Raw genomic sequence first — 68,657 nt, 5'->3', positions numbered from 1 at the left:
CTTCCAGCAAACTTTATTTCGTGTGAAGTGTATTTAATTAATTAAATCTCTGCGAAAGATTGAGAAGATGAAGGGATAATTCAAACTATGAAGACATGGTTACATGGAAAAGACAAGAGTTGATACAATAATAAAGACATACATGTATTTGTATCCTGCTGGCATAAGGTTATAGAAGTTGATTGAGATTGAAAAATAATAATGAAAATAATAAAAAAAATAAAGACACATGTATTTGTATCGTGCTGGCATAAAGTTATAAAAGTTGATTGAGATTGAAAAATAATAATAAAAATAATTAAAAAAAGGAAATATTCAATCATCATTTAAAAGCATATTTGAAATCTGTAGAATAAACAGTTTTTGCAAAAAATGTGGAGCATTTGAGCTCTAGTAAGTCTAAAAATAAATGTAAACATCAATTAATAATAACTGATGTTATATATATATTATATATATAAACCAATTTGTTGCAATATTCACTATAAAAGGTTGTAAGGGTAAGATGGCTAAAAGTGAATAATTTAAAAGATAGTTAACATAATTTTACATAAACTGAAATATTTCATAAAATAAAATATTTGTAATATTTCGAAGTTTATGTAAGATTATGTAAAAATTATACCTTTACAACTTTTTATAGTAAATATTGCGAGGAATCGATTTATATGAGAAAAATTAAGGTAATTCTATTTTGAAAATATAAGTGACCTTTAAATAACCTTGAAAATCGCCGTTTAGGAAAAAGTCTGTGTCAACTTTTTCTTTTTCGAAATCCTGCAACTTTTATCTAAATTTAATAGAAAATGTATAAAAAATGCTCGACATTAGTACACACACACACACACACACACACACATATGGGTAAATTTATATAAATAGGGTGCTTTAGGAGGAATGATCAGGATTCTAGGATATGATTGTACACATCATTTTAAGCAAAGAAGTTTAGATAAACATGTTTAATAATTGTTCTATTCCGGTCATAAAAATATACAAAAATGAATGATATAATCTCTAAAAACTCACCTTTAAAAAAAGGCAAAAAAAGGCGACCAGTTAAGGGCACGCCATTAACAAAAATTATCCATTGCAAACCCATGTAGAATCCTATCCTATTGCAAACCCATGTAGAATCCTATGAAAAATTAATCATTGCAAACCCATGTAAAATCCTAGGCAAAATTAACCATTGCAAACCCATGTAGAATCGTACCCATTGCAAACCTATGTAGAATACTATGAAAAATTAACCATTGCAAACTCATGTAGAATCCTATGAAAAATTAACCATTGCAAACCCATGTAGAATTGTATTAAAAATTATCCATTGCAAACTTATGTAGAATCCTACATTGCAAACCCATGTACAATAGAATTGTATGAAAAATTATCGATTATAAACCCATGTACAATCGTAACAAAAGTAATGAAATAAAAAAAAAAATTGCGCCAAGTGAAAGTAGAAACTTGTACCAGTGGAAAATTAAAGTTGCAGACATATATAGAGTCGTATAATAAATCAGTAAAAATTTAAATTTGCAAATGTAGAATCGTACCATAAAAAAACTTATCTTTTAAAAAAAAAGATAAACAAGATGCCAAGTCCATGCGCCATGTGAAAAAGAAATAAAAAAATTTTAGTTAAAAAAACTGGGCGCGCTGCTAAGTTTCAAAATTACAATGCACCTTAAAGTAACATTAATTAATTTAAACACAAAACATATTTTAACTGTAATGAGTTTAAAAGTAACAATTTAATTTTAATATTGTTAGAATATTATTTAGCAGCGCTCCCAGTTTTTTTAACTAAAATTTTTTTATTTCTTTTTCACATGGCGCATGGACTTGGCATCTTGTTTATCTTTTTTTTTAAAAGATAAGTTTTTTTATGGTACGATTCTACATTTGCAAATTTAAATTTTTACTGATTTATTATACGACTCTATATATGTCTGCAACTTTAATTTTCCACTGGTACAAGTTTCTACTTTCACTTGGCGCAATTTTTTTTTTTATTTCATTACTTTTGTTACGATTGTACATGGGTTTATAATCGATAATTTTTCATACAATTCTATTGTACATGGGTTTGCAATGTAGGATTCTACATAAGTTTGCAATGGATAATTTTTAATACAATTCTACATGGGTTTGCAATGGTTAATTTTTCATAGGATTCTACATGAGTTTGCAATGGTTAATTTTTCATAGGATTCTACATAGGTTTGCAATGGGTACGATTCTACATGGGTTTGCAATGGTTAATTTTGCCTAGGATTTTACATGGGTTTGCAATGATTAATTTTTCATAGGATTCTACATGGGTTTGCAATAGGATAGGATTCTACATGGGTTTGCAATGGATAATTTTTGTTAATGGCGTGCCCTTAACTGGTCGCCTTTTTTTACCTTTTTTTAAAGGTGTAATCACTTACGTGAAGAACAGGCCCCAAAATGTATGATTTTTACTACTGCCAATATTATTGATATATAACATTGTTATTGGATACATAACTAAGTGCTTAAAATCTTTGTCAACAAATTATAATTATAAACATTTTGCACAAATTTAATTATATTTTTGGGGGAAGGGCCACAATTGGCTACAGATTGATTGCCGATAGCATCGATTGCCAACAGTCCATTTGCCAACAAATCGTTTGCGTACAAAACTTTTTGCTTACAAATCTGTTGCCTACAAGCTCTTTTGCGCAGAAATCAAAAAATTAAGAAACGAATATATGTATTTGCACACATAATATTATTATCTACAAACCAATTGCCTACAAGCTCTATTGCGCACAAAATGAAATTAAAAGACTACATACGTTTGCACACACAAACTATTGCAACAGCTACATTGCACACATGATATTATTATGTCAACGATTGTTCCTTTTTTGAATATAACACTTTTTTAATTTTTACGAAAAACTTGCAATTTTTAACTTATTTCTATTAGTTTTTTGGATTTATATATGTCGTAGGCAAATGGTTATTTTAGAGAAATAGCTTTTGAGTAGATAAATGCAATCTGCCTGGTCAAAATGGCTTTCGCCTGTTTATGTGTGTCAAAATGCTATTTTCCTAGGCAAACAGCATTTGCCTGAACGTTTTTTAGGAAAATAGAAATTTTGGATATTGTTTCGAATGGGATACTTCGAGTTTATGGCAGCCCTTTTGAGTACTAAAAATAGATAAAACAATATAATACATATAAGATTTGGATTAAACCTCGCTTCACCTGGAATGTAACAAACCTATGTAGAGCCTAGCCTTTGCGTGAAAAAGTGTATGCTATATACCATTTACAAAATAGCGGTTCAGTCAAGTAGCATTGGGCCAGGAAAATAACATTTTCGGGGAGCCGATCTGTAAGCAATAATATTATATGTGTGCAATGCAGCTTGTGCGCAATAGTATCGCATGTGTGCAAATGTACGTTTGTGCCTAAATTTTATTATTTGTGCACAAAAGAGCTTGTAGACAATAGATTTGCAGGCAAAAAGTTTTGTGAGCAAACGATTTGTTAGTAAACGGTCTGTTGTCAATCGATACTATTGGCAATTAATTTGTAGGCAATAGGGATCCTACCTATTTTTGCATGCATATGTATATATATTTGAGTGTATGTACGTACATAGATAAATGCTCGCGTCAATATATGGTAAGTGAATTTGTACGTATGTTCGTTTCAAAGAAAGAGAAAATTTTAGGAATCTGTTGGAAAATAATAGAGAGATTTTTTTTACTACATTTATAATATGAATAAAGAAATATATATTTAACGATTTTTAGGATCGTATAATGCAGGGATTAAATGGGGTACTTGAAACAATTAAATATGAAGAAATTGATGATAGAGACAAACTTAGAATACGTTTACGACAAGAAGCTGCAAGATGGGCATGTTTTCTCGATGACATCACTTGTATGAAAGAAGCCAACAATACATTAACAAAACATATCAAAGATACGGAAACACACAGGTAAATATTCTTACATATTTTTAGCTTTTTTTAATCAAATCTTCTTATAGGTATTGTCTATAATGTTCAAATAATTTGATCAAGAGACCCATACACTAATTTTTAATAAGAAAATTTAATTTTTTATATTTTAGACTTTTGCCATGATGGAAGGAGTGGACATATTGTAATAATTTGATTGAAACCAAAGAAGAAACCACTTGGCAATTAGTGTATGATATAAAATTGAATAAATCTGACACTAAATTTTTAAATTACTTGGCTTGCTCTGAAGATACTAATCTCATTAAAAAATATTTAAGATTTAATCAAAACATTTCCACAGAATAGGAATATCCAAATTCTTTCAACAGTTTCTTACATATTATTACAAAGCATGCGGATAATTATATTATACTGGAGTACATATTGGATCATTTTAACGAAATAAAACCAAAGTAATGTGGCATATTTTTATAAATGTTGTGTACAAAAGTTTATTACATGTATTATATATACATACATCTGTTTATTTTTGTTTTTAGAAATGTTAATATAATTGCAGCATTAATTATTATTATTAATAACGTATATTCCATAAATCCATCTCAGGTAAAAATTTTTTTTATTTTTAAATATGTATACAAAATTTGATAATATTGCGATATTCAATTCAATTCTTTATTCGTCCCCTGAGGGATTGAAGGCGCTTTTGAAGGAGCGTTCCCCAACCTTACAAATACTCTTACAATTTTTACTTATATCTACTCTTATCTCTACTCTTACATCTAATTTACAATTAACTTAATTCTACCTTAACCTACTTATCTACTACTTTAGAGAGAGAAAGAGCCGTCCCTACCTATCGCTTCGCTTCGGCTTCCGATTCCCCATATATTCTCCACCACCTCATTCATACCTCACTCATTCTCCTCCTCATACTTCCTTCCTCCTTTTCCCCTCCCTCCCCCTTTTCTTCCGTTCTCCCCTCTTCCCTCTTTTTCTCTATTTCTCTCATCCATCCTTCCCCTTCTCCTCCTTCCTGCAATATTCCCTTCATTCTTTCCCACCAGTTTCCCTTCTCCCCTTCTCCCCCACATTCTCCTATCACATGCTCCCATGTTTCTTCTTCTATCCCGCATAACCTACATCTTCTTGTCTCCTCTTCTTCCCAGTATCTCGCCCCTCTCATCTCATTGTTCATTCTGAACCTAACTATCCTTCTCCATCTACTTTCCCCCCATCCCTTTCTCAGGTATTCCGGTAAACCCTCCTCCTTCCATTCCCCATACCATCTATTATATCTCGACTCTCTTATCCTCTCCCATCTTTCCTCCTTTTGCCTTTCCCTGTCTTTCTGCTCCCACCCCTCATATACTTCCTCTCCCCTTCCCCTTTTTTCCTCCATCTCTTTCCCTTCTATTCCTCTTTCTTCCCAGAATTTCTCCCTCTCTTCCTCCCACATCTTTCTTTCCTTTCCTCCTCTTATCCTCTCTTTCATATCCTCAAAACATTTCCTCGCTAAACTTCCTCCCCTTCCTTCCTCCAACTTCCTCTCATACCCTACCGCCCTCCTTCCTGCCCTTATCCTAAATTTGTCTTTTCCTATCTCCTCTCTTACCATATACCCCGGCGTGCACCAGTCTACTCCTAACGTCCACCTAATTCATCGCTCCTGCATTGCCTCCACCTCTCTCCTCTCCTTCCATCCCCATATTTCCGCCCCATATTCCAACACCGTCCCCACCAACCTTTCCATTAGCCATACTCTTTTCATCCAGTCTCCTGCAAACTTTCTCTTTCCCATTCCCCACACCTGTCTTATCACCGCTCCTGCTTTCCTAACTCTGTTCTTTACCTGCGCCTCCTGCCCCCCGTTCCTCTGTAGCTTATACCCTAAATATGTAAATTCTTTCACTTCCTCTAACCTTTTTCCTTTCCATCTCCACTCCACTCTCTTCATTCTTCCTCCTCCCTTTTTAAACCTCATTACCTTTGTCTTATCCACATTCACCTCTAACCTTTTCTTGTCCATATAACTTTCCATTTTCCCCAACATATGTATCATCCCTTCCTCATCCTCCGCCAACAGTACCATGTCATCTGCGTACGCCAAACAATGCACCTTTTCCCCTCCCAGTTTCACCCCCCCCCCCCAACCTCCTTTTCTTAGCACTTCCTCTATATCCGCTATCAGTAAACTGAATAAGTGCGGACTCATTGGGCAACCTTGCCTCACCCCCCTTGCCGTCCAAAAATTTTCTCCCTCCTCCTTCCCCACTCTTACCTTACTCCTCGTTTCCCTGTACACCTCTTCTATCCTACTCCTTAAACCCTCCCTCACTCCCCTCCTTTTCATTGCCTCCATTAACACCTCCCTATCTACCGAATCAAACGCCGCCTTCAGGTCCATAAATGCCGCGACTACCTTTCCTCCCTTCTTATTTACCCTCTTATTCACCAGATAATTCAACACATAGATACTATTCATCACCCCCATTCCCTTCCTAAAACCTGTCTGACTCTCCGGTATCATATTCTTCCCTTCCATTTCTTCCTTTAACCTTTCAGTTAAAATCCCCACGTATACCTTGTATAGCGTTGGCATCAATGTCACTCCTCTATAGTTTTCCACTTTATTCCCCGTTCCCTTTTTCAACAGTGGCACTATTATCCCTTCTTTCCACCTCTCCGGCCATCCTTCTCCTCTCCATACTCTGTTGCACATTTCCCATACCCACTCTTCTACCCTCTCCCCTCCATATTTCCATACCTCACTCGGTATCCTATCCTCCCCCGCTGCTTTTCCTTTCTTCAGTTTTCCCAGCATCCTCTTCACTTCCTCCCTGCTTATCTCCTGCTCCTCATCCCTCTCCCTTTTTTCTTTTCCTCCTCTTACCACTTTTACCTCTATCCCTCCCAATAAGTCCATGAAGTATTCCTTCCATTCCTCCGCCTTTATCTCCTCATTCACCCCTTCTCTCTTTTTCCTTTCCCTGTTAATAATCTTCCATACCTCTCTATATTGCGATATTAATAATTATTTATAAGAGTTTTAACAAGGCTCTGTAATATAAATATAAATTTAACGTATAAGACGGGCAACAAGAGCCAAATCGCGGATGACAATGCGTTATCCTAACGAAACTAAATAATTTTTCGTTAGAATTAAATACCGGTGCACAAGGCACCAAATTTTTACTTGGACACGGCCAAGATTTTAAATATGAAATAATCTCATATTTTGAGATTTAATTTCAATACCCCTTTAACCCCCCTACGGAAAATAAATAAATGAATGCAAGAGAAAAATATAGATCCGAAAATCGCTGAATCGGGAATCGAACCCGTAGGGGGGTTAAAGGGGTATTGAAATTAAATCTCAAAATATGAGATTATTTCATATTTAAAATCTTGGCCGTGTCCAAGTAAAAATTTGGTGCCTTGTGCACCGGTATTTAATTCTAACGAAAAATTATTTAGTTTCGTTAGGATAACGCATTGTCATCCGCGATTTGGCTCTTGTTGCCCGTCTTATACGTTAAATTAATAATTATTATTTAATGTTTAAAATAATTTTGATAATGTTAGAAAACAATACATTTTAGAAAATAATATTATATGCCGTTAGAGGTATTATAGAAACTAACTAAGTTGAAGTGAATAACACAGAAGATTTACTGAAAAGACATCAAATAAAGGAGGTAAATTTAATAAATATTATTAGGAAAAGCGAAAGAAAAAGAAATATTGTTCTATCTTATCAATTTCTGAATATTATTTTTATATTTGTCTTATTTGTTATATAAAAAGTATATTGATTTCATAGTGCAAATCTTTGTTTATTTTATATATATATTCGATTTTCATCATGCGGAATAAAATTACAATTTATTTAATTATAATATAATTAATAGAACAATTTGTTTTAGATAAATAACATTGTGATAAATAAGGATGACTTATATGACCGAATTACAAGTCAGTTAAACATTCGGATCGATCAAATTGAAAGACAGAGAGAGATTGTGAAACAGTTTTCTAATAATCTGTGGATGTAAAAAAATTGCAGCTTTGCATATGTAAACATACTTCATATGAATAATTTTTAATATTGTATGAATTATTTCTTTTATTGCTTTAATTATTGTTTATTTAGATGTATTACTATTTGATGCCTCTGTGTTAACAAAACTTTATGACTGCTTGCATCAAGTTTTTCAGTTTTTGCAATTTTACTCGAAGCAGTTGAAATATACATATATTAGATATTATATACCTTTGTAGTCACAAGAAAGTAGCCATATAATATTATAATAAATTTTATTGTTGCATATAATATAATAATATATATGTGTAAATATAAATATATATATATATATATATATATATATGTATTCTTGTTAAATGATAAATGCACCTAAATGTACTATCTATTTATTTTGAATTATATATTAACTTGTTTTCAATTTTTTTTATGTTAATTAATAAAATTATATGTTTACGCATACACCCACACATACACACATAAATACATATATATATACATGTATATATAACAGATTATTATTTAAATATAATATAAATTTACAGTTAACATATTTATGTTTGTATGTATTATAAAAACTTTTTTAAAATTTATATGTGTGTGTGTATGGGTATATATGAAATAATAATATTATATATTACATATCACGTATGTTATATATACAGATCATATTATATATTAAATATATAATTAATACATTATAATAATTTGTAAATGCATATATATATATATATATATATATATATATATATATATATATATATTTATAATAAGTTTCTATAATTATAAGAATTTGTAATATGTTAACGTTATATGTAAATTAATTATGATTATATGTGCTATATGTTCAATAATTAAATATTTAACACATTTAATGTTACAATTTAAAATTAGAAATTGATTAGCATTTTTTAGTTTCTAATATATCGCATAACAAAATCTCTCTCTCTTTCTCTCCCTCTCTCTCTCTCTCTCTCTCCCCCTCTCTTGTGTACATCCATATTCTAATTCTACAAAGTTATTTAAATAAAATATTAATCTTAATATTAATATTTATAAAATTATATTCCATAACTTTAAAATTGTACAACATATAATTCGGCGTTCCTTATTAAAACATTTGTCATCAAATTGATGTTTTTAAAAAGTTCGCGTAAAACATATACTTTTTCCAATCAACGCAATGAATTTTAATATTAAAAAATTATCTTACTATTTCATTTGCCTCTCTATTATTGTTTCTTACTATTTTCTAATGATAAATGTCGAATCTATTTTAGCAAATTAAAATTTGTGCAACAGTGTTGCAACATGAACAAAAAATTCGTAAAATATATAAAAATTCGTTATAATAGTGAAATCAGAAAACAATTAGTATATCCTAAAAACTTTTTATAGCTAATCAATTGGAATATGAAAAAAGAGCTACTATGTAACACATGCACATATTTACATTTAATTTTCTGTATACCTTACAGTATTGTGTTTTTAATTATTTCTAATTACAATTTGTGGTGCATTAATAATGTTTGATATATTTACCAGTATATTTTATAATTTCCCAATTCACCAATTTTTAATTTTTTTATACATCCTATTGTATTATACATCCTATGGTTAAATATGTATTAAATAATAAGTATATATCTTAAAGTGCACAAAGTAATACAATTTAAAAATAAGTACATCAAATAACATTTGTGTACTCAAAGCCGTACTATTTGGTTAATAGTTTTGTACCTCGACTGGACCGGAAATACATTTATTTAAAAATTTGATCAAGGGGTAACTTTGTCATTTTTAAAGATATTCCGAAATTTGCAAATGGGTACTGTTTCCTAATCGTTTATACCCGTTTGTACACCTTTCTTCAAATCGTTTGTACCTCGCAGGAACCGGAGGTCATTTCAAAATTTAAACAATGTCTGTACTTTCGGCCCTTTTACAAACGAAAATTAAAGAGGTACAAACAGGTACAAACGAACATTAGAAAACAGTACTCGTTTAAAGATTGCGAATATCGTGAAAAGTGACAAAGTTACCCCTTATACGAATTTTGAAATTCTTGTACTTATATACGGTTGTTTGAGGTACAAACGATTTGAAAGGAGGTACAAACGAGTACAAACGATTAGAAAACAGTACCTGTTTGCAGATTTTGAATCCTTTCCTTAAAAAGTGCATGTTAAGTCGATTACTCAAATATATCGAAGCGTTGAAGCCTCTTTTCTTGCGATGCTGATTGGATGCTGGCGCGTTGCGATATATCCGTGCTTAGGATAGATGCGTAGTGTTCGAGCGCCTCGTAATGTAAAAAATAATGTGTTCTATTATGTACATATTAATTTGAATTCCCGAACTTCTATTATGTACATAATTTTAATTCGATGAATTAAATAAAATTATCTATATAATATAAATTCGAGAATTAAAGTTATGTACATAATTGAAATTCAGCAAATTAAAATTATGTACTCTCGCGGAGAAAAAGTTGATTTAGCGCGCGCGAAGCGTGCGCTTGTGTTATCCAATATCTTTAAAAATGACAAAGTTACCTCTTACACGAATTTTTAAATGCCTGTACTTTCTTTGAAGTACAAACGATTTGAAAGGAGATAAAAACTAGTACATACAATTCTCTTTAGAATATGTCTTTAATGAAAATAAAATATCTTAAAGTTGAGCTGTGACCATTTGTTTAACCCTTGGTATTTTTATAACCCTTTGAGGTATAAACGAAACATCAAACGGTACAAACAAGTACAAACAAGGTACAAGCGGATTATATTTTTAAAAAAATATTTTTTATGTCAATCGCCAGGTTCACATCGGTTAAAATATGTCGAATGTATAACTTAGGACAAATCTCCGATTAAATAGGTGGTTCCTAAAGAGACCAGTCCCGTCCTCTAAAGGTTAAATATATAATTAATACATTATAAAAATTTGTAAATGCATATATATATATATATATATATATATATATATTATATATACATATATAATAAGTTTCTATACTATAAGAATTAGTAATATGTTAACGTTATATGTAAACTAATTATGATTATATGTGCTATATGTTCAATAATTAAATATTTGACATATTTAATATTATAATTTAAAATTAGGAATTGATTAGCATTTTTTAGTTTCCAATAAATAGCATAACAAAATCTCTCTTTCTTTCTCTCTTTCTCTCTTTCTCTCCCCCCTCTCTTGTGTTAATCCATATTCTAATTTCAAAAAGTTATTTAAATAAAATATTAATCTTAATATTTATAAAATTATATTCTATAACTTTAATATTGTACAACATATAATTCGGCGTTCCTTGCTAATAATTTCAATAAACCTACAAATACTGCAAAATGTGTCAATCTGAATTGTAATTTTCAATTATATTTAAAAGACATATAAGCAATGAAAGAGAAAAAGTATTTTAAAACATTTGTTAAAATAATGTCTTTAAAAAGTTCGCGTATATCATTTCTTCCAATCAACGCGATGAATTTTAATATTAAAAAATTATCTTACTACTTTATTTACCTCTCTATTATTTATTGTTTCTTACTATTTTCTAATAATAAATATCGAATCTAGTTTAGCAAAATAAAATTTGTACAGTGTTGCAACATGAACAAAAAATTCAAAAAATTTATAAAAATCCGTTATATACTGAAGTCGGAAAACAATTAGTATATCCTAAAAACTTTTTATAGTTAATCAATTGTGATATGAAAAAAAAAGAGAGTTACTATGTAATACACGCACATATGTACATTTAATTTTTCTGTATACTTTACAGTATTGTGTTCTTAAATGTTTCTAATTACAATTAGTGGTGCATTAATAACATTTGATATATTTACCAGTATACTTTATAACTTCTCGACTCACCAATTTTTTCTTTTTTATAATATTATACATCTTATAGTTAAATATGTATAAAATAAGTATATATCTTAAAGTTTATAAAGTAATACAATTTAAAAGTAATTACATTAAATTTGATTTGTGCATTCAAGCCGTACCATTTAGTTAATTATTATAAATAGTTTTCCTTCGTTTTAGAACATAATCGATATGAAATAAATTATATATATGTATATATGTAAGGATATATTAATAACGCATAATACTATATTAATTATATAATTATTAGATACATTATAATTTCATAATTTCTTTAATTAATTTTTGATATCTTTATTAATTATATATTAATATTTAAATTATTGTGTGTGAGTGTATTAAAATGAGAATGATAAATATCATACATAACATTTAAAAATATGTGTCAAATATATACATATATGTATATGTATATTTTTAAAAAATTACAACATATTTTTAATAAATAAACAATTATTTTACGTATTACAAATATATATATATATATATATATATATGTAACACGTAAAATAATTGTTTATTTATTAAAAAGCATTTTAGTTGATAAACTTTTATGGGTCAAAAATTATTTCAATATTACAATTCCTGAATTATATATAAATATGTAAAATTCAGAAATCCTAATATTGAAATAATTTTCGACCTATAAATGTTTATTGAATAAAATGCTCTTTTGAAGCTTTAAAATATTATAATTTATAGATAACAGATAATAAATTTTAAACTAAATACATCAATTATATTGTCTCTTAAGTTTACTAATCACTTGGTTATTTAAATTATGTCTGTGGGTCTAAATTTATCGTACGCATATTCAATAGATATCCGTGGTTGATTTGATACTTTAATTGATAATTAAGTAATTCTGACACTAAATAAAATACTGTACAAGAAAAGGAAGTGTTGCAAGTATTAATTTTCATTAAAAATAACTAATATGAATAAGATGAACAGAATTATTAAGAATTATTGAGATAATTATAAAAATTATAAAATTAAGAAGATAATTAAGATAAAATTACCGAAAGCGATGAGTATATTACACCATATTATTTGTAAAAATGTTTTTTAAATTAAGTAATATAAATTTGTAAATTTGCATATTTATTTGATTAATTTGGCAAAATTTGAATGTGTTTAATTAAGACAACTGTTACACACAAATGCTGCCCCACACACACGCGCGCGCGCGCACACGCACACACACACACACACACACAAATACTTACACACTTATATATTAACGACCTCACAAGTTTTGTTGACCTACCACATTATATTTATTATGATGACACGTACAGAAAAGAATCAGTCAGTCTTTCATGGTCTTTCGAACCACATCGTCGTAGATAAATCTAAAGATTCTAATAAAGTGTGTGCAAACATTTTGTATTCTTCCAACATTGCATATTGCAAAAGCATTAATTTGTTGCAGTTAATTTAAAAAAAATTATATCTATATACACGTGCAATTAACATACTGGATCGAAGTGCTGGGTAAGTCAAAATAAGTTAAAAATATAAAAACATATATTTGTCTACAAATACAAAAAAATTTAATGATATAGTATAACGGAATTTTAAAGAATTTTCAACATATAAGCATAAAGAGAATAGTTTTATTCAAAATTATCTTTAAATTTTTATACAGAGATAATTTCAAATAATGTCGATATTATATTTTACGAATTGTAATGTTGAAATAATCTTGGACTCACAAAAGTTTAATATCCAATAAATTATTCCCGAAACTTAAAAACACTACAATTTATATACCAGATTATAAATATTATAACTTTTAATTGTTCTTTCATTACAAGACTATTAAAATTCTGTTTAAAAATATGTCGTACTTATTTTTTATAAAAAAAATATCTGTGTGTATTTTAATATAAAAAATGATATATAAATTATACTGACATTGAGTAGAATAACTGTATCAAAGAAGAAGAATTAAATATTAATTGTTTTGATCTTTCGTACCCTCGCTATTATCTTTCGGTTAGCATACGCGTCGATTATTCGAGAAAGTCGCGGTAACTGTTACTTGTTTTCTTTTTGCTCGCAATATTGTCTCGATACGGACAAAACAAAACGCTCGATAAACAGAGATATAACGAAATTTCGGCAAATAACCCGCCTCGAGAACACGCATGACGAGACAAACACGTCGGTCAAATATATAAATATTATAATAAAATTTATTCGAGTTCTACATAACAGATGATAAATATTATAACAGACACTTTTAATTGTCCTTTCATTACAAGAATATTAAATTTTGTTTTTTAAAATTTATTGTACTTATCGTTTTTATAAAAAATTATCTGTGCGTATTTTAATATTTAAAATGATTTTTTAATTCTACTGACATTGAGTAGAATAACTGTAACAAGAAATAAAAATTAAATATTAATTTTTGTTGTTAAAGATAATGTATGTAATTTAGAAAAATGAAAAATAGAACAATTATTATTGCTTTCAATTTATATTTGATATATCCCTTTATGATGGCGATATATTATAAAAAGTCTGAACAAATTAATTTTTTAGTGAAAAAATAAATATAAGTATAACACTTAAAAATAAGTAGTATTATATTAATCATATAAGTTATAAACAGACAAAATATTAAATATTTTACGTAAAAATTTTTACGTAAAATATTTGAAATAAAACGTACAAAACGCATGTTAATATTAAATTCAAAACATATAACAAATAATTTATATAGATTTAATAAGATACCATTTAAGCTGAAAGTTTTCAGATATGTAAATTAAATGTATTGCATATTTGTCTACAAATACAAAAAAATTTAATCATAACGTTTAACGGAATTTTAAAGAATTTGCAACAGATAAGGATAAAGAGAATAGTTTTATTCAAAATTATCTTTAAATTATAATTCAGCAATAATTTTAAATAATGTCGATATTATAATATTTTACGAATTGTAATGTTGAAATAATCTTGGACACACAAAAGTTTAAAATCTAACAAATTATTTCTGAAACTTAAAAATACTACAATTCACATAACAAATAATAAATATTATGACAAACAGTTTTAATTGTCCTTTCATTACAAGATTATTAAAATTTTGTTTTCTAAAATTAGTCGTACGTATTTTTTATAAAAAATATCTGTGTGTATTTTAATATTTAAAATAATTTTAAATTGTGCTGACATTATAGAGTAGAATAACTGTGACAAGAAGGAAAAATTACGTATTAATTACACTTAAAAATAAGTAGTATTATATTAATCATATAAGTTAGAAATAGACAGAATACTAAATATTTACGTAAATTTTTTTACGTAACATATTTGATATAAAATGTACAAAACGCATATTAATATGAAATTGGAAACGCATATTAATAACAAATTGTTTATATAGATTTAAAAGATATCATTAAAGCTGAAAGTTTTCAGATATATGTAAATTAAATAAAACGATTAAAATTTAATTTTTATTTATACAATCAAAAACAATAATGTTACATGTATATTAAAGATGCGAATATAAAATAAATATAAAAGAAATATTATCTCAATTACAAAAATTTGATAAAATAAACATTGATAGAGGTTACAACTTTAATACTTAATCTAAAAAAAAATTATAATAAGTAGTTGAATCGTGTTAATTAAAAATTTGAATAATTATTTATTAATTAAAAATTATAGAGTAAAATGATCAAACATACTAATTGTTAATAAAATATAGAAATTCATAATATTCTAGATTTGAAGTAGTCGTTAACACAGCTATTTTTTTTATGTGTTTTATCTAAAATATCTGAAAAAGCGACATTATATATGCAGAATATCTCAGAAATAGTAGTAAATCTGTTAATAGTAGATATCTGAGATCATTTGGAGTCAATTTTTCTTTTATGAAAATGCCGAAAGGAACTATCATTATTTGCGTGTTCCCACATTTGTCATCATGTATCTTTATAATTAATCCTTAAATTGAAATTCTAATTAGAGTAATAAACGCTATTTGCATAACATAAAGGGATATATCAATTATAATTAATTAATGAAAGGCTCGTATAAATTAACACAATTAAAAAAAAATCAAATATAGTAGGCCAACTAAACGAGCAAATAAATAAGGTGTAAAAATTTTTATTAATAGTTAGATAATTAAAGTAACATTTCGTTACAGAAACGATATAAATTGTAAACGTTTCGACTGCACTACAGTCTTTATCAATACATAAAAGTTAAATATTAAAATACAAAGTTGAATGTTAAAAATACAAAGTTAGTTAAATATTAAAATATAAAATTAAAACAATTCTTCGCTGTTGACCAATAGATATGCAAGGCGGTTGGTCTGAGATGCCAAGTTATGCGACATTTAAACATGCTGCGGATGTAATACGCGAATTAAATCAATGTCAGAGAAAATTAAAAAATCTTTCAACTTACATTATCGTTTTAACAAGTCCTTTTTCCCGATATTTCAAGTGTGTGTTGCGAAGTCTGAATAACAAATGTCAAAATAGAGAGCGTGATGTATTTATTTATTACCAATGTTTTTTTCTAAATTATGATTCAGCAAATTTACTAAGTATGTCAAAATAACTACTGTCTAACAATTCGGTGTCTTTATTTAAATTAATTCCATTTTTCTGTTCTTTAATGTGGATCATTTCAGATATTAGTCTTTTATGGTAATTCTTTTCATGATCCATAATTTTAATATTGTCCCAGTCAAATGTATGTTGTTCGTTTAGAATGTGTTCCGTGACAACCGAATGTCTAGCAGAGTCTAATTTTATATTATTTTTATGTTCTTTAAGTCTCGTTCCTAACTGTCTTTTTGTCTGTCCGACATATGTGGCGTCACAATCGTTGCAATTCAATTTATAAATAACGTTAGAATTCGTGGGGTAATTATTTCTGTCCTTATGAACTTTTATGAAGTCATTCAATTTTTTAATGCAACGATATCCTACCACTACGTTAGGTCTTCTTATTGCTGAAGCAACTTTCTCAGATATTGATTCTATATATGGTATGACAAAATATTTAATGTTAGTATTAATATTATTAGTATCTGTTATATTGTTATTATTAGGCTTGTTAAATTTCTTAGTTGAGAGATTTTTCAATCTGCGTTTTATTTCTGTGAAAATTAGATCAAGAGGATAACCGTTGGATAGCAAAATGTTAATAGCTTTCTCTATATTTTTTTTGTGAAATTGCGGATGTGATAGTAATAAAGCTCTATCTACCAAGTTATAAATTGTTCCTATTTTATGACAAGTTGGATGATTTGAAAAAAATGAAAGTAATCTATCTGAGAATGTCTTTTTGTGATACCAATCTAAATAAATTTTATTATCTATTACTTTGATCATTATGTCTAAAAAGTTTATACACCGATTATCCTCTTTTTCCAATGTAAATTGTAGTCTATCATTATAATTGTTGAATTCGTTCAAAACATATGTAATATTGTCAGCGGAAGTACATAAAATAATGTCGTCTACATAACGGAAATAAAAAGTCATTTCGCAATTTAAATTACTAATTACCAATGTTTCCAAGTCCTGCATGACTATATCGGCAATGATCGGAGAAAGTGGGGAACCCATAGGAGTCCCATAAATTTGTTTGTAAGTTATGTTATTGAAAGTGAAAAATTAGAAAATAAAAAATAAATTAGAAAATAAAAAAATTAGAAAATAATAAAATTTTTTACAAAAAAAAAACTCCCGACTGCTGCCAACAAAGTTTTAATGTTTAAATTAGAAAATAAATAAAAAAAAAAATAATAAAAAAATTAGAAAATAAAAAATAAAAAATAAAAAACAATTAGAAATAAATAAAAAATAAAAAACAAAATTAAAGTAAAAAACAAAACAAAAATTAAAAATAATAAAAGAACAAAAAAATTATAAGTATAAAAAATAAGCTTGTAAAAGTTGGAAATAATCACACATAAATAAAGTCTGTTGTTTATTATATAATTTTTCTTATTTAAATTTATTGTTATCATACATATTTAGCGCTATATAATTTACAAAAATTTCAGATTTTTGAATTCAAAAAATTTTTTTAATTATAATTATTATTATTAATTCTACAATTTACAAGAGCAGTCGGGAGACGCCGCGCTAAATTTGAGACATATACGCACGCGCACGTTTTATGTAATAAATAGACACAAACACAAATATCGATACATATGTGAATAATCTTTTGTAGTAGATAATTGGCTATGTAAGTTAATATATTTGTCTGCATTGCCATAATTATTGGTGCGCTAATATCTTTGTATAACTATAAATATATTTGTATACATATTTTTAATTAATTATATAATTATTATATAATATACAAATAAGAGAAAAAATAACTATATACATTTATACAATTATATATGTGGATATTTATAGCAATGTGGCTACGTAGCAAATTTAATAGCAAATAAGTGGCTACGCAGACAAATATAAATTCATATAGCCATGTTATGACTACAACAGATTAATTATATTATTAATTATATTATATATTTTTATTAATTATTAATAACAAGACTTACTCGTTTTCTATTATTAATAATGTTTTCTTCTTCAGATATCTCCAAGCGAGTATCTTCTTCCTACATATAAATAAAGAAACAATAAATAAATAATAATTAACAATATCCTAAATAAAGAAAAAAACAATAAATATAAAAGAAGAAACTTACTCCTTTATTTATATCTTCTTGAGATATATCCATAATAATACACTTCACTTAATATTGTTGTTGACAATAACACGCAACAGGTGACAGCTAACCTATCCTATCAGTCCCGTCATTATTACTTCGAGATGTATATACCAATGTCACCAACATTCCCTATCCGGATACTACAACGAATCTCATTGGTGAATCATTTTTCCTCTTAGGTTCACACAGCAGCCAATGAGAGACCGTATTGACGAAATAATACTCATTTTTCACTTTTTATTAATAGAATAAATAACGATAATAATACGCTTTAAACCTTCCTTGATTAATAAGAAACGTGTCTGATTAATAAGAAATGATTAATAAGTCAGTGTGAATGTATGGGTGTCAGTGAGAGGGCGAAAAAACTTGTCGATAGTATAGTGGGTGCGTTAGATGTAATGCCGCCGAGGAAAAAATTTAGAATTCCGAAAGTTTGGGAAGGGAAGAAATGGTTTTCAGACGAAATAAAAGAGGCTGCGGATAGAAGGGATAAGGCATATAGAAGAGCATTGTATGACGATACCGAACAAAATTGGTCGCAGTATAAAATTGAAAGAAATACAGTAGTAAAATTAATTAGGGAGAAGAAAAAAGAATATTATGAAAATATGATAGATCTTAATAAAGAAAATCCTACGTCTATGTGGAAAACCTTGAAAGAAATAATTAGAGGCGAGCCAGTAGGCATAAAAGAGGTAGGAAATATAGATTTTGAAATTTTAGGCGATATCGAAGAGTGCAATATAGCTGATAAATTTAATTTATATTATATACAAAGTATTAATAGTATAATAAACTCTATAAAGGTCGTTAGATCCGGTGATATAATCGATCATTGGATGAATATAAATAAGAAAATTATTTATATTATCGAAAATAAAGGATTTATGGAAAATTTCGTGACTATTAAACTAGAGCAGTTAGAAAAAATTGTTATGGGATTGCCGAAAAAGAAAGGTACGGAAGAGGGAATAACTAGCGATATATTGAGGACAACTTATATAATAAACAATTCTTTAAGAGAAGGTCTCTGTCCGGAAGGTTGGAAAACCTCTACGATAATACCGATTCCAAAGATAGATAAAGCGAAAAAAGCGAGCGATTATAGGCCTATAAATATGTTACCAATATTTGAAAAAGTGTTAGAATTAGTAGTAAAAGAACAACTTGAAATGTATTTGGAAACTAACGATATTATAACAGAACATCAGTCGGGGTTTAGAAAATATTACTCGTGTGAAACAGCGATTCAAACTGTCATTGACGAATGGAAATTAATAGTAAGCGAAGGAAAAATGGTAGGTGTAATTTTCATGGATCTTAAGAGAGCGTTTGAAACAATAGACAGAGAAAGATTATTAGGAAAAATGTATTATTATGGAATTAGAGGAATGGCCTTAGAATGGTTCAAATCATATTTAAATAATAGGAAACAGCAAGTGCGTTTCAATCATACATGGTCTAAATTATTGACAACAGAATACGGAGTGCCACAAGGCTCGGTACTAGGACTTTTACTATTTATAATATATATAAATGATATAATCGAAGGCTGTCCAGAAGGGTGCAATATAAAAATGTTTGCAGACGACACGCTTATATATGTAAGTGGAGAAAGTAGCACAGATATAGAGATAAAATTGAACACGGCTTTTAATATAATCGAACGTTGGATGAATATAAATAAGTTAAAAATGAATGCAAGTAAAACGAAGTATATGATAGTTAGAAGTATTCGAAAAGAATTGAGAGGTAATACTATTTTGAAATGTCTGGACGGAATTGAAATAGAGCGTGTAGAGACTATGAAATATCTGGGTATAATTATCGATGACAGACTTCGATTTCAAGATCACTGTGATTATATGTTAAAGAAAATAGGTAAAAAAACGAGTTTCTTAAATAGAGTAGGTAATTACATATCAGTGTATACTAGATGCATTATATATAAGACAATCATAGCTCCTCATTTTGAGTATTGCGCGACGATATTAATAGGCATGGGGGAGACGCAGATAACCCAACTGCAGAAGGTACAAAACAGAGCTATGAGGATAATACTTCAATGTGATAGATACACCAAAGTGGAAGACATGCTAGAGGCGTTGCAATTTATGTCAGTAAGACAAAGATTACAATATAATATATGTATATTTATTTTCAAGATATTGAATAACCTGTTACCAATTCAGTTAAGAGATAAGTTACAAATAGTAGGGAACAAATGCGATAGGGAAACAAGACAAGCGGGTAATATCGAAATTCAATTTCGAAAAACAAGGAGTGCACAGAAAAGTTTGTTTTATGAAGGAAGTATATTGTATAACGTCCTGCCAGTAGAAATTAAAACTTGCGATAGGCTCGAATTATTTAAAAGAAGATTAAAAGCGCATATCTTACATATGTAAATGTTAAAACTGTATAAGAAAATAGCTGAGAAAGCTAAATAAAAGCTCATCAATCAATCAATCTCCCTCTCTCTCTCTCTCTCCTCTCTCTCCCTCTCTCTCTCTCTCTCTCTCTCTCTCCCCTCTCTCTCTCTCTCCTCTCTCCCTCTCTCTCTCTCTCTCTCTCTCTCTCTCTCTCTCTCTCTCTCTCTCTCTCTCTCTCTCTCTCTCTCTCTCTCTCTCTCTCTCTCTCTCTCTGACTCCCACTTTCTCGCCTGCTCTTCAGTTTTTCTGATCCCTATCGTTTTTTTATTTTGAATGTACGCATAGGTATACATATATGTATGTAGAAATACTTCAAACAATTAACTTTATATACTATAAATCTTTATATTATAAATAATATTTTATAAATTTTAAATGTATATAATTTTTTTTAAGTGAGAGTAATTATTTAAAGAAAATAATAAAATATGTTGTAAAATAGGATGTTGAAAAAAGTCGATTTCCTGAATATCGATGGAATCTAAAATTCGAGTTTCATGGATATCTATAAACTATTTATTCGGAAGTAACTACATGACATCTAGTCTTCTCAATACTAATGCACCATATTGGATCCGCAATCTTGAATTTTGCGATCCCGACATTAAAAAATTATTGATCTCAAAAGCTATTTGATAAGTGTTTAACCAGAAGTTCAATTTTTCCTTCACGAAAATGCCGAGAAAGACTATCATTATTTGCATGTTCCCAAATTTGTCATCATGTATCTTTGTAATTAATCCTTAAATTAAAATTCTAATTATAGTAATAAACGCTGTTTGAAATTCATTGATGAATGTGATTTTGTTAATATTTTATTTCCTAAGGGCTTGGTTAGCAAAAAACCAGTTATTTTCAATCGCTTATAACTCGAAATTTATTGGTACTTCGACATCTTCGCTAAGAAAAAGTTGGTTTGATTGAAAATTTTTCCATGTCGTCGAATACACTTATTTTCAAAGCGATCGAATGACGCTATTTTCAATAATTTTGACGGATTTCTAACCCTTTCCAAAGATCTCTAGGAAAAAAGACTATTATTTTTACATTTTATATGGTACATAGATACCCATGAAACTCGAATTTTAGGTTTCATCGATAGCAGAATAATCGACTTTTTTTAACATTCTCCTTTAATATTTCTATATTGCTGTCAATTACAATATGTGTGACACTGAAATATATATATATATATATTTATTACAATTATATTTAAAAAATTGTGCAAATAGAAATTTGCACATTACTTCCTCACCACATAATATTCCATTGATTAGAATGGTTGTTCAATTAATAATTCTTATACTTTTTGTATTTATTACTGGTTTATATACAAGAATCATTTAAAAAGACATCCAAGTTATATTTTATTTTTTTATTTATTTTTTTTCAGCAGAGTGTTTTCTAGATTTAAAGTAAATATTCCTTTTCTCCGACATGATGATATTTTTAAAACTATTACTAATTGTAAGTAGCGTATTCATTTTTATCGCTGCGACGACTTCCATTCGTAATGAATCTTTATGTTTTCGACTATCCAAATATGTAATACCAATGCATTACAATATCAAGCTTGAACCATGCTTTGAAAGAAATATTTTCTATGGGGAATACAATATTAGCCTCAACATTCTTAACAAAACGCGACACATATATTTATATTCAGAATATTTGGGTATTGAAAATATAGTTTTAATTAAAAATTTTGATAAATATCATGAGATTGATAATGATACCGTTTATAAACCGACATATAATACTGAAAAGAACACAATTAATATTTCCTTATTGGATGAGTTATCACCAGGAAATTACACCTTAAATATAAAATATGATGGTATTGCTGATGAAGTCTTTAGAATTTTCAACGTAAAAGAAAAAATTGTGTAAGTAAATAATAATGTTTATTAATAAAAAGGAGTACAATATGCATTTACATGAGAGTCATTGTAATTAATATACTATTTATGTATTAAATGTCCCAAAAGTTATTATACAGGGTGTCCAGAAAATCGGCCGCAATATTTTGGGAGGTGATTTGAGATTCAAAAAGAAGAAAAAAATGTTATATAAACATAGGTCCGGAAATAAGTCGTTTCCGAGTTATAACTACTTTTAATTAATTTTTTTTAATTTTAATTTTTTTTTTTCAATTTTAAATCATATTAAATAATTTTTCCAATAATATTCCTGACTTAAGACAAAGAATAATTCATGAATTTGAAGAAATAAGGAAAAATCCAAATGTTTTTCAAAGAGTTCGGAGTTCCTTATTAGATAGAAGAATAAGAGCCTGCATTCGTGCTAAAGATGGTCATTTTGAACATCTTATTTAATTTAATTAAAATATTTATTTATGTTTATTCTTGATTTTTAAAATTTATGTAATCGTATTTACAAATATCGAAAAATTAAAAAAAAATTAAGTAATAAAATATTTTAAAGAATTAAATAAAAGTGGCTATAACTCGGAAACAACTTATTTCCGGACTTATGTTTATATAACATTACTTTCCTCTTTTTGGGTCCCAAATCACCTCCCGAATTATTGCGGGCCATTTTCTGACACCCTGTAATTGCGGAATTTCAATCTAAAGGGAACAATCTTTATATTTATTACCACAATAATATGTAATAGAGTCATAAAATATAATATGTGTAGACACATATAACATTTATACATTTTGTAATTCCCAATATTTTGATGCTTGTCAAACAAGTTTCATTAATTTATGTCCTTTGAAATGTAGTTGGATAGGTGGTCTGCATTTCCAGATAATAGGCGCCCGACCATTTTTTCAAAAAGTGCCATGTTTGCATCTACATGATATACGGTTAGAAGCAACCTTTAACATTTCTATAGGATGTGATGTATGCGCGACATTGTCAAATATGCCATTGCGAAGTACGGAATTAGATGACGACAATATGATATGGAGACACTACGATACCACACCTGTAATGTGGACTGAACACGCAACAATGATTGTGTCTAATTACTTAACTCCTATTGATTACAAAACTCGAAACATTAAAATGTGGTGCAGATTTGAAAATGATATAGAATTTGCAAAAAATGCAGCTGAAAATATTACGTTTATTTTTAAAAATACATGGAAACATTCAAATAATACTTCGATGGTGTCTCATGTTGCAATTCCAAATTTCCATGACAAAGGCACAGCAATTTTCGGACTTGTTTTTTATAGGTGAATACAAATGTTTAATATTACATAAAAAATAAAATTATATTTGTATGTAAAATTATAAAATTTAAAAATAGGTACGTCTTTGGTTTCTGTAAACGTTCAAAATTATATGAACTTGCGAAAACAAACAATTTGAGTAAAATTGAGTTTATTTATATTATTAATATGTTAAAATCTACCCTTTTTATGCGTACATGAATAGAAAAGTATGTATGCTAAATCATACCCCGTAAAGTAGATGTTGAAACTGCATTAAAGTTATAAAAAAATGACACTTTTTTATTTATTTCAAACTATTATTCTTTGTCAACGATATACATATTAATAGACATTTATCGTTGTTTTATATTAAAAAATTAACAATTAAAAAAATTATTTAATACGATTTACGGTACTCATTTGCTAAATTGTACCAATGAGTTTGTAAATCGATAATCTAACAATAAATAAAATTATAATATTGTAACTAGAATAAAGTTTTATTTTCTATAAAGTTTTTAGTCTTAACATTTAAATATAACTTTCAGGGAAACAGATATCATCTACGATAAAAATTTATATTCTATTGCTCACAAAATCGAAGTAGCTCATTTAGTAGGACGTAAAGTGACACAACAATGGTTTAATAACATGATGAACAATCCGTTAGTGTCTGATTTTTGGTTTAAAAAAGGTCTTATTACATTGCTTGCAACGATTGCTGTCAATAAGGTTATTCTAAATATTATCTCGCTATCACGCTCCCACCTTCTCGCAAACGATACAATACTTATGCAATCATATTGCAATATTTTCTTAAATCAAACTCTTTTTACAAAATCCATACACATTCTTTGTGAATTGTTTTAAAACATTTAGCATTATATAAAATAATCAACAATATTTTTAAAAAATACATTTTTCACATATTTACTTACATATAATTATAATTTCATTTATTAAAAATTTTTATCTTTGAACACCATTTTATTAGATATTTTTAAATTTTTATGAAATCTAAAATAAAATAAATTAATCAAAAACTATATAGTACACATAATATTTATTAAAATAAATTTGATAAAAAGATGTTTGCAATATAATACTTTTTATTTAAAAAATATGTAATATTTCCTAATTATATTTTAACAAAATTTTAGATTGCATTAATAAAATTTTTTGATATGTGTTTTCTAAAAAGAAAGTGGTCATTTTAACAATGAAGTAACGTTAATAATATTAATATTAGTATTTAATGCATGTATCTTAAGAACGAAATTATATTGATATATTAATCATTTTTTATAGATATATCCAGTTTATCGAATAATAAAATTATTTGTTGTTCAAAATCAACATTACTCTTTTAATTTGGATGGTGATTATCATATGTGGCCTTTAACTTCACAAAATGACAGTTTATTAGAAATTCGCCAATCTATCAGAGGTAATATAATAAGTTGTAAGGATAAAATAGCACACACACACGCACACACACAAAGTGCTCAGTAATACAACACATATGTTAGCAGAAGTAATTAATTGAATAGTCTTTAAAAAATTTCCTATCTTTGTAAGTATTAACGGAAAATTTACTTATAATATACAATAATAAAAGGTATGAAAATATACAATATTTTGCCCTTACGTGATTACTACACTGTATACAAATACAATATAATTTTCCTTTAAAAAATCAGTTTGTTTACAAGTAACCATTTTAATAAATGTATATTTATAATATATCTAATTTATAATTTTAATGTAAATCGTAGCACCCTTTATACTGCGCATGATGCAAAACGTCTTCACCAAAAAAATATTTTGGAATGGCATTCGCTTATATGTAAATAGCACGTGAGTAATTTAATATAAAATAAAATTTCAAAAAATAAAATTGTGTAATATAAATAATGTTTTATAATAGAAGTTTTTACAATGTTCCTTACTTTTGGCTTCTTCTTACATTATTTTCTAATGTTTTTTGTAGTCTGTTTTAGTTTTGTTTTATTTATGTATTTGTTTTATTTCTTCTTTTAATCATTTTATAACTCTCACAATACTTTGCTCAAATATAATCTATATTAATGCTAATAATGTCTAAAAATTTAATAAAATTATTAAATTTTATTAAAATTGTTATAATTTTTATTATCATAATATAAATATAAGATATATAAATGTATAAATATAAGTGCAGTTTTGTATTTTGCTTCGTATTTATTAACATTTTTTATAACATTAACATTATGCATACAATTTTAACATATTTATAATGTTTTTTTATATATTTTACATACTTTGTGAATTTAGCCAATTATATCATCGAAGTTTTGAGAATTTTATGAAAGCAGTTGTTCCTGAATCAAGAAAATCAGAAATGGCTCTACGAACAATGGAATATTGGGCTGCGGAAGAGCATTGTCCTCTCGTAAAAATAATACGATATTATGATAATCCTACGGCTAAAATAGTTATTTCAGTGCCAAATTTCGATATATTAAAAACTTATTGCTTACCTATAACTTTTACTACGCAGACGTACCGCAATTTTAACAATTTCTCTTATATTTCGCTAATAACGAGAAATTTTGTATTAACATTACCATTTAAGGAGGATGGTTGGATAATATTCAATATACAACAAACTGGTAAATATTGAACAATGGACTTATTATAAGTTATTTCTCGACTTTATTTTACACACACATAATTGACATTATTTTATATATTTATCTATTTTATTCATTATCATATAAAAATCTGAAATATTTATTATATAACTATAATAGTTTTAAAACGGTTTGTGCCATATGCATTATTACATATATAATAATTATATTTAAGATATACGTAGGCGTTTTCTAAATAATATCATTAAATGTTAATGTTATATTTTTACAAATGTTTTATTCTAATTATAATAAAAATTATTAAAATAAGGTAATTATATTTATGAAATTAATAATACGTGCAAGTAACAAACAATTTTCGTAACGTTACATGTTACAGAAATTAGATTGGTTAGTATAAAATAATTACACTGTTCGAAACACAAAAAGTTTTTGTTGAGATTTTTACAGCGTATTTTTAAGATTTTTTTATGTTGATTACGAATCCGGCCATGAAAATTGCGTATCACGTCAGGTTTGTTAAATATCTTGATCTAAATATGCGAGAAAGAGTATTTAAGACACTTTTCTGTAAAATATAGCTTTTAATTGGGACGTGATCAAAAGTATTACAATGATTCAAAATAAAGTTTAAAACTTGTAGTTTATGAAAAAAATATATAAAAGGTCAAATCTATAAAAAGTTAAAGTGAATCATTCTACCAAACGTCTAAAGACTTTGTATTAATATAAGAAAAACTGCGAAAAATGATATTTTAAATTTCTTAATTCAGTTTTTGCAATAAACTCTTTATAGATTCAACTTTTTTTATCTTTTTAACATAAATTACAAGTCTTAAGCTTTATTTTGAGCCGACGGAGCACTTTTCATCACGTCCCAATTAAAAGCTGTTTTACAGAAGAGTGTCTAAAATGCCCTTTTTCGCATATTTACATCAAGATATCTCAAAATCCTGAAGTAAAACGCAATTTTCGCGGCCGGATTTGTAATCAGCATGAAAAAATCTACAAGAATACGCTTCGGAAATTTTTTCTGAACCTGAAAAAAGTTATTTTTTGTCGAGCAGTATTATTATTTATCCACAACTAAAATCAATTTTATTTTATGATATACAACAATATATTGCACAGATTCATTTTTTCTACTATTTCAAGTATTAAGATGACATTTTTATAATACATTTTTTATATATATTTTTATTTAATTTATATATATTAAATTTTTGGCACGTTCTTAATTTATAATTTATATAAACGAAAGTATGAAACTAAAATATTAGAAAATATATTCTAATAAAATTTTTCGAAACAATAAAAATTGATAAAATTTATTTACTATTCGACAGGATATTACCGCGTGAACTATGATGACGAGAATTGGCAAAGAATTATAAACTATCTACAATGTAGTAATTACAAGAAAATTCATGTTCTTAATCGTGCCCAAATTATCGATGATGCATTTTATTTAATGATAATAGGTCATATCAAAACCTCTATATTTTTGAATATCATGCCCTATTTGGCTGAAGAAGAAGATTATATAGCATGGTATCCTATGTTTAAAGCTCTGGAATACATGTTTGGTACTTTTTCTGTAATCATACTAGAAGAAGTAAGTTAGAGCTTTAAAGTAAATATCAATAGATTTCAATAAAAGTGTTACATTTTTAGATATTTGCATATACTTTTATTCATTACAAGAAATTTAAACACTCAGAAAAATATATCCAACAACGATAAAATTTTACATCCTATTACGTGGCCAATAAACGTGCAAACAAATTAAGTGTGTATAATCACTTAACTCACTATAATCACTCAATATCATTTCATAAAACATCATCTCATACAACATTAACTCATAACAACTATAATCACTCATCTTACGCGAAGAACGATCCCCAAAGTGTATAAATTTTACTACTGCCAATATTATTGGTATATAACATTGTTGGATATATAGCTACTGGCTTCAAATCTTTGTTAATTAGTAATTTTTAAATAGATAATTAAATTTCTTTAACTGCATGAACGTTTTATTTATTTGAAAATTACATGTTAGCAATTTTTAAATAAGTGAAATATTCATGCAGTTGAAGAAATTTAATTATATATTTAAAAAAGATATATTTTTTATCTTAGAAAATACCTAAAGAAAATATGATAAATAGTTATAAAACTTTATTATCTTTTGAATATTATAAACATTTCGCACAAATTAAAATATATTTGTACATACATGTATTTTTATTTGAACGTATATGTACATGTATATAGTAGATAAACGTTTGCATTTATAAGTGAATTTGTCTGTCCTCTTGTTTAAAAAATAGAAAAAGTTCTAAGAATATGTTGGAAAATAATAAAAAAAACCTTTTCTAAATCCATTTATAATATGCACAAAAAAAATATTTATTTAACGATTTTTAGTATAGAGCATGGCCTGTCAGATTTGAGGTACTTCAAAGAATAAAGTATGAAGAAATAGATGACAGAGACAAGCTAAGATCATGTTTACGACAAGAAGCTGCAAAATGGGCATGTCTTTTTGGTGACAACACTTGTAAGAAAGAAGCCTACAATAAATTAAGACAACATCTCCTAGATCCTACAGAACACAAGTAAATATTGTTATATATTTTTAGCCTTTCGTAATCAAATTCTCTTGTAGGTATTGTCTATAATGTTCAAGTAATTTGATCAAGAGATCCATATGCTAATTTTTAATAAGAAAATTAATTTTTTTTTTATTTCAGACTTTTGCCATGGTGGAAGGAATGGACATATTGTAAAGGTTTGATGATAGCCAAAAAAAAGATTTGGAAATTAGTATATGATCTAGGATTGAATAACACTAAATATGTAGAATTCTTGGCTTGCACTGAAAATACTGATATCATAATGGATTATTTAAGTCCGCCCACTTTTACACAACGGGAATATCTTTCTAACGGTTTTTTACATATTATAACGAAGCATGCAAATAATCTAATTATACTGCAGCACATATTAAATTATCTTCAGGAACTAAAACCAAAGTAATGTGACATATTTTTACAAATATTTTGTACAAAAATTTATTATTTGTTTTATATACAGGGTGTCCGCGGTAACTTGCGCCCGTCAGCTGCAGGTAGAGCAGGTCAAACTGAATAAAAAGTCCTCTACCAATTTGCATAATTCTCAATTATTAATTATAATTAATGGGAAATTAATTTATAAAAATCGGCTTATTTGCGTGCTCTACACAAACGCAATGGATAATAATCGACAAAGGTAGTAACATGCATAAAGCTGGACCTTTCAGTGGACTGTCTCTTCTCGCCGCGCGCTACCACTCGCGTGGATTGGCCAAACTTTATTAATTAATTTCTCCTTTATGATTGAGAAAATCGCAAAATGGTAAAGGACGTTTTTACTCAGTTGGATCTGCTCTACCTGCACCTGACAGGTGAGGCGCGAGTTGCCAACTACCCTGTATACACTTGTTTTTTCGTTTTTAGACATGTTAATACAACTGCAGCATTAATTATTATTATTAATAACATATATTCCGAAAATCTAACTAAGGTAAAAATTTTACATGTTTATATATTTATACAAAATGTGATAATAATGCGTATTTATAATTATTATTTAATGTTTAGAATAATTTTGATAATGTTACAGAAAATTTATTTATTAATAATGTTAAAAAAATAATACATTTTAGGAAATAAAGGAATATGTTGAAAGTATGAAGGTCAAAGTATACTTAGTTCAAGAAATGAATATCACAAAAGATATACTGAAAAGACGTCAAATAAAGGAGGTAAATTTAATAAATATTATTATGGAAAGCGAAAGAAAAAGAAATATTGTTCTATCTCTTATTAATCTCAGAATATTAATTTTATATTTCTTAATTAATATATAAAATACATTGATTTGATGATACAAATATTTGTTTATATATATTAGGATTTTATAATGAAATTTGACAAAATTCAAAGCAAGATAAAAATTCGCAACGATCAAATCAACAGACAGATACGATATTATGAAAATATCCGTTTTAAACATTGGAATTAAAAAAATTGCAGCTTTGCATGAGTGGATGTACTTCATACAAATAATTTTTTATATTGTATCCACTATTTCTTTTACTGTTTTAATTATTGTTTATATAGATGCGTTACTATTTGATGCTTCTGTATTTACTGAACTTTATGACTGCGTGCCTCAAGTTTTTCATATTTTTGTGAACTTGATTGAAGACTATATATTATTATCTGTGTAGTCACAAGAAAATAGCCATATATATTACAATAAATTTTACTGTTAGATATAATATAACAATATAACAATATAATAATAAATATATAAATAATATAAATATATAAATATGCTTGTCAAATAATAAATGCACCTCAATGTATTGTCTATTTATTTTGAATTATATATTGCTCTATTTTTAATGTTTTTACGTTAATTAATAAAATTATATATTTAAGAACACGCACACAAACACACACACACACACTTGCACACACAAATACATCTATATATATGTATAACGAATTATTATTTAAATATTATATTTACAGCCTACATATTTATGTTTATATGTACCTATTATAAAAATCTGTTCTTATTTATATTATAAATATATGTATATATATATATATTTGCATGTGTATGTGTGTATATAAATAAATCATAAAATTGTATGTTATATGTTACGCATGTAATATACACAGATGATATTATATATTAAATATATAATTAATACATTATAGTAATTAGTAAATGTATATGGAATGGACTTATTGTAATGGGTTAATGCAGTTTGATATACAATGGCGAATAATGTATATTATGTAGCAAAATCACAGAGATCATAAGATTGTGAAATGTTTGATTTGCTCTAAAGATCATGACATCACTAACGAATATTTTTATCTAATAAAAGAGGCGGAATGCAAATTATATATTTATTCGTAAGTTGAAACCTATTTAGTTAATAGTTTCCTGTCAACTATTGAGAAACGTGCAACAAATAGTCGTACACTTATGTGTATATTAAACTGTAAATTTTTTATATAAAATATTTGATATGAAATGTTTAATACGTATATTAATATTAAATTAAAAACGCACAATCAACAGTTCATATAGATTTAAGGACTTATATACTTACCTGTAAGGTCGAAAAAACATGTATTTTTAGGATTTTTTTTTAAACTAAAAGATTTTTTAAAATAAATGATTAATTATTTGAATGTATACATTTTGAAGATTCTATAGTATTTTTTTATTACAAAATATTAAAAAACAAAAAGATATCAGCAAGAGCATTTTTTGTAAGTTTTTTGCGGTGATCACTGTAGCTTTGAGCTTATTTATCTGAAATGATTAATTCGAGAGAATTTAGTTAGTATATTAATTTATCTAGTGCCCAATGATATCATTGTGACATCACACTTATGACAAAGCGGACATCCCAGTGAAAAATGATTAGTCGAATCGTCATCGATTCGACATCGATTCGACAAATTTGACATCGATTCGACAACGAATCGACGTCGATTCGACCATCATTTCTCACTGGAATTCGCACATCGCTATGACATCCAGATCACCATAATTACCAATGTTTTTGCTATGGGAAATATTTATTTAAATAAATCTCTATTTAAATATTACAAAATAAAGAATAATGAAAAAAGTTATATATATATAGTTTATTATTTAAAAAATAAGAAAGACAAACATAATATTGATTTTTTAATTTAATGGGGATTCAGCTTTTTTGGTATAGCAAATTCTTTGATATCTTTTTTATTTGAGATTTGAAAGATTTCATTTTTTATACTTAAAACAGTCAAAGAATTGAGTGTTTTTTATAAGAAACATTATTTTATTCTATTCACAAACTTCTCAATCACTTGCCACCCTTTATATCCTGCCGCCCGTGTACAACGCACGCTCTGCACACGCGGTTAAGACGGCTCTGGATATATTATCTGTGTAGTTACAATAAAGTAGCCATATGATATAACAATAAATTTTATTGTTAAATATAAAATAATAATATAAATGTATAAATTTAAATAATATAAGTATATAAATATGTTTGTTATATGGTAAATGAACCAAAATGTATAATCTATTTATTTTGAATTATATATTGCGTTGTTTTAAATTTTATATTAATTTATATATATATATATATGTATATATAACGTAAAATGTAAAAAGATCGAATCTATAAAAGAGTTATAGTGAACCATTCTACCAAACCTCTAAAAACTTTGTATTAGTATAAGAAAAAGTGCGAAAAATGATATTTTCAATTTTTTCATTTAGTTTCTTTAGTAAACTTTTTATAGATTCGACCTTTTTTATATTTTTTACATAAACTACAAGTCTTAAGCTTTATTTTGAGCCGTCGTAGCACTTTTTATCACGTCCCAATTAAAAGCTATATTATACGAAAAAGTGTCTACAATGCCCTTTTTCGCTCAAGATATCTAAAAAACCCCACATGATACGCAATTTTCGCGGCTGGATTTGTAATCAACATGAAAAAATCTACAAGAATACGCTTTGGAAATCTCCGAATCTAAAAAAAAAGTCATTTTTTGTCGACCAGTGTTATTATCAGCTTCTTAGGGTGACATGATAAGAGCTTCGATATTTTGCTAATTGTGCAAGTATATGTATGTACACACATGAGTATGATACATATCTACACACGACGAATCTCTATGCAGTCCTCGAAATCTGCGCTACGCATCGTAGCACTTACCAGTACTCCTAGTAGTTCCGCTCTGCACTTTAGACTGTCAAAGACCAACCGCGGAGAGTGCGCAAACCATAACGAGCCCTAATAGCGAAATGACCCTAATTATCTGATTGATTAATGACAGAGCACTGAATCTGTATATTCCTCTCTGATTCGCAGATTTACATCTGGTCGGCCTGTGCTTTCGGTTCGAAGATTTTCTTAGCGAGTTATCTAGTTTAATTGTCAGATTAACTAGTTGACTCTTGACATTATATTAATTATATAATTATATCAAATGAAAACAATATATATATATATAATATATATAATCATAATTCATGTTTTATAAGGTATCATAATTCGCTTTTCTCGAAATACGTTCTTCTCTCAAGATAGCAATTTTCTCTGTATTTTTCGGTTCATATTGTTCGTGGAATTATCTCTAGGATATCGCGTTAAAATATATTTTTTCAATGATTCTTCATATATAGGATATTCCCCAGAGTCGGCACACTGCCTGCTGATAATAGATATTCTTGAGAGATCACGTGAAAATAATTTTTTCTCAGCAAAAATGTCGCGAGAAGATTCTAATTTTTTTGCAAATTTGCAGTTGCCATCATATAACTAAAACTTATATTAAACTTCTAATAAAGTTAACCCTCCCTGTAATTAATTGAAAAATGTAGTTTTGTTAATTTGTTAACTCCATAACGTTTAAAAAGATTTTTGTTTTTTATTTGCTTATAATTCGGAAATTATTAATGTGTTGACATTTTCGTTAAAGAAAAAAAATAATTTCCAAATAATCTCAAGGAACTGTCATTAATAAATAATGCATAAAATTTCTGACACAATTTGTATGTATGAATCATTATCACGATATTATTAGCGTTATACCGTAAAAAGAATTCCACTAACAATATCAACAAGTCATTATAATCGGTGATACATATTAACTTTTGTATATACTTTTTAAAAATTATTAATTATTAATTATTAATTATTATACATAATATTAATAATATTTTACATATATAATATTAATAATAATTTTGAAAAGCATATATTATAAACAAAATATATTCTCTCTATATAATATTAATTAATTTAGCTTTATTTAATTTTTTACTGTGTTAAATCTCTTACTCCGCTAAAAAAAATTTAATTAAATAAAATTATTATTACAAATATAAAAAAATATAAAAGTAACGACATTTTCCTGCATTATAACCATAAAAATTCAACTTTAAATGATATGTTATTGCAATTCAATTTTCTCATAGATTAAGTAAAAAGATTAATTAATACTGCTAATAATTAAAATTTTTTTTAACACGAAAGAATATGATCTAAAATATAAGAAAATACCATTAGCATAATTTTCAAAAATAGAAAATCTTTAAAAATATGAATAACCTAAGGATATACTTTTTACTGAGCGATCACAAAATTATGTAATAAATGATTAATTATCGATATAATTATGGTTATAATAATTAAAATTTAAAAAAAATAAAAGACTGCATATAAAAAGACATTAATAAAATTATTCTCTATTTGATATAAAATAATAAAAAATATTGAAAAAATACGTAATATAATAACGGAATGTTATATTGTCTAAAGGGCGATTATAAAATTATAAAAAAATTAATTGATTAAGTCTTATTATACTAATAATTAAAAATTCTTTAGAAAATGAAGGAATATGATTTAAAGTATAAAAAAATGTTAATTAAAATAATTTTCTATTTAGAAAATAAAGAATCTTGAAAACCACGTAAATTATCCAACATTATACCTTCTACCGAACGTTTGTAATAAAAGTTTTTACGTTCGTGGTGGACAGACGTGCTCGAGTTATGTACTAATGAACCTCCCTGGTTGAAAGTTTAAAAGGTCGATTCGCGAAGTGGTCTCCAAGGAAATCTGTCCTCGAATACCGGTGTGGCTGGGGTTGCATGAGCTAATTGTTAGGATGACACGTTATTCTATAATCTGGCAACTTTTCAAAGTTATATAGAAACTATTTCAATGAAGAAGGATTAAGTTCTGGACTGGATAAAAGTTTGCTTCCTCTCGTTATGACTGAAAAAAAACATTTCAGCAATTTGATATTCATCTTATTCTTCTAATTTATCATCTCATTCTCTCATTTAATGAATGGTTTTTCTCTTTATGAAGGATCATTATTATATATATATATATATATATATATATATATATATATATATATAGATACAGAGTGGGGCAATAACTATTAGAACCTTAAATATCTTCGAATCTATGAGGCCCAGAGGAATATTTGTGTAACAAAAATTGCACGGTACGAAGGAGGCTATCATATGGCGATAATAATTTTTGTCCAGGTGGAGGCGCTTCGGAGATACCAAGGTCATCTTCATTTTTTTAAATGGATCCGATATGTTTTTTTTCTCTAATATGATAGAGGAACTCGAAACAAGTTCAGAACTCACGACACAAGATCATTGAACAAGATTTAAAGTAAAGAAAAATCGATAGAAATACATTTTTATTATTAAATGAAATTCACGTTTACAAAAGATGTTCGAACGGATACATCGTGCATGATTGACTAACTTTTATTTTCATTTTATTTTAATCTCATTTCAACCCATTTTCATGTCTAGTTTATCCTGAAAACTTGCTCAAATGTCTTTCAGCAGTGAAAATAGTATTCACGTATTATGACTTCAATGTAAACAAACACTCTTTGAAGGATATCTTAATAAGTTCACCGTAGTAATAAAAGTAAACATGACAAGATTAGTATCGACAAATCAGTCAATCGTGCTAGATGTATTTATTTGAAGAACAAGTTGACATGATTTTAATTTATGGTGAATGTCAACAAAATTCAGTGCGAGCAAGAAATTTGTATTCTGAACGATATCCTAATCGCATTCTATCTTCGTGTCAAACATTTAAAAATGTGTGCGATAAACTTAGACAAACCGGTAGTTTAAATACTCGTAAAAGTGAACGTAAAAAAAGAGTAACCCATGAAGGGAATGAAGTTGGTGTCCTTGCAATAGTTGCTCAAAATCCTCACGTTAGTTCGCGACAAATTGAACGAGAATCTGGTGTTAGTCAGAGGAGCGTACTCCGCATTCTGCATCGTCACAAATTCCATCCATATCATCTTAGCCTTCACCAAGAATTGCATGGGATGGACTTTATGAATCGTGTTAGATTTTGTCAATGGGCTGAACAACAGATTCGAAACAATGAATTATTTTTCGATACCGTCTTATTCACTGATGAGGCAACCTTCACTAATCACGGGAACGTTAATTTGCGTAACATGCATATGTGGGCAGTGGAAAATCTCCATTGGCTACGGCAGGTCAAACATCAGAGACAATGCTCTTTAAATGTATGGTGCGGTATTATAGACGACAAAATTATTGGTCCTTATTTTATTGACGGACATCTAAATGGCAATAGCTACGCTAATTTTCTAGAGCATACATTAGGTCCTTTGTTAGAAGATTTACCTTTAATTACACGACAAACAATGTGGTCCCAGCACGATGGATACCCAGCTCATTTTTCATTGGTTGCGAGAAATAAACTCAATGAAAAATTTACAAATCGCTGGATTGGACGTGGGGGTCGTGTAGTGTGGCCAGCTCGTTCGCCAGACTTGACACCACTAGATTTCTTTTTATGGAGAACCCTAAAGAACATGGTCTACAAAGAAGAACCAACTGCACCTCAAGCCATGCAACAACAGATTATTACAGCCTGTACATTAATAACTCCTAACGTTATTAAAAGAGCAAGCCAATCAATAATCGGAAGAATCCAATCTTGCATCGATAATAATGGCCATCACTTCGAACATCTTTTGTAATGATCACTGCTGAAAGGCATCTGAGCAAGTTCTCAGGATAAACTAGACATGAAAATGGGTTGAAATGAGATTAAAATAAAATGAAAATAAAAGTCAGTCAATCATGCACGATGTATCCGTTCGAACATCTTTTGTAAACGTGAATTTTATTTAATAATAAAAATGTATTTCTATCGATTTTTCAATCTTGTTCAATGATCTTGTGTCGTGAGTTTTATTTAATAATAAAAATGTATTTCTATCGATTTTTCAATCTTGTTCAATGATCTTGTGTCGTGAGTTCTGAACTTGTTTCGAGTTCTTCTATCTTATTAGAGAAAAAAACATATCGGATCCATTTAAAAAAATGAAGATGACCTTGGTATCTCCGAAGCGCCTCCACCTGGACAAAAATTATTATCGCCATAATAATTTTTGTCCAGGTGGAGGCGCTTCGGAGATACCAAGGTCATCTTCATTTTTTTAAATGGATCCGATTTTTTTTAATGGATTTCAGAAATATATAAGTTGTTCTTAATAGATAAAGAAGTAATATATATATATATATATATTACTTTTATATATATTACTTCTTTATCTATTAAGAACAACTTATATATTTCTGAAATCCACGTATAAAACTTTCCTTGACATCATGGTTTTAATTATGTTATAATTTCACAATTGTATAATATAAATGCTTTGTTACAAAAACAAGTGTATTAAAATTTAATTTAATTACATATACTTAAAATAGTGTGTGCTTCAATTAGTTGTCTTATAAACTAGCAAAATTGAGTTTACCTTTGTAAACAAACTTGCATCACGAATAGTGATAACTGAATAGTACTACGCTCGTGTAAGGATAACTTAATTTTGAACAAGAGTGTCCATTTTGATACTCGCTGACGTTGAACTTGCTCGATTTCTGCATCCATTCAATATTCTATGCTCCAGGGTTTTCGCAAGTCAACGAAATTGTGTTATTTTTCACCGTACAATCTCTTATTAAATGTACTTCATAAAAAACGAATATCTATTTTACAAAAAATCGTAACCAAAGCTGTTGTCATAATATAAATCAGAAATGCCTAGACTACCGAAAAATATTATCGTTTCTCTCCAGAGAAACTTCTGGTTTTTTTCAATAAGAAAAAAATAATATTAACTTAATGAATTCGCAGATACTCTAAATTCTCAACGTTAAATAAGTGAACGTAATATTGAAATGTTTCGCACATTATAATGCAATTTATATTTTATTGAGGTTAAAACTGATTGTGACAATATTGCTATGTAGAATATTAATTGTGAAATTAAAATAAAAAAAATTTTATTTATTTACATTTTAATATATGTATAAAAAAAAATTCTGTACATCTCGCAACAGCTTTTTTCTATTACAGTAACAAAAAATAATAAAAATTACAAACTTGTATATTGAATAAAGCGTAATGCAACAAAAAATGAAAGTATTTCAAATTGAAATATTCGCACGTCGCCTGTTCACAAGGCGCTTTGACAAAAATTCTATACGCACGACGGTGTCTGTGAAATTTAGTCACGACGCAGAGTGCAGGGAGTTTTCGATACAAAAGAATTTCGTGAAGAAAGAAGAAATATTGAAAGTGTAAAAGAAAATGACGTTAAAAACTCGTTCGGATTGTGAAACACAAAACACGATACAAATTAGAAATCCATAATAAAGTATTATATATGCATAATTTATCCATAAATTAAATCTAATAAAAAAGAATATTTTTAAATAGTAAATTTAATTGAGGATATTTAATTAAAATATTCGTAATAATATGTATATTATCTTGGAACATAATATTAATTGGATATATAATGTCTTATACAATCTTTAAACGCTACATTTAGTCATAAATAGGAATACAGAATATAATTCAATTCTAGAGTCTAGAGTGTATCTCAAAAAGGATTATGCAATTCTAGACACTCAGTTTCCGCAGCCCTATTTGTGGTAAAGTTTTATCGGTTCTTCACTATTGAGCGTCGTCACGATGTCATTGCCTTTTATCCATCAGGATTAAGAGCTTCACCTTCCTATTTTAAATTAACTTGAGGATTAAGCCTAAATTAGTCTTCTTAATTCAATTCAAATCCCTCGAGGTCTCACCTGTTCAGCCGCAGTATCTACATTTTCTTTCCTTAAAAGCCTCACGCAGCGATTCTTGGATAACTAAGAAATCATTGAAGATACTTCAAAGAATATATCTTCATCGATTTTTATTCTTAAATGTGTCAGACTTTATCAATTTTTTTTATACATAAAACCCATTTATTTCATATAATACAATATATTGCACGTCTTTTTTTACATATCTTCACGTATCTTTCTACATCTTCACACATCTTTATGTATCTTCATTTTCGTATAAAATTAAAAATATATAACATATTGATAAAATATTTAAAGCTGGACATAACTATTGATATTAACCATAATTCTATATATATTGATTAAAATTCAATATTGAAACATCAATCGCAATTTGTTATGTTAATAACATTGGTACACATAACAGTTGTGGGTATTCAAATTTTCATGCAACGCGTTTATATCGCTGTGCAAAGGCGCAACAAACGTATTATTCACCTCTGCCTAATCCTATCATCATTGGTAATAGAACCATATATTAAGCAAGTTCATCGGATGACAAATAAAACCGCAAAGTGCATATGTTTGTATGCAGCGCGAAATACTACGGTCTTATTAAGCGATTCACTTGTAGAAGCCGATTATTCGATAAGCCATGACGACATTATTCCCGTCTCATTCTCGATACTTTCTTTGCATGTCGGCGCTACAATCTCCAATTATCCCTTAAGCATAGAAATTTCCAATAGTTGCTTCGATAATCTAACAAAGCTATGTCGTTAAGCCCTAGGAAATTCCCATTATCTGCAGAAATCCTACCAGAGAGTGACGCTATTATCGTCTACCTTTGCTTGAATATTGTATACCGAGAAACTGCAGTTATCTGCTGCTTACATTTTTTCGTAAATTTGTTATTATATTTTATCGACGTTTCTTCAAATAAACCAAACAAATTGTCTAAAATATGTGCATTTCTTTATTATATAGTATTCGAACGTTATCTCGGGTATTCATAATACAGCGAAATATAATTTTTTTATGTAATGCAAGAATTATTATATTATTATTGCTACAGATTGCAAAAATTCTTGAAATAATTTTGTAACACAGTCGCAAAGGATTTTATGTAATATTTATATTTATTTAAAATTATAAAATTTGTTTAATATATTAAGAAAATTATTGTGCAAAGTAGTATTATTTTAATGTTTATTGTTTCAAATATATATCTCTTATAAAAAAATTAAGATAAAAATAAAAATGTGTCAATTGATAATAAAAAAAGGTTCAAACTTATATATATATATATATATATATATATATATATTTTTTTTTTACAAAAGTCATAAAAAATATTGAATATCGTTATTTATATTACACATGAAACAAAAATAAAAGGTTTTTTATACAATTGAAATCCAACTATCGAATAAGTTTAATAAGAACTCGATCAATCTAGCTATTACTGAAAAAGATATTTTGAATCGTGCAGCTTACATAATAATAATAAATATATGATCGACTTGACTTATTTTATATACGATCGGATTATAATGCTTTGAAGCTCCAGACACACTATCGTGGTCTCTTAATCAATCAATCATCGCGAAATAATCTTAATAACTCATTGTCAGACGATTACAAAGTATGCACTTCCACGTAGATTTATATCGCGCAATTGTAGCTTCTGAGCAAGTGAGCAAGCAAGAATTCTATAATGGACATTTGTGAAGAATGCTAAGCCTGGAGAACCTTTATCCCAGAGAGTCTCGCGGCCTGTGGTACGATCCAATAACATTGCGACGCCAATAGGATCTCGTGCTCACTAGGATCACGTGTGTGCATGTATAGGATCTCGTAGAATGGAATTTTAGCGGCTCGAAAATACGTTACAGGATCATCAGATTAGGCAAAGCCGTTCTGTATCGACCGCTGTGCGCACTGATTTCGACGGATAAAGGAGCATACAAGATTCCGGGGAAATCCGTGAGTTCTAACTAGTACGTAACGTTAATTGCCAATTTAAATCGTTTCCCTCAAAATACGATTGCATAAAATAAGATTTCTTCTTTAATAAATAAGCTTAACCTCTTTCACCTTGCGTTATATAATTACAGATGCAAAAAATTAATAAAAATAAATTGTATGATGAAGAAAAAATATTAATGAAGATAAATATAATTAATATAAAATTTAGCACGGAGTGGAAAGACCTGCGTACGCGAGGTAACGATTTAATTATTATAAACCAGCGGGAGAAACGCGGATAATTATTACTATCAAATTTATTTTAGCCGATCACATCAATTTGAACGTTTTCGCGATGTTTTTACACGATTATATTTGAAGAATACCCGAAACACATTTTCCGTCAAACGCTATCATATATAATCGTATTATGTATATGTCGCAGAAATAGATCAGTCAAACTCTCGTTGTCTGCATACGCGCCACCGCACGAGATACCTAATTAATCTTCGGATCGTATTGACGTTCACTCGACAGCAACGGCACTTCGTTATCTCGAAAATCCAATTGAGTAATTATCTGTTGCGATGGTCTTCAGTCGTGCGCGCGCATCATCTTTTCGTTTCGCAACCCGGTCACCGCGGATACCTCGGCGCGAGCCTATATGTATAGGATTTTCCGCGATAAATCTGTCGCGTTTTCGGGCCTAGCGGATGGCGAAAATTCGATTTTGTTAATTGAAACGACCCAATTGCTCCTAGGGTCTCGACTGATCGATACAGTTGTGGTTTACTCGCCAGCGGCAAAATCCAAAACAATTTCGATTGCCGGCGGGTCAGACGAGAACCGGTCAAAGTTGTAGGGCACACAACTCTATGGATGCTACGTTACCTAGCTACCTACCTGAACGTCATATTAATCCACGAATATGCTGATCGAGACTATTTGCGGTATTGACCGGGAGCATATTGCTTTTCCCGATGCTTCGGGAGCCTACCCGGACCTGTTTCAGGCTCTCCTCTCTCCGATAGGACAGTCTGCGGTCGATATAGCGAAACGCGTATCGTCCAAGCGCGATCAAACGTTTCGCTGCACAGTATTTCATTATATGTACACGGGCGTGGCGTTCTATTGCCTGGTACACACTGTCCCGTGGGAATTCCATTGCCGGCGTGTATCTTTGCTTGTCCAGGGGTAATTAAGAAAAGTATCATTCAGTACCAAGAATGAGGCAAGAGCGACATGATGCTTTGACCGGACCCATAGCAGGATCGTTTTATTTTTATCATATTCGTATCTTTACTTCTTCACTCTTCTTTCGCGCCAATTTCATGAAAAACGTCAAATTACAAGTTATATAAGTTAAATAATTAAAATCTATATTACATTTTTTATTACATATATTTTTACACGTACAAATTATAATATTGGCGTGTATTTATAACAACTAAAAAATATGTAAAGAAAATGGGCCAACGTAACGAGCAAGTAAAACCATAATCTATAATATTTTCAAATTGAATACTTAAAACGTCGCTAATGGTATTTAAAATAGGAACGATATATTTAATTCGATCCAAACTAGCTAAGAAAATTTTTATTTTATTTCCACAATGTTTTGACCATCTGTTTTTGGTCCTTTTCAAGTGAAAAACTAGAATGGTACAATTAATTGTACTATAATATTTTACTAGCTCGTTACGTTGGCCTATTTTCTTTAGATATTTTTTTATTTTTACACGTATTATAGGAATTACATGATATTTTGAAAAAAATTATATGAAAATATATTTATGTAATAATATAAAAAATATAATAATCTTAAAACGATCTTGGAGCGAGACGGCTCGGGGTTCCTTTAATGATTTCATAAAAACATATAGCGTTTACCTGTCATCATTCAATTATGTTCTATCTATGTTGCAAAATATCTGAGATATTATAATTAATTAATTACAAGTAATATATATATAATTTATATTTATTAAATATTATAAATGCAAATTAATAAATATATAATGTACATCTCAAACTTTATAAAATTTCTCTAATATTTTATTAAAATTCGTATCTATCTTTGAAAAATTAAACATTGTGATTTGTTCATATAACTTCAGCTCGCAGCTTTCAGTATCTTCAGCAATCTAGTGGTTGATCTAGATGCTAGCTCAGCCTTTATACATGTATTATTCCAAACCACCTGAAAGCTTTTCGTTGTACAGAAATGTAAAAAAATTTCCCAAGCTTCTCTAATAATTGTGAGTCATTGTTCGATTTGTGACCCATCGATTGATTTATCAAACTTGAGGAGCTTTGACAGTTCATTGATGAATTAAATATATGACACTGTAATTTATTCCATAGTATATGATTCAATTATGACACAAATTATTAATTAATATTAAAAATAATATTGTCTACTTTATATGTATTATCACATCTTATGAATAATATGTTTAATTTTCTGCACGACTTTAATTTGTCGTGCATTTGATTTTATAGCCAAAATTAATTCTTTTATATATTATCAAAAAATATTTTATAATATTTTATAAAACATTATTATATAAATCATATAATTTCTAGTAAAAATTATTTTTTTAAAATCAAACATATAACTAATTTTAACAACTGTGATTCCAGGGTAATCCAATTAAGTCACATAATAAAGAGAGTCTATAGAAATGCTCGCTCAACCGGATAAACTACGAAGTAGAAGTCTGATTATACTCGTAATATAATGTAAGCTTCGTTCACGGAAGTAATTAGTAGAAAGTCTTCAATTCATCGAACACTTGTGCATTGAAAAAGAGATATGTGCATAGCCAATAACATTTTCCGTTGCTAATTATTACTATAAAACAATAGAGAAAAATTCTACATCAAATAACATTCTCGAGTATATACTCTGATGTCTATCTTGATTTTAAATACATATGTATTTGTTTCACAATAATAGCAAAAAATATTCTGTGTGTGTTACTTATCTCTTTATATCTTTTTCTAATATTTTAGACTTTTGTACAATGATTAATCATGGTTTGCATGTGAAACTAAAATTCTGCAAATACACGAGAATATTTTTAAAAATTGTACGTATTTAAAAAATAAATGTACACGTCAAAGTACTTATTATAATAAATAATTAATCACACAATGATAATACAAGATTGCTATCTATACTAGTCATTATGAATATTTAATTACCGAAACATATGTTTAAATACATAGATTGAGTGTGTCTGCAGTTTTGCTATCGATTTTCATTCTCCGCCTCTTACATTTACGCATTTTCAGTGCACGTTTAATGTGCATTTATTGCACATAATACGTGAATTATATTTGGCAAACTATCTGCCAACCCATCATGGCTCTTAGCGGCCGCATTGTCCGCATTATCCAGTAAATCTTTTAATTATCGTATATATATGAAATGTGTATATATGCATTATTAACACACGCCCAGGCACATCATTAATTTCATTCGTTGATATTATCTCGAACTACGCACTGCACTGCAAACAGCGCATACACATTTCAAGAACAATTTACGTGAAATCCATTTACTCTCTTAAAATAGTGATCGCATTAGTACACTGATTTCAGTGCTATTATCTATGTAGGGTATCGTTTTCTTTAGAATCCTCTCTCTTTCTCTTTATACGCATTTGCTATTCGGACCCTGTCCGTTTAATGCCAAAAAGAACAGAAATGTCAAAATAATGTCAAATTGCGATGTCAAAACATGGTCATTTTAGTTGACATCAAATTGCATACAATTTTGATGTTATCGTGATGTTCACAATGGTAAAAAATTATTATTTTGTATTAAAAATAATTGAGATGCAAATTTAAGACGTTACAAAAAATATTTTAATCAATAATTTAGTTTTTAATACGATAACTCAACTCTTCAGCAAACTGCAATGATATCTGAATATGAAAAACGTTAACCTTTAATTATCTTCATAATAATAAGCATTGTGTATACACAGTCGAGAAACGTATATCACATTTTCTAAAAATTAAAAAGGTAAAAAAAAGTCAATATAAAAAGTCATTTTTTAGTCATCTTTGAGATCGAGATTTCCATGACCAAAAAATGACATAAATTTAGTCAATTTGACGTCAAATTGACATCATTTTAACTTTTCTGTTCTCCTTGGGATATCGTTCATGTAAATCCCTTTGATCCGGCTAACACTCGACCGTTGTTTCGCAAATTATATAAAATTTTCCTGATTTTAAAGAAAGAGTTTACTTCCATACACATTACAACATTATATCTCGATATTGTGAGTTACAATAGCTTTCAAACTTCGCGATTAAGACATGATAAATACGGATTGTTGGAAGTTACTGGAGCATCAATTTCAGATTTCGTACACAAAAGCAGGGGCGAGTAACTTGAGGAGATATAATATTCCTTTATAAGCAGTCTGATACCACAATGTGTTCACATCGGTTGTATATATTTACAATGTAGAATGTAGATGGATTACTGTGTCTCCGAATCAACCTATCGAGTATTCCACATTCCCGTTTAGCTATCGATTCGACAGAACATTGTCTCGAGATATCAGCCGTTACTGCAGCAGCTGTGGCGAACCCCGTGAAATCGAGCGATCGCACATTACGCGTCCATTAACACGAAGCTGCTGGTATGAACCAGGCTTAATGTATGATTTATGTCTGTATAAAGCCTAGAAGCCGCAGATCGTAGATACGAAGGCAGGAACCATTGTCGCGTATTGTACACAAATGACAATAACTGTTTGTTACTTAACATGCTCGTGCATTATTTCTCTAGTCCTTCTTCTTGCTTACATTTCGTCATGCTTTTATCAAGTCTCGCGAAAAAGTTATATTTGTAGTTCAGTAAAATTAGATTTTGACTTTATAAAAATTACGATCAAGCTAAATTTTTGTGGAGACCTTTATTTCGATGTTTTAATGAAATTCTGAAAAGTCCCCTTAATTTCATCCAAAAGGTTCTTTTTTATGGGAGGTAAAAGAGAGTAAATTTTAGTTTTTTGCCATTATCTCGAAAATTATCAATTTTGAGAAAAATAGTTATTATCAAAATTGTAGCTCATAAAATTCACTACAAAAAAAGGTCATTATACTTTTTTCCGTGGAATTAACCGTTTCAAAGATATAGAGCGAAAAAGGTACTTTATCCCCGCAGTGGTGTGGAAAAAAATACGTATTTTTTACGAACTACAAACATTGCAACTCTACCATTTTACTCAAAAACGATTAATTGTACGAAAAAAAGTATAACGACTTTTTTGTAAAGAATTTTATGAGCTACAATTTTGAAATAATAACTATATTTTTTTCGAAAAATACTCCCCATAAAAACACCTTAAATGAAATTAAGAGGACTTTTCAGGATTTTATTAGAACATCGAAATACAAAAATGCAGCTTGATCGTAATTCTTATGAAGTTTTGCCCTTTCCAAGTCTAATTTTACTGGACTATTTGTGAAAAGAGAAAAAGAAGATATCGATCTCATATCGAATACGAAGGATAGCGAGACACATATAAAAAAAACAAAATTAACATTTTTTTTCTACATATATCTACACGTCTACATTGTAATTTAAATAAAGAGATAATAAAAAGTCACCAGGGTAAGCTCACTTGAATAACCGTTTCGCTTTATAACCGACGCTCAATCCTCCTGAACGGAATGCAAATGAAGTTAGAATAGAAAGGAAGGGATACAGTGTAAAAGAGACAGAGAAAAAAAAGGAACGTGATAGAGAGCAAAAAAACACGAGAGAAAAGGACGAAACAAAACGTTCAGGAGGCTAAGAAAAAGAGAGAGCATGGGGCTCGTAATAATTGTACTATTATAGTTATGTAAACAGGCTCGTTTATGGAACTGCCTTAAGGCAACCTTCCCAGTCGACGTCTCATTAGTCCCGACAGAAAGGAGGAAGGAGGAAGAGCATAGAAAAAAAGACGGAAAGCGTGACCTCAATGGTGCAAGTGCTGATTTTAAATCGATTGGGTCTGAATATTCGTTTTACTATTTCACACCTTTCTTTCTTTATCGGATCTTTCTTTTTCCGCAGCGAGCGATAACAGGTGAAGCCTATCTAAAGTGGGAGAATGTACTTTCTGTGGTGAAATTTAAATTGGCAAGAAATAGCTATAATAAAGAGAAAAGGATAGAGAAAGAAAGAAGAACGTGAGTTAATATCATAAAAGGATATGAGAGGATTAAAACTTGTTAATTTAGGAATGCGTTGTCAGAGAGACAGAGAGAGAGAGAGAGAGAGAGAGAGAGAGCAGTGATGATTTTTTTATTTACAACACTGAAATCAAATTAGTAAAAAAAAGAAGGAATTTAATATTCATAATATCAACGATCTATTAATAAATTGTTCTCTAGTTGCAATAAAGTTTACAATTGTAATTGTAAATAATTTTTTATAAGTAATTTTAAATAAGTGATTATAAATAACTAATTTGAATTAATTAATTAATGCTAATTAAATCATATAAACTAAAGATAATTACGCTTGAAAATAAGATTACTTATTCATTATGTATAATTTCTCTCTCGCTCATTATATGTAAAAAATGTATTGCTATTTAATTTCTGTTTAGACTTATTGGCTATTTAACTTCTTCTGTTTACATATAACTATGTAATTGTTAAAATATATATTGAAAGTCTAATTCTGAGATAAGCAATAAGTAATAAATATATATATATAAACGCATACTTAAACTTTTATAAAATTAATCTGAGAAGTTGTCTTTGTCACTATATAATGTAAATCTATCCTACAAAAAGTGGAAGGAAATGGATAATCTCAAGAGACAGATAATGGAATATCTGCTCCAAAACGTGAAATAAAACAAGAAGAGAAAAAAGAGAGATACAGAATCTTTAGGAACGTATTCCTTGATTTACGATGCTACATAAACGTAAACTTAAACGTAGACGTTATTGCAAAACTATGTTATCAAAGTAAAGGTAACATTGAAACAAAAAGAACATATAAGGATTGTTATATTATGTACTGAATTACGTAATATGAGTTTTGCATAATAGCATTAATCTCTTATTAGAACATTATAATTTAATTATAAGTAAAAGAAAATTATGTGTTTTCTGACTTAAAGCAGCCACTTTAGAAAGATACACATTATAATTTTCTTTATCACATCTTTCTTTAAAATATTTGTTTATAAAAAATCATAAAGTAGCAAGGTTATCTTTATCTTCTAATTCTCACTAATTTATCAAATAATAAATTATTATATAATTTATCACTTCGCTTCCTATTATTATTCGTGTTCTCTACAAGATTGCATTTAGAGCGCACTTACTTCAATGCATGTCTAACGAAATGTACATTAACGATCTGGTTCCTTACGCGGTTTCACCGAAGCGAGAGATTGCGGCATACACATAGTATGATGTAGTTCTATCCTCATAAAGCAGAAAATTACTCATTAATTGCCCAAGACTATAGAGTAATAAAATTTGAAAGAGAGAGAATAGAATATTTAAAAAGAAAATGGAATCTCTTTTAAATTGTTCAAAAAAATCGCTATTATATTGGAATTATTTTTATTATTGAAACTACTATTTATTTTAGATTTATTTAATTCACATTAATAAAATAAATTTCATTATACTACGATTTCTAAATATACATATATTTAGCTTCACCGTAAAATAAATGAATCGTTATTAGATACATAGAAATGAATATGCAATAGAAAATGTAACAATAATATTTCTCTCGAGTAAAAGGAAATACGGTGAATAGGAAATGCAATAATAATCTTGATATATATTCCTCTCTCATATACATATACATATACAATATATATATATATATATATATATATATATATTCATTCATATCATAATAATATTATAATATATATTCAATAATATATTCAATATATATATATATATATATATATATATATATATATATCTTAATTACTGAAATTTTGGAACAATATCTCGATTTTTCGTTACAACTTGACAAGTTCATATATGGACTTTGTCAGTCCGTTACAAGTACAGCGAAATTAAAGTTTCTCTAGTTTCAATTACAATGCTTTACGTCAAACAATATGTATTGTCGGAAAATTCCATGCTTTCAATGAACAAACTCATTTCGACGTAACTAACGAACTGTGAGAAATGGCGAATGTTTAAAGCGCCGGATGTTAGTGGTGATGTTGCTAGATTGACGAGACATCGTGACGCCTCCTACCGCGTTTGCGGTTCTTCTCGCATTAAAAAGACATATTTCTTCTGTCTAGTATTTTGGCAGGTCATGTGCTCTCATATCTCAATACACATGTTTCATTAATTTAATTCAACGACAAATCTGCGATAAATATATATATATATATATAATGAGAATTATATATTTCAATAATAATAATAATAATGTAAATAATATGAAATTAAGATAAGGCTCGTGTATAAATTAAAATCAAACAATGCAATAATGGGCCAACTTGCGAGCCGAATTTTAATGCAAGAATATTTCTTAAAATTATTGTATTGAAGAAGACAGTTGTACTGTCGAAACGTTTACATGTTTATTTAATTGGTTTCCCAACTGTTGGATTAATTTTATTATTTTATTATTTTTTATTTGTATGTCTTAATAAAAAATCTTGTAACTTCTTAATCATTCGACTCGCAAGTTGGCCTATTATTGTATCGTTTGATTTTATATATTTCAAATTCTGTTGCAAATAATGATTTTCATTAAATGTGCCACTTTTTCAGGTAGATAAATTTAAGATAAGATAAATTTACTAGAAGAAAAACACATAATTTTAAAAATATTCAAAAGAATTTTAATTTGCTGTGACTTTAGTTTGTCGTGTCTTTAGACAGTTTAATAAGATTAATCCGACTCTGCCAACTCTAAGCTTATTTTCTATTTCAGTGTGCTATTTTCCTACCACATTCCAATCTCTTAATTTATAATATACATTAAAGAAAATTTCAGACGTTCCTCATTATACAAGTCTATGATATCTGAATGAAAAGGCATCTCTGAATGACGAGGGGCCGGAAGTAAGATTCATAAATTGAATTTATAAATCATTCCGCACTATAAGGATTTGCATGGCGCATTATATGTGAAGAGTTATAGACTTTAGAGTCTCTTTCCCTCGTTAACGATTCAATAATAATTCTATATAAAGGGTAGATCGATTCAAGAGCGGGAAATTTCTAACAGGGACAAATTTCAGTATTGATCCATCTTCATACACCGTTGTAACGATTGCCTCCGGTTAACGTAAGTTATTCGTAGCTTGTCGAGATTCTGATCTCTAACAAGATATCGAATAATTACACGCTTACGTTACGCGTTAAAAAGATATTCAGAATCTCTCGTAAATGGTCTGACATAACATTGATTGCGTGATTATCACGCTAAAGTCGGGAAAAAAGACAATCGGGATACAGAGCATAGAGCACGTATCTTTTTCTTGGTGATGGTGCAAATTGTAAATGAAAGTGATATCTAGACTGCTCGCTCTCTGGGTGAAACGCCATTATAAATTACCAATACAGAATTCGATATCGTCATTATGGATTTCGTTAATATGATGAAGGCGCTCTCTTACTTTCTTTTCGTAATAGTTACGTAAGATCGATCGATCTATTTACGTAACGCTGATATAGTCTCCGCCGTTGAGAAATGTAACCGTCAAGGAAGTAGGATTACGGAAATCGTGCTCCCTTTCCGTTCGCGTTTTCTCTCACCGAGAGAAATCTAATGCGCAATCTCTATATACGCTCCCCGTATATGCTCGAATATGAGTCGCCTAGGGCAAGTACTCGATATTATTTCTTCTAGCAACCTTGACTGTGGAATAATCTACCTTGCACGTCGGCTAAGCAAAACCTGACCGGTATGCGAGATACCCGACTTATTCGGACGTATACCTGACTTCAGCATGCATATATCGTCTAAATATTATTTGTGCAAACGTATGTGTTTAACCGACATTTGGACGCGAAAGAATTCTTCTTATAGGAAAGCATTTTAATGAGAGGTTAGAAATCGAGCACACCGACTCTTTTAAAATCTGTCAAATTTTTACGGCTAGAGGAAATTGACAAAAAAAAGACATATATTTGTCTCTCTCTCTCTCACTTCTGAGCGATATTTTATCATATATAGTCTTCAACTAGAGAGATAATAAGCTCTCCCTCCGCTCCTGCTATAGCGTAACTGTAATGTGATGACTGGTTACAGATACTTTCACATATCGCCCGGTAACCACATTGTAATATGTTCCGCCTAGTTTCACAGGAAGCAGTTAAGATTCCACTTATATCGTAGTACTTATGATAATTCGCAAGTATATTACGTAAGATAATTCAACAAGCCAGTTTTGCAGACGTTCAAATTCACAATTTATTTCTTGTCGTACGCTATGATTGCGCAAGGGAGGTAAATCGGCAGAAACAAGCGAACGGTATGTATACTTTTCAAAATAATACGTCCAGACAAATTATTTTCGCTCGCCACGGCCTAACGCTTTATTTCAAGTCAACTTTTACGTAGATAAAAAACAGAATAGGAATAGAGAGAGAGGGAGAGACAGCGAGAAAAAAAACGCCATATTAATAATTTAATATTTATTCTGCTAAGACAGCACGTGTGTAAAAAAAAAAAGAAACGCAATTATTATTATATACAACAGCGTCATTAATATCGTCAATGATGCAGATCCAAGCCGAACTCGTGTCCGCCACCGAATCCACCGCCGAAGCCGCCGCCGTGATCGTGGCCGTGTACGAGAACCGGGTACGATTCCTTGACGACGACCGGAACTTTGACCGGATAGGGCACCGGTTTCTCGACGGGATACGGTACTTTAACGGGTACGCTGTAAGGAACGGGCACCTTGACGGGCACTTTAACGGGCACCTTGACCGGATAGGGCACCGGTTTCTCGACGGGAACGTGCACGGTTTTTTCCACCGGAACCGGGTAAGGTTTTGGAACGTGATATGGTATTGGGTTGTCTACCGGGACCTTCACCGGCACGTGCACGGGCACCGGTACGTTTTTCTCGACGGTGTAGGGCACCGGTACCGGCACCTGGACTTCACGGTGGATCGTGATACCGGAGATTTTTCCATAGTCTCCTCCGCCGCCTCCGCCGCCACCGCCGCCGAATCCACCCAAGTCGCCGCCGCCGAAATCGTGTCCACCGAAACCACCGAAACCACCGTCATGACCCAGACTCAGTTCCAGACCGCGCTTGCTCTTGGCATCCTTTGAGTCGATGGCTTTCCCTTTGCTGTCGGCCTTCTTGGTCTCGGCGGCCAGAGCCACCGTCGCCACAAGGGCGAGGAGCACGAGGATCTGCGAATAATAACGTGCGTTAATTGCGGTGCTTTATGATCAAGCTTGGAATTGACTGATTAATTTTCGAGGAGCTTGCGGAATTCCTTTTGGAGGTGACAAGAAAAATATCGCCCCGCGGATAGAAAAAAAAAGCGTGATGTACATATAAGAAAATTAATTGATTACAAAATCTAATTACGTCTCCCACTGTTCTCTCTCTTTTTTTTTTTCGTTAGATTTTCATTCTACTGGAAAAAGAAATAATCACGTAAAAATAATTTTTATGGATTTTAACACTGTGTACGACGGCGCGAGAAACGCGACACCATAATATTATCCCTAAACGATCTCACTCCATGAAATCCCGCGACGCGGCCCTCATATGTACGTCGATCATAATCCCCGTGCATAATCCTCCATCGCGTGAGGCCCTAAAGGGACCATCGGTCGGAATCGTAGGTAAGCGCTGCTAGCAACGCGAGCTCACCTGCGAAGTGCTCATGGTAGCCTTCGGGAGTGCACACTGAGATTGCATCGTACCAATCAGCGGCATATATACCGGCCGCTTTCGCCCACTGCTCTCGCTGGCCCACTCCACGGAAAATCGCGCTCGTCTGCGTCGGTCTTTCTTTAAGGCGAACCGAGGCGCAGCGCAGTGAGCCGTTTTCCCACGGGCTATCCGCCCCAGCGTGGGGCTGATTACTGTCGGATGCCCGGATACGAGCGTCGTAACATCGCCGTCTCTCCCGATCCCCATTTATTCCAGGCTATTTCAATCGCTATTCTCCTTCCTAGCCGAGAAAGAGTCGCAATTTCAGAGTTCGCCGCGAAATTCCGTTTGACTTCCTTTCCTTCCTTCTTTCTTTCACCTCGACGTCGCAAAAACGTCACCGGGCACGTGGTCCTTTTTTGTTCCCGCCTCGTGAATTTTAGCGGATATAACCGCGGTTATGGTTGCTTGCGCAATGCAGAACTAGTCTTGGGAATAATTAGGAAACTCGATGACGTATATAATAAATACAGAAACTGGTTCACTGTTATCTCCTGTGACGCATAGCAAGCAAACAAAATATTTTTCTAAAAATTTTACACGGAGAGAATTTTCTCTTAGAATTTACCCTAAATATCGTGGTAATCGTGGGACAATGTTGGAAGAATCTTATAAGAGTTTCTCTGATAGGTAATATTTAACACGATAAAAAATATTAATGTGTACATAGTAAAATTTATTATGTACACAGCAAAATTAATCGACAACAACACTATTAACTTATAGAAAGATACAAAAAATTTGAACAATATTTATGACAAGATTAGAAAAAGGTCTAGGCTTTCAGTTAGTATATTAAACACATTTAGCTGACATGTGTCATAAGAACATATATAACAGTGTTTCTCTCTTCTTCAATCTTTACTATATTTTACTTTTGACTCTTGAAGAATTTTATAGGTAATATTGTGTTATTGCGGTTTCGTTTCTTTTATTATATATTGTTGTTTGATGATATTAACTTTTTAACATTGTATTTTTAATATTGTATTTCAGTACTTGATAAAGACCTAAACTCATCGTCGAAACGTTGTACGCTTCATTAAATAAACAATCATTTGCCAGTATTGGTCAATTTTTTAATTGTGTAATTTAACTATTGGAGACGTTAAGTTTTTTGGATTATTGATTACTTTTTATAATTATCCCTAATATTATTGTAATATTTTTAAAATAATTATAATATTTTGTTATAATTATCCCTAATATTATTGTAATATTTTTAAAATAATTATAATATTCCGTTATAATTATCCTTAATATTATTGTAATATTTTTAAAATAATTATAATATTTTGTTACAATTATCCCTAATATTATTGCAATATTTTTTAAATAATTATAATATTTTGTTATAATTACGCCTAATATTATTGTAATATTTTTTAAATAATTATAATATGTTGTATTTATACAAATATATATTTTGTTATAATTATAATATAAAAGTCTCAAAGAGAAGCTATAAAATATATATAGACGTAACAGTCTGCCTAGACTGCTTAGATGACTTGTAATGCTTTCGCCTGAGATATAAGTGGATAGTAATATGACGGAGGACATTCGACTTAATCTGACGTCGTCGCGTAATCGCCCCCACGATAGAGATCTTAAATTTAATTCTACTATCTCGTCGACAGGTTTTGCTCCGGGAAAACCGATTTAGCGACACTCACAGAATGCCTCTCAAGACGTAATTCCTATCGATACACAAGATTCACCGAGTGCAATTAATCGCCAGACTCTCCTTCGATATCGCATAACTCTCGTCAAAAAAAAAATAATTAAAAATTACATTACAGACACCGCGAAATCTTCCTTAATTAATACACGACTGACTTTACGAGCCATCTCGTAAATCTAATTAGAAATGACAAAAATTCATGCAGCGTGAAATGATAATGCGAGATTGCGATGTGACGATTAGACTTTCTCCGGGTGTCGCGGACACGTGCGCGCATTTTGTATCCCGGCATCATGCTCGATGCTTGTTTAATTAAAAAGCAAATTCGCAATGCGCGAAGGAAGTTGTTAAAGTATTACAACGCCTGGCAGTAATGCGGCCATTCGATGGTGTTGCACACGTTGATGGTCGCGAAAGAGAGACAACGCGAACATTTGCGTTTCAACACACTTGCTTACGTGAGGCAATCAACGTGTTATTGTTGTCCTTTCGATTATCCTTTCGTCAAGTTTTTATATTTTGTAATATTATTATATATCAGTACGCGTATCCAAAAAAAAAAAGGAATCGAAAGTCTTTCGATTGGCAGTCAACCGCAACGTTAATAACGTAATACGTGAATCATCTAATGTCGAAATAAAGGCGATATCTTTCCTTTTTTTTTTTTTTGACACTCGATTCTAACATACCGTTATCGATTATTTTACAAAGACGTATGTCGCTGCTTAAAATTATTCACGCGCGCAACTTTTTATTAAAGCCATACTTTCATATACTTTGGCATTAAACGTAACTCTTACTTGTGTCATTCTTATTGACGTGGCATTTTATTAGCTGCTAGATGAACTAATGTATTTCCAAGTAAATATGATGTTTAAGTAATGGTGTTTTTGCAAAAGGTCCCACTTACATAATATTTTGTATAAAATAATTACTACGCAATTATATGTTTCGTTTAATAAACTCGTGTAATGATCGTATAATTATAAGCCATACGAAGCGCAATACGCATATTAAATAAATATTCATATTTCGCACAAACCATCACAAAGTTTCAATGCACGACAAGCATTTGCATTATTCAGTAAACAATTGTTCCATGTATCGGTCAGTATTTCGAAATTCGTTTAATGAGGATATTACAAATCCTCATTACAAATTCATTTAATCGATTTGAACTTTTATTTAATATATTGAACTCTCCCTCGACTAAAATGTATGTGATTAAATAAATATACTGTATATTATATATAATGTGGTATATGATGTGGTAATCTTTGCCTCTTTATAATTAGTTATTAAAATCATAGTCCATTTTAAATATTCTCTACCACATTTTATATTTTTCGATATAGTCGATTTAATTTTCTTTTTCCTTAGCTTGATTTATAAATAATGTATATATTAAATAAAAAATTAAAAATATAACATTTTTGCAATGTGCAATATTATATTTTAGTTTGCTAAATAAAAAATACGTGTCATGGATATATATAAATTTCTTATCGAATCTTTTTAGTAACCGAATAAAGAATTTTATATCTGCTACAATTTTTCCAATAAATCCTTATCTTATTTTTAAACGTCTATAATTTATGCAATTAATTTTTATTGTTTTTACTTATAGCTTTTTAAATAATTAATTTCTACTTTAATAATAAAATCATCTTAGCTTATTTCTATAGTAATAGACAAATACTTATTGATTTATAATTTAACGCTAGAAATAAAGGCACAAATTTTAAATATCTTGAAGGCTAATTATGTGCGACGTTATGTACATATTTATTAATTGTTACCATAATAACACGCGCGGTGAAAAAAATCAACTCGGAATGAAGCAAACATGCAAATTTCTGCAACCTTTATCATTAAACACTCGAAACAAAAATATCCGCACTTTCAAAGAAACTAAAATTACTATACTGTTTAAAGAGAAAGAGAATGAGAAAAAGAGTTAAAAATCTCTTTCATCTCTGTAGAGCGCAAATTATGTTTGTGTTCGAAGGGCCGAGGATGTTTCAGAAGCGGAAAGGACATAACTAGAAAACGGCTTGATAAACACCTTGAGCGAGAACATCTATCCATATATTCATGAGAGCCGCGGTCTGGCCGACTCCAAAGCCTTTCCCATTATTGCATAAGGTTACGCTTTGCGGTCGGTGAAGCAGAAATGCAGACTACGCGAAAATCCCGTCGACAACGACAACTGTCGTCGTCGTAGACATCGCGCGGGAATCCTGTCTGTGCACTTAGGAAGTATTTATGCCACCCTCTCGATAGTAGAAAAAGTTTAAGCAATTCAAACATAAAAAAAAAAAAAATATTACGATAAAGATAATAATCGCAAATCGAAAGTTCGCGGCCTCGGAAACGTTGCTTGCGGCCTTTCGCAACCGCGATCATCAATTTTACGCAGACGAGACACCTTTATTTCGAAAAAAAAAAGAAAGAAAATTACGTGTTGATTAAATTGATAACGCGTCGACCCTACAATTTTCTAATAAACTCTGAAGAACGGGAAAGGGAAGATACGCAGATATTTAAGTAGACATTAGGCGCAGGTGCTCGCGTGCAAAGGAATAATTTGCATACGGTGTACACGAGCTCGGCTTGCTTCGTCGTACGAGATCAAAAGCGGTTTTCGTGGTTTTGCGAAAAAGCAACTTCTAAGCGACATTAGCGATAGGAAGCGCGATGTGTCAAAATTTACATAATTGCAATCTGCATAAATGTCAAGAAATCGGTAGAAAGTACACGATCGCCAATATATCGCTACCTTTAATGCAAGCGTGTATCATATACATGCATTATATCCGGCAGTAAAGATAATCGACCAGTTCACTTTACACAGTTCCGTATACGTAATGTTACAAAGTCACTACAATCGGTCGGAACAGAAAAAAAAAGAGAAGGAATAATAATAAAGGCTGAAGTTTTCACCGCGATAGATTTAATCTGGTATTCTTATAGTGGGCTGTGAAAACAGCTTCCTGATATTATTCCTACTGCAGAGAAACTTTCGAACGAATAACTTCGCAATTAAAATCATGCGGCTCGCGTATACGTAATTCCGAACATAATAATACTTCGCGCAAAGGCACTTATGACACAATAGGAGTACACAGAAAAGTTTAATTTGGGAAAGAATTAGCGCGCATGAGCGCATATTTTGCACTCGCTACTTCTGGGTGAACAACAACTTCAAAAATAAACATTGTTAATGCTGTAGCTTTTGTATTATTTGAAGTAGAATCGTATTTGGATATTGAACAATTTAATATTAATATAATATTATATTCAGTACGCATCAGAGTAATACACAATGTTATATCAATAATACTTATATTATTAATGTATTTACATTATGTTAATACTAGCATACTCGTGTAATACATTAATGTATTAGTAATATTATAAATTGAATATCATGAATAATATAAATTTGTTACATGCGTTTGCAGATATACCGGGTATTAATAATATATGGAGAAAAATCACAACAAATAAAAAGTGTCTAATTAAAAAGATTTATAACATGCAGTGTTGTGCTTATTATTAAATAATTTTAAAATTATTGTAGCTAGATAAAGATAAGATAAAAATATATAAATTTATCTTAGATAAGATAAAGATGATTTTGTTTTAAATATATTTAGATAAAATATAAAACTATATGGCGATTCATCTAGATAATTTTCTAGATAATAATTTTTAAGACTGCTTATGTAAACGCAGTTATAAAAAAATGTAAATTATAAAAGGAATATAAAAATATATGTATTCATAGTTTTATTTATAAATTTTTAATGCTTATTACTTAAGTTCTATTTAAGTATTTCTATATGCTATGATTCTAAACCAAAATTATTTAAAAATTATTCTAGATAACTTAGTAAAGATAATACTTTTTTTCATCTAAGATGCAGATATAGATAATATATTTTTTTATTATCTATATATAAAAATAAGATAACGCCAAAATTTCATTTAGATGTTCATCTATATAATTTTATTTGGATAACAGCAAACACTAATAACATGACACACTAGAATTGTTAATAAATAATTACGAAACGATTTACACGCGTATATATTATCGTTGCTGCGGAAAATGCGCGGCGGATAGTCAATTTAAAATGGAAATGACCGCAGAAAATTAACCATTCCGGCATCCTAGCGCGTGTCATTAATTTTAAATTCAATAAATTGAGATACGCAATTTCAGCAATTAATAGACGTCGTCACACGCATTCGCATTTGCTGATTAAATAGGAGTAAAGTTTCAGTTCACTTTTACTATTCTCACCGCTACACTTTCTTTTGATATCGATCTTTTTACTATCATTTATTATTATGCAATATGTATATACGACCTTTCAGGAACACATATCTTTTGAATGTAAAGCCTGTAAATATATTCAAAAAAATTCATCATTTTCAATAAATTGCTATCGAGGGACAATATCTCCATAATGAAAGTTTTGATTTACAAGAAAGTTGCTACATCTCTGATACATTCGAAACTGTCAATTATCGACTTTCGGAATATCGTGTCAGCAAGCAGCAACGCGAGCAGATTGCGGTCTCCAGCGAATCACTCTAAATTCATCAAAAACAATTTAATCCCCGAGTATAGGTCAAGTGGAAACTATCGCATACATCGTTTCCCCGATTTTCGTTGCGGATCGATCGAACAACCAATCGACTTTCGGAAGGGAATCGCTCGGCCTCTCGAAACACCCTTCTATCCTAGACTAGAGAAGTCAAATCAATATTTTCGAATTCAAATATGGAAATCCAAATTCAGATGTATGGAAATTTATTCGTCCCGATAACTCTGATAAACCATGGATACGCGAATATTCTAACACCATTCGAACCAGCCGAGATCGAGGTACAAAGTCATTCGAAGATTAACTGTACCCGCGGGAACTACGTGTGATAAACCAAAAATCGCGTCCATGTTATATATCTTGTGCGGTACCGAATTTTTACGTTCGCCGCAAAAACCATTTCTGGCATGCGAGAATTTTTCCCAATCGCGTTAACGAGTTTCAACAACTTCCTAAAGTGGCAGCGATGGTGGTCAGCGTCTTCAAATGATTCTTTTTAATTTCACGGCCGGTGACGATTCTACCTTCTTTTCTACGACAAATGTCGTGGCGCACGAAAGTGTAGGAAAGAGATAACACGCTGGTTGAACATGCTATGAGCATGGAAATGAGGCGAGTATATTAAATTCGAAGGAGAGAGAGAAAAAGTTGGTACCAAATGTAAATGTTCCAACGCGTTCGTATATTCGGACGGCGGAGAGAAAAAAGCGAGTAAAGGAAAAGCACTTTTGTGTCTACAAAAAATTCCAAATTCAATTCTTTGCCTCTTAAATTAATTAAGCTTTTAATATTAATGAAGCGAACACAGGAACACAGAAAAAGCATTGTCAACCGAATTAATAAAAATCAATTATAAAATTGCATTATTTATCACTGTAAATTATTTCATTGCATCGATTTGTTTAATTAAGAGGTTTGATTATTTATAAATGTAAAATATATTAATAAATTTTATGAAATCAGACATTAAATTTTGAGATTTGCACATAGAAATTGTTTGCTCATAAAAAACATGAAAATAATTACTTTATATTTGAAGTTAATATTTTTATTTATAATATGTTAAGGTACCTAATAAAAACCAGTCAATAATTAATTTTAAATCAATAAATAATTTTAAAATATACTAATTTTGTATATAAATAATGTTTTTCACGATTTAAAATGTATAAAACAAAAATATATCTAATAAAATAATAAAAATATATATTTGACGTTGACTAAAAGGGAGGTTCTTTGATCAATTAAAAATTCTTCATCTACTTATATACATTAGTATCGCAGAATAAAAATTTAATCGCACAAATGTAGAATAATTCGAATTTTTCCGCTTTGCAGCGCAGAGATGCGTTTCCATCCGCGGTCGAACGGAGTCGAAAAAACGCGATGAAACAGTTAAGAGAGAAAAAGAAAACAGAATGCAAAGATAAAGATAGCGGAGAAAAGCGTCGCCCACGACGGCGTTGTCTTCCTCTTCTCCTGTTGACTTCCTACCCGTCGACAATTTCATCGGCACGCTCGAGTTGCCCAGCGGGCAGAGCGTTGCGTCCCCTATAAAAGCGAGGGTAGACGATAGCGGTACCAGTGTGTGCTCACTGCCGACCAACATGAACAGCACCGACAAGCTGAAAGTGAGTAGCTCCAGTAAGATAGCCGCTCGAATCACGAGTCTTTACATTCGCCCGAATCGTGCAACGTACTGCAGTCTCTCATTTCTAAGCGCGATGACTCGTTTTCTACTAGCTTTAAGGCAAATTTTTACATCACTCGAAATTTATTAAACATTACATCTGCGAAAATTTGAGCGAGATTATAAAGCAATTACATTTGCTCAGAATTTATAAGACAATAGTTATATTTTTTCTTCAAATTTTTAAATTAAAAATGTACTTTCTTTAATCTGACAAATAGATTTAATGTCATTGTCGTTAAAATTTTTCGGCTAAACTAATATTAATCTATCTAAGGGCTTACATTATTTATACAAGGCACTCGAATAAATCGTCGATGCAAGACACCCGCGACAAGACCTCTCATGAAATTTCGTGTTAGCATTAGCAAAGCAAATTATAACAAAGCCTATACATGTCGCATAACTCCATATCTCGTATACAGACAAAGCTCTACGTTCATCATACGATTGATAAATTCAGAGACAATTGTGTTTCCTTGCTTCTGGCAGGTAATACTCTTATGCGGCCTAGTATTATCGGTCGTGGCCGAGGAGGCGAAGAAGACCGAATCCAGCGCTCAACCAAAGGATGAGAAGTCGAAGCGCGGATTGGAGCTGAGCCTGGGTGATCACGGTGGTTTCGGGGGCGGTTTCGGCGATGGTGGCTTCGGCGGACACGGCGGGGAAATAATCTCCACTGATCACATCAAAGCGGTGACGGTCACGAAGCACGTGCCGGTACCGCATCCGTATCCGGTCGAGGTCACGAAGCACGTGCCCTACCCGGTGAAGGTACCGGTCAAAGTGCCGGTCGACCGTCCATATCCGGTGCACGTACCGCAACCTTACCCGGTAGAGGTCACGAAGCACGTGCCCTATACGGTAGAGAAGCCGGTGCCCTATCCGGTCAAGGTGCCCGTCAAAGTGCCCATCAAGGTGCCCTATCCGGTCAAGGTACCGGTCAAGGTTCCGGTCGAAGTAGCGAAACCAGTTCCCTATCCCGTCAAGGTACCCGTGGTCGTCAAAGAACCCTATCCAGTGATCGTTAAAGGTCATCACGACGAAGGATTCGGCGGCGGATTTGGACACGACCTCGGCGGCGGTTTGGAGTTCGGCGGACACGATTTCGGCGGATTCGGGCATCATTGACACAAAATTGTTTAGCAGGAAGGAAGCGCAAGGACCAGCGTCCCCTTTCGTCCGACGTTAAAGGACTCGCGCGGCGCGAGACGAGGAAGCTTCATTCGAGGAATCGATCGTCGTGAGGAGATCGAGGAGCGACCGACCGGAGCGATCACACCGTTCTAAATAAAAGTTAACGCGACGCAATCAATATTCTGTTTCATTGTGATCCTATCCTCGGATTGTACCATACACCCTGTAAATGTAAACACGAATAAAGTATTTTCTTTTTTGTACGTAACGATTGCTTACGAAACCGCTATAATGTTGGGAGAGCACGAGAGGGAATGAATGCTTATAGGAGACGTATTAGTCTGACACGTTACGCGATTATGAGGGATTGCGAGTGGAGAACTTTCACTCGTTGATATTACGCGAGTTGCGCCAAGAGAGAGAAAGAGAGAAGAGATACCACCTGTTTTACCGTAAACAGTGTAGAAAAACAAGCGTAGGGATCGTTAAAGTAAACGTCATCTATAAGCATAGTGGTAGAAGTAAATGTCAGAGCGTGCGAAAATTGCGCGGCGGAGCGGTAAATATTCCTATGCGAATGTCCTCTCGCCTCTCTCTTTAAATTAATCTCGTCTTTCGACACATGCATCACGCGCCACCATGCACGACGTATGCGTGTCTTACGCCATAAGGATTCGACCAACCATCGTTAAGCCGCCAACTGCGTCGTTTGATTTTTCAGGGCTGCACCGATTGCTTCTGAGACGTAGTGTGAAACGCATGTGTATTACATGTGTGTGTAAAAATCAAGGGGCTGTTACCAAACACCACGTGATTTCGACACGTCGACGCTTACGCGCTGTCTTTACGACACTTATTCGATATTATCAGAATTTATGGTCAGAAATATTTGTATAACGGTGTTCGAGATACATAGTTGCTTTGCATGCGAGTTTGGTCTAATTATGTGGTATACAACACAAGTGTTCCGAAATACATGATTTTTAAATATCTCTACCCCGCAAGTTCTTACAATATAAACTGGTATGGAAATGATTAAACACTTTCAATTTATTCCTCAAGGATCAGCTTGCAAAAATACTAAGTCTCTCATTTCTTTTCATATTTAATATTATAATAATAACTGTGCTCCCCGGTGAAATATCTAAGCAATAATTATATACAAGTACACAGGAAATACCGATATCCTTATACGATGTCGTGTATATTTCCCAATTTAATAGATATCGCTAACCTGTAAACCTGGGAATAATTCTGTACAAAATGGGATTTTCAGACGTCGCGTCGAGATCAGCGGACTTCCTCATATTTTTTTTTTCTCCCGTTTCCGTAAAGGTTTTGCACGCACGCGAATAATGTCGCCATCGCTTTCGCGATTCCAAGTTTGTAACCAGATCAAACTTTCCTTTCGTATTATATATACGATACATATACAATACACGTAGCGTCCATCCCACTACAGTCAGATAACTATGGTAATAGAACGCAAACCTAATTGCCTCCCACGGTAATAGACCCGTAGCTTTGGCTATACAAGTTCCTCCGCGACTATATAGATCTTAGGTACTATTATGCACGATCCATTCTGCGGCGGCGTAACTCGTCCCGACGATAGGATGTCTCGTTAATATGTGGTTACCGCGTAAACCGAGCCGGCCCGAGAGACACACAAGAGACACGGTAGACATTCACCTTCTCCGTTGTCGTCATCTTCGTCTTCGGCGGAAATCTCTTCCTTCTCCCTGGCGTCTTACTTTCGTTGCGGTCCCGATACCGGTACGATCGGATAGCAGCATCGTTTCGCCACACCCTGGACTCATTTCCGCGTGCCGAGTCCGTTTCCGTCGCGCGTGCTAAACTAGAAATTGAAAGCGGCAGGTCGTAAACGATCCGGGATCTTAAGCATCCAGGAAAAGTCGGGTCGAGGAAGATCGATCGTCACGCTTGCTCGTTACGTATAAACGATGCAATTCGGCAAAATTGCAGGGAACGACGACGATCCATGTATGCCTTTGTTGCATGTGAGTGATTTTCGTTATGGGTGAACTGTAATTTATATTAGCGGCGCTACGATCGCGAAAATCGATTGGTCACGAAAACGCCAACCCGGTCCATATATGTGATCGGTTATAAAGATGAGATAAAAATATGTAAATTTATCTTATAGATAAGATGAAGATGATTTTGTTTTAAATATATCTAGATAAAATATAAAATTATATGACGATTCATCTAGATAATTTTAAAAACTGCTTATTTAAACACAGTTATAAAAAAATGTAAATTATAAATATATTTATATTTTTATTTATAAATTTTCAATATTTTTTATGCGTTATGATTTTAAATCAAATTATCTGAACATTATTCTAGATAATTTAATAAAGATAATACTTTTTTTTTTATCTAAGATGCAGATATATAGATAATACATATTTTTGTTATCTATATATAAAAAATAAGATGACGCCAAATAAGTTTCATCTAGATGATTATCTATATATAATTTTATGTAGATAACAGCAAACACTGGGAATAAGAAATAAATTTATCTTCTCGCGAAAATATATTACGTGTTCGATCGAGACATACGGTTACTCGATGAGCAAATCCCGCGTTATCCAACACGTGCGTTATCCACACGCTGCGTCCCGAGTAATGATAGTTAATGGTCTAGGAAGTTCGCTTCGGAAAAGGAGAGAGAAAGAGATTTCTTCCATTAGTCGTGAAACACACGTGTGTACGAAAATAAATTGAGATGCGCACATTACGTTTATAAACATCCAGGATGGTCGAGGTGCGAGTTACATAATAAATGTAGCTATATATGTAAATGTGTGTGCACAATGACTTTGCTGTTTAACCGTGACGCAATATCTCCTTCAAGTGATAGACCATTCAAGAAAAGTGCGTGCGACTGCTTCTTCAGCATTTTTAGAGAGAGAAAGAGGAAAAATGAAAATAGTAAATGCTACAATGTTTTAATAATTATAAAAATTTCCATATTTAAATTAATATCAATTAAACTATTGTACATGTATATTTTCCTCTTTACTCTCAAAATATAAAAATAGTTTTTAAAAAATTGTTATATTGATTTGCCTAATTGTATATATATATATATATATATATATATATATATATATATATATATATATATGTATTTTATATATATATACATATATATGTATAATTGATCAACTTCCTGTCCCATTTCTTTCAAATGTGTGATACTATAATATAGAATAAAATTTTATATGTATAATAATATTATAAATATTATAAATATAATAAATATAAAAAATAGTTATATTGATTCGCCTGATATATATATAATCGATCAGCTTCCTGTCCCATATTTCTTTTAAATGTGATACTATAATATGGAATAAAATTTTATATATATACATATAATAATATAATAAATATAATAAATATTATAAATATTATAAATATTATAAATATTATGCATATAATAAATATTATAAAATTATTTATTACATATTTTATATCTTAACGTTTTGTCTCGATTATGCAAGACATGATTCTTGCAATTTGAGACTTGTTATTCGAAGCAACCTCTATTACGAACATCTGTTCTGTAGTAGTTTGGAAAAAATAACGAGAATTTCGATATCGATGACACATATAAATTATGGACTGATAGCGTTACGTCAAACGCTTCCTCGCGTGATAGATACAGTTTGAAGCACAATAAACGCTTAATCGATTGCGAAATCGCGATTTTATATGGCAATGCCATATTTGCATTTTATGCAAATGAGGTTCGAGATTCGATCGATTTTCACGGGTGTTGTTAATAACATACCACGCATAGGTTGCGCCGTTAATAATGTTTTTACGCGGCGATGTTTATCGCGCCCAATTAGAGAAATCTCGAGAACAGAGAAACAGCACGGCTGGCTGGGACAGAAAATGATGGTTATTGCATTGTCTGCACTTTTGTGGTTACTGTACTATCTTCCGTTTCTCTCCGTGAAAAATGCATTGCTAAAACGTGTCAATACACTGTAAAAAAATTTTGTAAAATTACATTAAAAATATGTAAAATTACATAAATAATAAATGTAAAATTACATGATAAATAATGAAAAGATAATCATTTCTATTATTTATCGTATATAATTTTACACTTATTATTTATGTAATTTTACATATTTTTGTGTAATATATTACATATTTTTTTACAGTGTATATTATATATAATTGTGATATTAATTAATATGTGCGTACTAATGCACAGATGCACATTTTCGCACATATTAAATCTTTTAAATCTAAGATAAGTTATCGCGTGTCAATAAAAAGTTAATTAACTTGGACATAAACTTCTAACAAATATATGAAAACATGTAACAAACCTCATATTATCTTAACTTTTCATAAACTATGAAATAACTATTCGACATATTTTGCCGACTGCATCAATAGAAATGCCGAAATCCCTTCCATAACGTCACTCTGATATCGTTTTGTTTGAACGGAAAATGATCGCCGACATAATATTGATATTGTCGATAGTGTAGTCCAAAGTTTATCTTTCCTAGGAAATCTGTGCTTCGAAATCCAAAGCAAAATTTGATCTCAAAGAAAGAGATTCCGAGAAAGTTAATTAAAAAATTGGGGAAAAAAATATATGTCGAATATGTAGTTTATTATCTTTTATGATATAATCAAATAATAAAAATATTTCAATAATAATTTAATATAGAATATAAATTGTGTAACGTTATCAATAAAAATCAATTATTTTAGTTTATAAAGGGATCACTTTGATTACAGTTATACAATTTATTGTGTAATTTTGTTATTTTTTATTTACATATTTGATGAAATAACAATAGAATGGAAATAGTGATTTCCAGAAGATATAATTGTTATTAACATTGTTTTAACTGAATTTGATGATTAATTAAATGATATAGAATTTAACATATCTTGTTAGAAGTTTAATTATATTTGCATTTCATTTTTTCTTGTTATTTATTGCTTCACAAGTGATCTCTTATCTATATATTTATTTATCAAGGCGAACATTAAATTTTGTTACAACATTAAAAGCGAGAGAAAGAGAAAGATTAATTTTGTTTAATATCAATCCCATACAAAAATGTTTAATTTTAGTTTTTAAATGTATTTCCAAATTTATAATAGTTATAGTTCCTATAACATATATATTATTTCATATAATGCCACCGTTGTATAATAAATGCAGTAATTACGTAAACAATATATCTGAGTCTATTATTACGTGCAATTAGAAATAATTGATCATAGCTAAATTGCACATTAATTCTTGTACGTGCGAAATAGTAATAAATCTGAGGTTAGCCGAGCAGCAGGAGTAAATTGCCATTATATCGATCCAAAATACGGAGGTAAATCCTAAAGAGTAAAAAGAATGGATTATATAAATTACTATATTGAATGGTTCTAATTAGAGCTCACATTTTTCAAATATAATTTATAGTATTTTTTCATAATTATACTAAAGTTATGGCTAAAATTACCTTTGAAACCTTCAATAAATCTTGAAATCTTCAATAAATCTAATTATTGTAATACGTAACAAACAAATAAATATCAACTTATATAAGTCAATATTATCGAAGCTAGAATATTTTCAAATAATGTAATTAGTAAATATCCTAACTGGTGTATTTAATGTATCGATTTATCTCTGGTAAGTGTGAAAAAAATAGTTGATAAAATATTCTTAAAAATATTTGCAACATTTATTTATAGAAATTGTCAAAATTGTTTTTATATACTTTAATTTGTAGTTTATGCATTATTTGGTGCATTTATAATAATACAAAAGTGCATATTTTTTTATCAATTCAAAAATTATACACGAACACGTTATTACTTCTTTCTACTTACTTAATCAGACCAGTCAAACGCACTAACCGGATCCAATATTAACCACAAACCA

At 30.0% G+C, this 68,657-nt stretch overlaps 4 protein-coding genes across 4 annotated transcripts; 3 read left to right on the top strand and 1 right to left on the bottom strand.

Moving 5' to 3' along the window:
* The first annotated feature begins 13,222 nt into the window (after positions 1-13,222).
* LOC114934925 (aminopeptidase N-like) lies at positions 13,223-26,958 on the top strand. Its single transcript, XM_085483294.1, has 7 exons — positions 13,223-13,428; positions 22,502-22,994; positions 23,859-24,317; positions 24,845-25,028; positions 25,605-25,743; positions 26,072-26,153; positions 26,610-26,958. Exons 2-7 carry the CDS (start codon positions 22,546-22,548, stop codon positions 26,956-26,958), a joined length of 1,662 nt encoding a protein of 553 aa, XP_085339420.1. The 5' UTR covers positions 13,223-13,428; positions 22,502-22,545.
* A 2,001-nt stretch (positions 26,959-28,959) lies between these two features.
* Positions 28,960-31,958, top strand: LOC114944757 (uncharacterized). The gene is made up of 6 exons (XM_085483251.1): positions 28,960-28,965; positions 29,363-29,553; positions 29,689-29,970; positions 30,436-30,502; positions 30,645-30,743; positions 31,102-31,958. Exons 1-6 carry the CDS (start codon positions 28,960-28,962, stop codon positions 31,174-31,176), a joined length of 720 nt encoding a protein of 239 aa, XP_085339377.1. The 3' UTR covers positions 31,177-31,958.
* A 20,336-nt stretch (positions 31,959-52,294) lies between these two features.
* On the bottom strand, positions 52,295-53,655 carry LOC114944756 (uncharacterized). The gene is made up of 2 exons (XM_029320796.2): positions 53,512-53,655; positions 52,295-53,042 (listed from the first exon to the last, which is right to left on the bottom strand). The coding sequence occupies exons 1-2, from the start codon at positions 53,575-53,577 to the stop codon at positions 52,389-52,391; spliced, it is 720 nt and encodes a 239-aa protein (XP_029176629.1). The 5' UTR covers positions 53,578-53,655; the 3' UTR covers positions 52,295-52,388.
* Positions 53,656-61,427: 7,772 nt separating this feature from the next.
* Positions 61,428-62,969, top strand: LOC114944759 (uncharacterized). Its single transcript, XM_029320799.2, has 2 exons — positions 61,428-61,505; positions 62,057-62,969. Exons 1-2 carry the CDS (start codon positions 61,482-61,484, stop codon positions 62,693-62,695), a joined length of 663 nt encoding a protein of 220 aa, XP_029176632.2. The 5' UTR covers positions 61,428-61,481; the 3' UTR covers positions 62,696-62,969.
* The last annotated feature ends 5,688 nt before the right edge of the window (positions 62,970-68,657 follow it).

Source organism: Nylanderia fulva, unplaced genomic scaffold (genome assembly GCF_048542155.1).
Source record: "Nylanderia fulva isolate GAGA-0341 unplaced genomic scaffold, ASM4854215v1 Scaffold24, whole genome shotgun sequence".
Taxonomy (NCBI): Eukaryota; Metazoa; Arthropoda; class Insecta; order Hymenoptera; family Formicidae; genus Nylanderia; species Nylanderia fulva.
This window is presented reverse-complemented; position numbering and strand designations above follow the sequence as displayed.

What these genes read in the sequence shown, in the direction of transcription:
- LOC114934925 (XM_085483294.1), top strand. Translation starts at nt 22,546, where the DNA reads ATGATGATATTTTTAAAACTATTACTAATTGTAAGTAGCGTATTCATT. An exon ending in AACGTAAAAGAAAAAATTGT is followed by an intron (nt 22,995 to 23,858) that starts GTAAGTAAATAA and finishes TTTGAAATGTAG; the next exon opens with TTGGATAGGTGGTCTGCATT. An exon ending in AATTCGCCAATCTATCAGAG is followed by an intron (nt 25,744 to 26,071) that starts GTAATATAATAA and finishes TGTAAATCGTAG; the next exon opens with CACCCTTTATACTGCGCATG.
- LOC114944757 (XM_085483251.1), top strand. An exon ending in CTAGATCCTACAGAACACAA is followed by an intron (nt 29,554 to 29,688) that starts GTAAATATTGTT and finishes TTTTTATTTCAG; the next exon opens with ACTTTTGCCATGGTGGAAGG. An exon ending in AAAGACGTCAAATAAAGGAG is followed by an intron (nt 30,744 to 31,101) that starts GTAAATTTAATA and finishes TTGTTTATATAG; the next exon opens with ATGCGTTACTATTTGATGCT.
- LOC114944756 (XM_029320796.2), bottom strand. Translation starts at nt 53,577, where the DNA reads ATGCCGCTGATTGGTACGATGCAATCTCAGTGTGCACTCCCGAAGGCT. An exon ending in CTACCATGAGCACTTCGCAG is followed by an intron (nt 53,043 to 53,511) that starts GTGAGCTCGCGT and finishes TATTATTCGCAG; the next exon opens with ATCCTCGTGCTCCTCGCCCT.
- LOC114944759 (XM_029320799.2), top strand. Translation starts at nt 61,482, where the DNA reads ATGAACAGCACCGACAAGCTGAAA. An exon ending in ACAGCACCGACAAGCTGAAA is followed by an intron (nt 61,506 to 62,056) that starts GTGAGTAGCTCC and finishes TGCTTCTGGCAG; the next exon opens with GTAATACTCTTATGCGGCCT.